The following is a 71,712-nucleotide window of genomic DNA, read 5'->3' as shown; positions in this document are numbered from 1 at the left end:
CAACGGATTAGTCGTGTTCTACCCAAGGAGTCAGATTATTATATTTTCGTGGAAGGGTGCCGACAAAACTGGCTTAGATCATGGTTTTTATGTGGTTCAAAAGTACTCAAAAGCATTAGGAACGTCTAAAGCCAATAATATTATCTATTATCTTATCTTTTATGTGGTTGCTAGTGAGGGTATGGCACAATATATAATAGATGGTGGAGAACTAAAACAAAGAGCCCTTTTCATTAGATATGACATGAAATAAAATTATCTTTTGGTAATGTGGAACGTACACATTTTGCATGCATTAGATATGACAATTTGTCAGACTAAAGATCTTAATTTGGTTTTTAAAGGAGTCTCATCGCATTATCATGTAGATGGCTATGGACCTTTCATGGAGAAAGTCATGCAAGAGAAAAATATATATTAAGTGGAAAAAATCAGTTATGGAGCTACACGTATCAAGAGTAACTTTTGTTTTATAGATTTATCTATTTATTTGGCTCTGGAGTTTGTGCCTCTCTACATGATCATCATGAAAAATGAATAAATTTATAATGGCGAAGACTTGGAAAACTTGGTCATACTCGAGGGTTATCGATGGAATAATACAAATGGGTCTGAAAAGGGACGAGCAAGAGAATCTCAACATGTCACATTACGAGTGTGAATTGCGTTCCTTGAATGGAATCTGTCACATCTTTTTAGTCTTTCATGTTACTCAGGCGTCAAGCCAAGTGCCAACGTTCATTACCTACTTGCTACGTGCTACAGAATAAATTAAATAATAACAGTATGCATGTTAGGTACATTCCAAGTCTAAGAAGTCATTTTCCAAGTCCAAGTTGGCAACCCGAGCTTTCCATGCTAGTTGCCCACGGCAACATGGACTGCCATGTCATCGTAGAGTTCTTGGGTTTCCTCATTTCGTTTTCCATTAATACCACGTCAAAGAGACCGAGTCGCATGGACCTCGGCAAGAGTGAAAAGTGGAACCGGTCAGCGAAATCCGCAGCCAGCAGGGATGGATATAAGTACAATACTTCTTTGAAGCATGCACGAATAATCAATCTTTTTTTTTTTTTTAATGCCGCAAACTCCTATGTGATTTTTATTATTTTATTGGCTGTTGGTGGAGTGCACCGGACCAAGAAATATTAGAAATAAAAGAGATATCAATCCCTTTAAAAAAAAAAAAAAAAAGGAATGAATGAGAGGTGGATAATTGATGCTGGCCAAGATAGTTGTGATTTAGTAATCTGTACTTCATTTCATCTATCATAAAATGGATTAGTGGAATTCCCCACCATTCTTTGTGTGTGTGTGTGAGAGAGAGAGAGAGAGCGTTTGACAGTTGATGGCATGCAAGCCTTTAATTCTTTCATATCATCGATCAGGAGTTGATGGCATACAAGCCTTTAATTCTTTCATATCATCAGGAATATGGATGCATTTGGCTTGCGATGAAAATCGAAATTAAAATGAACTTGAATGAAAATCTAAATGACATATCCTTTGATACATTTAGATTGGAATCAAAGTCAAAATAAGAATAGGATTTGAATGTCAAGGCATAATATGGATTGGATTTTGGGAGATTGAGTTATTCTTATTTCCTTTGGTAGTATTTGGTTGGGTAATTCTGGATAGAATAAGGGCTTATTCTACTTTATTTCTCCAAATAGATGAAAAAATAGTGATGGGCCATTCTGATTTAGCAATTTCGATCAATCCTACTTAATTCTAAAATACCAATTTCATCGTGGATCATGGAATTAGTAATTCTATGTCATGTTATCCCAGCACCCCCCAGGGGTTTTCAGTGTCATTAGCAAAAAAAGTAGGGGGGACCCTATCTACCCCCCCTCTCTTTACCTCTTCGTCTTCATACCGCGGCCTCTACTCACACCCTCTCGTCTTCTCGATGGTTTGAAACCCTCTGTAGACCTCCTCCCCTTCATCCCCTCTGCCTCTCCAGTGTCCTCCTTCATTCGATTTGGATTCTATAGCCGTCAATCACCGTTGCACTCGCCTCACACCTTTTCGGTCTCTCTACAAGTAGGTCTCCTTCTCCCTTCTGCATACGGTTGTCATCCCTCCTGCTGGCTCCCATAGTGTGCATTGCTACGTCCCTTGCTGCCTCTATCCTTCCCTCGTTCACGGTCGTCAGTGGCTAAAGTAATTTTAATTTGCTCCTTTTTGATTGTGCAGCTATTTCGTTATGCTTGATGTTATACTTTGCTGAGGAGATTTCATTATTTTGCATATTTCTGTAGGCTGGTGTACTGAAGGAAGCCATTGGTGCCACCTTTTGTTTCTACTCCATTTCAATGACCCTTCTGTTTTGCTGCTCTTATCTTCGGTATAGCCTTGGAACTTTTTGATTGTTATGTTATTTTGTTATCAGTAGATGCTACCTTATATCTGTCAATAAGACTTGTAAATGTTGTCTTATGTTTGCTTCTTGATTGTTGTGCTATTTTGTTATCATCATTGCCTTGTGGTATTGTTTATGGATGCTACCTTAAGTTTGTGAATGATATCTATGAATATTGCCTTATATCTGTGGATTTTTTCTATTTATTCTGTACAATGTTGTCTGTAAATGCTGCCTATGAATACTTCCTATGAATGCTTTATGCTTCAAGTAATCTATGCATCAAAACTATTCAATATGGTTATGATTATTAGCATAATTTTGCTAAGCAGCCTATGCTTTGTATTTACTTTTTTATTATATTAGTGTCTATTGTAAGGACTTGCTGTCTTAGTGATACTATGAGTAGGTGTTTATCTGAGCCCATTAGCTTCTCTGATGAGGGCTAGTATGATATTTTTCTTTTAAATAGATTTTTTTGGGATGTTGTTAATTTTTGTTTTTTTTTGTGCAATCCTCTTCTTGCATGGTGTTAATTCCTTCTTACCTTTTAACTATTATGTGATGTACATATCTTTTAATCTTTAGTAAGTTTTATATTTATTTATATTTTATTTTTCTATGCCCTCTCTTATGCTTATTCATTTTTGTTGTATTTTGTTAATTTTTTGGTGGCATAATTTTCTTCCATGATTCTCATTCCTTCTTGCTTTTGAACTATTATGTTATGTACCTATTTTTTTTCTTTAGTAAGTTTTATATTAATTTATATTTTAATTTTTCAAGTCCTCCTTTCTCCTGTGAGGGCTAATGTGATATTTTATTTAAATACATTTGCTTCTATATTGTTAATTTATTGGTGGCATCCTTTTCCTCCATGGTTTTAATTCCTTCTTAATTTTAAACTTTTATGTTATGTACCTATTTTATATCTATATTAAATTTTATATTATTTTTTTATTTTATTTTGGCAATGATGATAGGCTGCCTTAAGATTGAGCATTGTTGGAAGACAAAGATTTAACTATATAATTAGTTTTTGCATCTTGTAGCTACGATGCTCTATTGACTTTAACCCATGCATCCGTGAAAACAACCTTTTTCATCTTTATTTTATGGTACTCCTGAACTTTCCTAAGCTTGGTCATTAATTTTTATCTTTATAGTTGATATCTCTAACACAGTTAGGTCACATCATAGAATATTTTTGACATGGTTGATGATACGCATATATCTGTCCGAATCAAGAAGAGCAAACAACCCCACTTTCACAATTGAAAGGATATTATTTTCTAGAACATTATGGCCGTAGCTTCATTTGATCACTTATTCCTTTTTGTTTATACTGGATGGGAGGGATCAGTAGTCAACATGAGAGTTCTCCATTGGAGTGTCGAGTCGGAGGGGTTCAAAATGTGAGAAGGTATCCATATTCTCTCAACTTTAGGATTTCAATATTTTATTAATTTTTGAAGTCATTTTCATATTCCATGGTTGGGTACAGAAAAATATTATCTTGTTGACTCAGGATATGCCAACACGGATAAGTTTCTTGCCTCTTATCGGGCCAATAAGTATCATCTAAGTAGCTTCAACAATCCTCGGGCACGGCGATATTCTAATTCTTGAGACCTATACAACCATCGACATACACAATTGCGGAATTACGTAGAAAGGCCTTGATATTGTAAAGAAGTGATTTAAGGTTTTGAGAACTCATATCCCACATCCCTTCAAGGTACATAAGCGTATTGTTATGACTTGTTGCATCATTCACAACTTCATAAGATACAATCAAGGTAATGACAAATATTTCAATATGTCATTGGCATCCTTTCCTATAGACCTAAACAGGGACGACGTCGACCCCTATTGACTATAGAGAATGATGAAATCCATAGAGATGAAGAACTGCATAATTTGATAGCAAATAGGCTATGAGTTACTCATAACCAGTGGAGTACGTTTCATGAGAGCCATATAATGAAATTCATATGTATAATAATTGTAGCATAGTTTATGTTATTATGTATAATGTGTTTAATATTGATTGCACATAAATGTAGAAAATTAAGGGGGCGTTCAGTGTGTTGTAGTGATATCTTCGGAAAGATTCTATATGATTTTCAAGGGACGTACACGAGGGATGTATTACTCTTGGGCTGAGTGTCAGTGAGAAGTCTTCGGATATGAGCATGCCTTATACAAAAAAATTTTAACTAAAGAGGAGGCCATTGCTGTATTTAATAGCTATCGACGAGCTCTGAATAATTCTTCTTTCGAACAACATGATAACAATAAGTTTAAAGAGGACAAAAACCATATTAACAGCCCCATGAATGTGTGTGCACGTGACAATACCCTGCTTCTAGTTATAGGTGCCTTTGTTGTAGGCTTTCTTCTTAGGCTTGTGGCTGGATATCTTTAACTTATGTCATGTACCTTGTAATATTGGATGCCCTCTTTGTGGGTTTTTACTCAAAGTACTCCATAACTTAATGATGTATTTGGATTTAACTTTTTGACAGCATGATGATGTATTTAGATTTAACTTGTTGGTAGCCTATTCTGTACTATGTTTAACGTATTGGCAGCCTTTTCTGTAAAGATGTCAAGGCTGATATTGCATCATTTCGATGCTACCTACTATATATATGCTACCTATTATTGAGGTGTTTGCAATGATGAAAAGGCAACATATAGCCCACCAGATGTATTATTTGAAGACATGCCCATTGTATGTCTCCATAGTCCAATGTAATACTATAAAATATTTCTAAGCTTACAACCTCTTGGAAGTTCATATTTACATTTGTTTTCGATTTTTATTCTTTACTCTTAGGATGCATTTGGTTACACTTTTTGATTTTTGATTTTTACTTTTTAAAAAATATTTTTTATTTTTTTTTTGATTTTTGCTACAGAACCAAAGCAAAAAAATAAAAAGTATGTTTGGTAATTAGTTGCTTTGGCTGATTATCTAACTTAAAAAAAAAAATGAGTGACTGATTAACTATATATCTCTTTGCTGGATATTGCTTTGGCTGTTATCATACTCTTCATTCTCATCGACTTTCTAAACCACCACTCAGACATTGTCAGCAGCTGAATCAGACTCTTCCTCCTCCTCTGATGCCGGTTCCACTCCTAGCTGCCCTCCCTCTAATCCCCACTGACGCATGAGCCGCATCCCGAGAGGGAACCCATGCTTGAATCCAAACCTGAGCTCCATCTCATCCACCTTGGATCCCTCTTTGGTCATCTCCCGTGCTGCCACTCCTCCACCACCGGTGTGAAATTAGGGCTGGGGTTTCCCTCGATGAGCTCCAATAGATGGGTGTTAGGCTCCCGTGGGTTGTTCTGGAGTGAAAAGATAGTAGGATTCCGGACGATGATTGAATTCTCGAAGACGTTGGGAAGGCCGAGTTTCTTCTACATTTGAAAGATGGCGCAGAAGGGAAGGGATCGGGAGGGGAACATGGAGAGGAGGCGGGAGAGGCAATCCATAGTGGTGGAGGCGGTGGTGGAGGCGATGGAGGACTCCCGGAGGGCGATTTGGGTGGTGGAGGGGCCGAGGCGGACGAGCGCCTGGGAGGAGGAGGGGTTGTAGTAGAGGGAGGAGACGCAAGATTTTTCACTCATTTTTTAAAGCAAAAGTAAATTTTAAAAAGTAAAAAAAAAATCTTTCCACAAAAAGCAATTATTTTTGCTTTTTTATTTTTTACTTTTTATTTTTTGTGGTGTTACTAAACATTATTTTTTGATTTTTATTTTTTAAAAATCAAAAAATAAAAAAATACTTTTTTTGTGGTTAACCAAATGCATTCTTAATTTACATACATGTTCTTATTTTTTACAAGTTATCTCACCCATTTTACATATTCAATTTTGTTTAGCAAATGCCAGAAGATTCACTTACTTTCTATACCTTCTTTTTCTCAGACTCGATGCATCAAGAATTGGTAATGGAGATGATCCAATAACTATATGCTTCTCAAAATACTTAGCCAAAAAACTAACTCTCTGTACACTAAACTTGGCCAAAGACATTCTTGGATTTTTTGAACACTTTATCCTCTATTCCTCATGAAATAGAGGATTATTCCCATATCAATCAAACACCAGTTGGAATAATGATATATTAATTATACTAGAGCAAAGGTAGAATATCAGATTTCCAACCAAACAGAAATCTAAAATAGTAAGGGTAAATAGCTATTCTTCGAAAATTCATATTTTTATTTCAAAAAAAAAATAGAATCAAAATAAAAATAATTTTTTTTTTAACTAAATGGTTGGAAATTATTTATTTCTATTTCTATTTTAAAATCCAACTCTCTCGAGCCAAACATGCCATCAAATATCTTGCTGTCAAATAGGCCATGACGGAGGCTTAGGTGTTTAGAGAAACAAAAGTAGGACCAAACATATAGCGTCGGCCCAATGGACCTAAAGTTAGACATAGCTTGGTGTGATCTCAGGATTCTATTTCTGTCCATATGGTGGGTCCTAGACTATATTTTTTGGACCTTCTACACGATTGGACTATTAGTTACGATACAGAGGCCTAGCAAGCCGAACTTTAGGGTTGGGATCAACTTAGGGCTCAAACCTTTAGACCTGGGTCTTATGGATGCGCATTGGACACTGCCAGCCAGGGCCCGCTCGACCCAGCCCATGATATAAGATTTTGGGCGAATTTTTCTAGGGGGTTGGGCTGAGCTTGGGTTATAAATTTTAAACGGATTAAACTTGGGTCGAGCTTGGACCAACGATTTATAAAGCCAATCATCCAACATAGCCGGGTCCGATACCTACACAGCATGTATATGTATCTGGCACATATATTACATAAATATAATAAAAAATGATATTAAAAATTGTCCACTATATAGGTAAAGATCTTATTGTTTAAGAAAGTACTAATTTAATGTATATAAATTGCTGATGCCGGTTTGGAATTATAAACATGCATATAGAAAGGAATCAGAGTGTTCTTTTCCTTTTTTTCTTGTTTTTTCTTGAAATTTGACTTCTTACTAATTTGGGCTGGCCTGATGATTACTGGAGCTCACTTGTAACTTATTATGCTGAGTTTGTGCTCCTTGATATTGAATTGAGCTTAAGCTAATGTCTAATAACTCAGGCTGAGCCCGCGACCACTTATGACCCAGTCCAACTTGCGTCTGATGGTCAATTAAATCACCAAATATGATAGACATCCAATTTGGGGGTTTTTTTGGCAAGAAAAATGTGTAAGGGAGGAGAACTCATAACAAGAAATGGGAGACACTAGAAAGTTAATAATTGGATGCACCGCTTAGGTTAATTATATATCTTAAATAGAATCAATTTGATTGCATCCAACAGTTTAGTCAATGCAATTAATCATACTGCAAGATCAATAGATAAATTATGGAGTTCTTTATTACGATTTTTTAGGTGAAGTGGACCAATCAAGCAAACCAGTTTCAATCAGGTGAGGTTGGCCAGCTTGGGCTTTGTCACATCAAACTCTCACCTAAACCTTATATGAGCTAGAATCAGCCGACTAAAAAATAAAAATAAAAAATGTATGGATTACGCCGTGTGAAGCCCATTCACGCCATTAATACTTGATTTATGATTATGAGAAATTCTTTGTGCAGCGTAGGCCGGGATAGAAAATCTAACATTGAGCATATCATTTTAGGTTATTGATCCACATAGTTATTATTTTTTAATATATATTTAATATCTATAATTTTATTTTTCATTTAAAAATTTTGGATGATGAAAATATTTTTGCTCTTTAAAAAAAATTATGATATCTTATGTTTGCATTACGACAACCTATATGCAGAAAGTCATAATTTTGACACAGATGTCATAATATATCATAAGATGTCATAATTTTTTTCAAAGAGTAGAGATATTTTCGTAATTTAAAATTTTTAAATAAAGAAGAGGAACTGCAGGCATTAAATGCGTATTGAAAAGTGATCGAACATAAATGCATTTTCTATATTATGATATCTTGGGCCATATTATGACATCGTGGGTAATATTATGATATTCTGCAAGTAGAAAATCATAATTTGATAAATATGTCATAATATATCATAGGATGTCATAATTTTTAGGGCCATATTATAACATCCTGCGTATAGAAAGTCATAATATGCCACAGAATGTCATAATTTTTTCTAAAGGACAGGGATATTTTCATCATACAAAATTTTTAAATGATAAAGTGAAATAGCAGATATTAAATGTGTATTAAAAAATGATGACTACGTCGATTAATCATATAAAGTGGTGTCTCTACGTTGAATTTTCTACACCGCCCATGATACGCAAAAATTTCTCTTATATTTATATACGGAAGTCATGGAACTGAGAATGGAGAAAAACTGCACGAACTCATAATTGATGGCCCGTCAAGCCCATCCAGTAATACTCGGTTGAAGCTTTATAAACCAGCATGAGCAATTCTTTATGCACCGCATGCGGTGCAGAAAATCATGCACTATCTATGGTGATTCGCGCATGTGCAGGCCCAAGGACATCGGGAAAATTTTTTTTTCTTTTTGCCGACCCACACGAGAGCGAATCAGTGTGCACAGTGTGCTGTGTGCAGTTTTCTACACCACACACGGTGCACAAAGAATTTCGCAAGCCAGAACTCTTGTTTTAGTTTTTTTTTTTTTAAATTAACCTAAAAAAACACATTACCCTGATGGCTGGATACTTTGCATATGTTTCTAAAAATAAATTAAAATAAAAAGGTTATAGGTTAGTTAATGGGTCGGGTTTCGATTAGAAAGCCCAATCAGAATGTTTATGAAGAAAAATTCTTTATACATCGCATGCGGTGCAGACAATTTGACTAGAGCGCATTGTCTCATCTGATTGGACCATATAGCCATTTTTTTTCAATGTAGATTTAATGTCTGGAGTTCTATTTTCTCGTTTAAAATTTTAAATGATGAAAATATTTTTTTTCTTCTGAAAAAATTATGACGTTCCGTACCGATATCATAACATCCTGCATTAAAATTATGGCTTCTGCACATGATATCATAATTTTTTCATAAGATGCCATAAATTTGATAAGAGTATTTTCTTCATTTAAAAATTTTATAAATTTTTTAATGATAAAAATATCCTCCAATCTCTATGACATTCTGTGAAAAAATTATGACATTATGTATAAAAAATTATAATTTCAATACAAGAGGTTATAATATCGACATAAGATATTATAATTTTTTTAAAAAAATATTTTTATTATTTAAAATTTTAAATAAAAAATAAAATTATAAATATTAAATATATATTAAAAAATAATTATTATATGATCCAAAAATGAAGCGATACACTACACATCGGATGTGCTGCACCGCGAGCGGTGTACAAAGAATTTTGCTGTTTACGAAAAGCAACAGAACCCACAAGCTTTTCTTAACCTAGCTCGCGTAATTTTAAAAACATTTGTGTATACTTAAACGGAGCCCAAATCCTGCCGGACTGGTTGGGCCGGTGCTGTCCCATGCCGACTTGAGCATATCATATTGTCCCGTGGAAGTGAGAGGACAAGTGGTCTTGCACAGGAGAAGTAGAAGATGATTTTGGGTGTGTTTATAATTTATTTGGGCTCTTTATTTATTAGTAAAGGATCTAATATCAAAGCTTGTTATGAGGCTTTAAATCATGATTCCAAACTCTTAAGTAGTGTTGTTGGATGGAGATGTTGATGGCAAGTAATATAAGCAGCCCCATCGCATGTAGAATAAACAAAGCTTCATATAATTTTCCTTCTAGTATTACTTATCTAGCATCCCACATTTATCCATGCTACGTAGACCATTCGAATATAGTGCATAATATTCACTTATTCACTCCTTATAATAGGTTGTTGGAATTGGAATGCAATTGGCCGATCACTACGTTTTTCTTTCCCCCTTATAACCCAGAAATAAGTCAGTCCGGCAAATATAGTGGTGAGGTCACGCAGCATTTGAACTTAGGTCACTAACATCCAATATCCAGTAGTGATTTTACTAAATATTGAATCAATCGACAATCTTACATTATAATTACTTGGGAACCCTCTATATATTTAGTGTTTTTTTTTTTTGCTAGTGCTTTATGGTGCCTCCATCTGCTGGATACAAGATCTATCTGGAACACGAATAACAGTATCAAAATGCTCTTTCATCTCATTGATATAAAAATGCTTTTTAAAATGCCCATGATTGGGTTGTAAGGGCACATAAACTAGCGTACTTTTTTTTGGTAACATATAAACTAGCGTACTTGAACCCTGAACCATTTCCTTGCTGAAAAGATGGTGGCCCACATTTTTTGGGCCCCTCTCTTCTTACCAATGACCTGGCCATGTTACCTACAATCACCATAGTGTGGTGCTTTCTATTGCTTGATTAGTTGAATGCCCTTGAGCGAGTCTTCCCTCGCCCATGGTATGAGCTACCTTTCAATGGACCTTCCATGTGATCCCCTACCACCAGTCCACCACCATCGTCAGCTATATATAAAGAGTTCGCGGTGCCATATTTAGACCCTGGACCATCTCCTTTTTAGGTTATAAAATGGATTAAATCCACCTGGGAAGTCACCGAAAATACTTCTTTTTTTTTTTGGCTGAGCTGCCACAAGTATGAACTACCTCGAACGCGACAGAGATTAAAAAAAGCAAAACGGTCCCCTTCACGGAAGAAAACAGCATGCCATGTTCCATTAATTTGTTAAATGAGGACAAGTCCACCAATTCCGGCATGGTCACTGTCATGTGAAGTGCAACCAACGATAAAATTAGATAACACCCCATCACGATCCCTAGTGTTGCTATATGTTATATATTTGATGGGTGACACTGATGCACATGTATGAGTTGGACAATACCCTTTGAGAGTTTTAGTCTAACCTTGATGATATATCAAGCAATATGTGTGATCATGTTTCTGTCTGTTATGCTCGACGTCGAGTCGGCAAGAAAGAGATGGATCGAAGAAAGATGAAAGAGGACGGCAAGTAATCTATTAGTGTTCGCAAATTACTGTTGTAGCTCCTATCCAAACAGAGGGTTTAATTTAGTGTGTTTTGTAAGCAATCAGGTGGTTCTACGTTTGGTTGATTGGCTTCCATCAATTAAAGTTGTTAGTCCAAAAATTTTGTATTTTATGGATTTTCATCCCAACCCTTCTCTTTCTCTGTTATTGTTTCCTGAGTCTTCCTACGGTGCTCCAAAAATATTCGAGTCTTTTTATTTTTTATTTATTTTTAGTTACTGGATTAAATATGGATAATATAGATTTTAATCAGATGAGGAGTCATGTACATGACTAATGCAGTAAATATTTCAAAAATCAAAATTTTTTCAATATTGTAAAATTTTTTTCTTGACTACTATCACGGAAAGCAAAAAAGCTGGAAAAGGCAGCAGCAGAGGTGGAGCCGTGTGGGGGGAGGAGCACCGATCGGGCGGGAAAGAGGGGCGCGGCACGAAATGCAATGGCCAGAGGGGTAGGGCGGTGGAGCACGAGCACTGGTGGGCGGGTGGGGAGGGAAGACCTCATGGAGGGTGGGCTGATTGTGGTAGAGAAGAAAAAAGAAGACAACCTGGGGGTGGGGGGCGCTACGGTGGAGAAGAAGAAAGAAGATGGGGGAGGGGGTGCCACACAAGCAGAGAAGCGGCAACGATAGGGGTAGAGGGGGTGCTGCAGCATGACTAGGGAAGTGGAACCGATGGTGCTGCAGCACAACTAGGGAAATGGCATCGATCGGAGGTGGTGGGGGGGGGGGGGTGTGCGGGCATGGCACGAGTAGGAGAGGTGGGGCATGAGCGTGGGGGAACATCGCCGGAGAGGGAAGGGGGGGAAGCGGCGCGGGGGATGGGGCAGATGGAAGAAGAAAAAAAATAAATAAAATATCTAAATATTTTTTATAATAAAATATTATAAAGGAGTACCCTAACAAAATCATTGTTTCTTTCAGTTTAAGCTTTCTAGTTTGTAAGCATTATTAAATTATAAAAAAATTATAAACTAAGATTCCTGTTTATGTAGTCTGGTTGAAGTTTCCATTCCTTCTCAAATATTTTTTTTTGAAGATAGAAAGATAGATAAATGGTTAAGTAGAGTGTCCATTACTAGCATGAGGTTCGTCTCATTGGATAGTTATCAAGCTCCACAGCAATGTGAATTGCAGTAAAAATTTCACCTAGGCCCTTTCTAATTCATATAGGTATTTCCTAAGGGTTAGATGATAATTTCAAGTTTTTTTTCGAGAGCCATCAATTAGAGCAAGGGTTTCCAACAGCAGGATAAATTTTGGACCGTCAAGTGGACTTGATCACTTATTTTGGACTATTTAAGCTAAGTTCGTGATGCCTCTTTCGCACTAAAGAATGATTGATCTTTCTTCGTGACATCAATTATTGGATCGCATCTTGCACAACTCTCAAAGTAATCCAACCTCTGTTTTTCTATCCATTTGAATGGATCTTAAAACAGCCATTATATGATCCAATGATTGCCGCCGCGGGAGAAAGTGAATCATTCTTTGGTGCAAAAGGATACAGTCCGAACCCATTTAAGCCATATCATATCATGGGTTGGCTGACCAAGGACCTCCATTTAACTCTACTTACTCCTCATCCGATCTTCGAAAGAGCATGAAGCTCGCAAAACCTGTGAAATCTTTTCTATGTTTTCCGTCTAGCATTATTTTCTCTGGCGTGGAGCACTATAATAACATGTTCCAATCCCCCTACCACAACCCCCCCGCCCCAAAAAAAAATCATAATAACATCAAGGGCAATAATTGTCAAAACAAGGGGCCAAAGAGTGGGCACATCCGATCGCTAGTGCAGAGAACAAGGGAGAAAAAGCCGAAGCACGGGCCACAAATGCTGCCAATGATGTGGGTGGCGATAAATATTTGTACCCATGTTCTGTTCCCCGTCACACTGTAGCATAGTTCTTCAAGTCCCACCCAATTTTGTCCATGGTGGCCGACGTTTGCTTGTGTTACGAGCATCTCAAAGTCTCTGGGTGTCCGCTTATTCGTGCAACATCTTCTCCACCCATCTTAAGGGTTTTTTTTCATAATTAAAATATTAAGGTGCCTTTACAAAGGATCTAACTATGATCATTGTCAGAAAGTGTGGATTGTTTTTTTTTTTTTTCTTTGATTGAAAAGGAGGGTTAACCACCCGCTTTATTACTAAGAGGTATTTCCATATCTACATCTATATATATACAATGGATTAAAGACAACAAAACCACTTGATCACTGTCTTTTCTAGAGAGGGAAATACAACCAATCTGAAGGGATACTGCAGATGCTCAACTAGAAAGAGAGAAGATTAGCTCCATCAGCTGCAAAGTATGGATTGTTTGTGAGAATATAGAAGATTTCAAGCCAGTAGGCTGATTGCTTAGTCCAAATTCTTGATAGTTGTTATATGAGATGAATTTGTTCTTCTTTTCTTTTCTTTTTTTTTTTTTGAAAGATGGAGAATAGTGGATCGTATACAACTCAAGGCCTCACTTTGTGGGGTTAGGCATTCAGTATGGAGGTGATACATCTTATGGTAATCAATCATAGAAGTTGTTATGTACGTCTTCACCTTTTGCCATTGGAGGTCCATTAATCTTGTGGCTGACAATATTAGTATTGCTGTTAAAATTTTGGTACGACATAATAAAAGCTATGGTTATATTCAAGGGGCAAAGATGAACGTAGCCTATGATTTTGGAAGAAAGCGATGATGCTATTGGAGGGGCCAGAATGATTGTAGCCTACGACTTGGTAGTAACCTTTAGCAACGCTTGGCATACAATATTTAAAACTTTCCAAAGCACTTCAAATTTTAATATGACTAGAACTCTTGACGTAGTTTTGATAAAGGACAGCTATAGGGATACTGCATGCAAACCTTGATACCCTTCTTGGTTCAACTTAGACCCAATATATAGCCGAAGTCCGGACTTATATCTCAGGCATGGCTTCGAGCGAACAACCAAATTCGACAAAGTTGGGTTTAGATCTTAGAAACATAAAGTTAGTCAACTTAGACTGGAATGCGCCCAACTGAACTTTGCAAATGCTAGTTAAAAAAAAATAAAATAAAAGGGCTAAATCCATTCTTTAGACTTCCAATCAATTTAGAATTTGCAGTGATCCAATCTAACCCAACTCAATCATCCAAACTTGCAAGTGATTGGTGAAGTCTAATTCTATGCAAGTCTTAAAGCTAGTTCAGGACATACGAATGCCACTCAACTTAGACATTGATTCATACCATCCTCTTATAATTGTGCACACGGAGAATTGTAGCTACCTGATCTTAGAGGGATGCACCAAGATGAGTGCTTTATGAATATAGCCTATGAAAACAAGCGGATGCATTTTATAGGGAGAAAATATTCGTTGCAACAGTGATACCATGTTCGTTGCAACAAATCAACGAAATATTAGAAATGGATAATAAATATTTTTTCAAGCATGGGATATCATTTTTCTTCCATCCATCCTCATGAGCCCAATGGATGCACATTCCTTGGCCCAATATGAACATTAAAAGCATAATGTCGGTATTTGTTATTGCAGAACTATGTTCGAAGGTCCTCTGCACCAGACTGTGTCATCAACTGCTTTTCTTCCCCACCACCATACGTCAAGCTTCACATGCAGCCAAATTGAACTGTGACAGGTCCTTGCATGCAAAACCCAAAACCGACACTGGGCGAACCGTGATTGGTAGGGGACCCAGATTTCCTGGTGCCATCTTTTCCAATAATACCTCTCTAACTTCACGCCCCCTTTGACAAAATTTGATATTTAGACGTATATTAAATTGTTCACCACAATAAAAATTCGTATAGAAGATGGAAAGTACAACATTATTGTTTGAGATTGCCGCATTATAGGCCTCCAGGTTTTCAGGGTTTCCGAAGAGCACCCTACGGACACAAACAAGATAGATCTTTAACCAATTAATCGCAAATAAGACAGAATTCTTAACATTCTAATGAAACGTGGATGATATTATGTTTAGTAGCACCTTTTATTTGTTGGCTTCTTAATCAATATTAGAACTTCTTATCAAAAAATTCTTTTTAATTACTCTTTTATCACTGCTATCCTTATATGTTCATACATTGTGATAAATAAGTAATTATTTTTCGAGTAAAATAAAAAAGTAATTATCTAAATAAGAAAATTTTTAATTTTTTACTCCACAAAGATGATATAGATGTCAATATCTACCAATTTAGATAGTTCAGATGTTAAAGAGTCGAAATGAATGGAACAAAGATGTTAAATACTTGAATTCAAACAACTTGCTCTAGTAGGGTTCGAAATATATCTTTAAGGATTGATTTTCTTTTGCGGCATCAACTATTGGATTTAAACAGATTTCAAAGCACTCCAACATCTTCCTTCTATCCGCTTTTATAGATAGTGAAGCGGCCATTGCACAATTTAATGGTTAGTATTGCAAAAGAAGATGAATTATTCTTTTGCACGAAGGATACAACCCGAACCTCTTGTATTAAAAAAGTACATTCTCATTTTGCTATGAAATATTAGAGATTTAGTAGGTAAAATAAATTATCCTTTTACCAAATGCATAAAATTAAATTAAGAATCTTAAAAGAAAAAAGTCATGGTTGTTAACGATTTAAACATGATAAGAAATGATAAATGGAGTGACATATAATAATTTATATTTTGTTATTTTATAATCATATATTATATCCGAAAGAACAATAACACATGAGATTGCCTGAACACAAGTATAAACTAGGTCTATATAGAAAATTTATCCCACACTTCCAATATGACAATGGAGGTGCAAATAGGTCACGTCAGGTTGAAGCATGAGTGGCTCAATTTGACTCAACCCAATTTCTTGCTTGGGTTGTAAGTTGGATTCAGGCTCAATCTAGTAGAAGATCATGTTGAGTCGGATTTGGTCCACAACCAAAATCTTTAGATCCAATGAATTATTTAAATTGTGTTAGATTCATTTATAACCCGGTCTCAATTTGAAAAACTCCTATCTATTGTGATGTTATGCTACTCAATTTCATGGTTTCTCTTGTTTAGCAGCAACACCCAATTAAAGGAGCTTAACCATAGTTCGATAAATTGAGAAGGCCATATGCTAGCTGAATATAATTTAAAATATATAGCAAAACCAAGTGCTGTATCTGAGTAGGTTGTAGTACATATAAAAGTTTAACACTTGCAGATTTAGCACCAGCATTTGCCAAACATCCTAAAGCAAAACCCAATATAAAGAACTTCTACCAGAAAAAAGTGCAATGGAGAGAAGTATTTCTATAACCGGAAGAGCAAGCTAAGTGTAACATGGATGTTTTTACTCCCCCCCAAACCCCCCGCAAAAAAAAAAAAGAAATGGACGAGTACAATGGATCTTGAATAATGAGCTGTCAGAGACCAAACGAACAAATAAACGTGGGAATACCAACGCCCACAAAGCTATAGACTTTTCTTTAAAAAAAAAAAAAAAAAAAAAAAGAAAATGAATTTCCCCATCGATTCGTTTCTTGAGATTGGAAATGAATATAAAAGCTATAGAGATTTTTTTAAAATAAAAAAAAAAGGAAGAAAATGAATTTCCCCATTGATTCACTTCTTCAGATTTGAGATGAATATAAAGAATTTCAAATAACCCATCAAGCCAGCAACAAGACAGACAGATACAAACAAATTAAAATCAAAATCAGCCACGGGACCCACAAAATGGTATATTAAAGAGTTCTATTTATGACTCCTTATTTTATTCTCTTTTTCTCTTTTTTTTTTTTTTTTTTTTTTTTTTTGCCACAGGACCCAACGTTAGATCTCAGTCAATACGGCCGCTGGCATCCTCTTTCTCTCTCTCTCTCTCTCGCACGGACATACGTATCTCCTCCTTTTCCTCTCTTTCAGACAAAATCCCTTCGGACTCTCTCTTTCCTCCATCTCTCTCCCCCACCTTTTCTCTTTCTCACCTTCAATGGCAACGGAATCGCGTCAGAGAAGATAGGGCTATGAGGAGATCCGCAGTCCGGAGCTCCGGCACTGCCATCCTTTCCTCTAAAATCTTAACCCCAGCCCCCGCCTCCGATCTCCCTCCGCCGCGGAAGCTCCACAAGCGCCGCCGCTCCACGAACCCCATTTACCCCGGTGCCCGGTCCAGGAGGGACGGCGGCGCCTCCAGCGGGAGGAGAAGCGGCCCCGCCACTCCCCTCCTCCGCTGGAGTTTCGACGACGCCGACCGGTCTGCCGAGCATCCGCCGGAGTTCGGCTCCGGGAAGGTCCAAAGGAAGCACCAGAATGTCGCCGGAGAAGCGGCGCCTGCCGTCTCGGCGAGGAAGCTTGCCGCTGCGCTATGGCAGCTCCAGCTCCCGGAGGCTAGCGGTGGCTGCGGGGATCGCGAGCCATCTCGGCTAGGGTTTGAGGTAGGCCCTCAAGATCCGTGCCTTTTTTAAAAATTTTCCTTTAATCCTTCTGGGGTTCTGGATTGAGCCATCTTGGCAGAATCTGTTGAAAAGCTGGCATTTTTATGTCGTTTTTATGTTAAAAGCTCACTCTTTCCCCCGTTTTCTCCTGCTTGGTTTCTGTTGAAATTCTAGAGTGGAAAATGCTGGATTTTTTCTTCAAAAAACTTGATGGTTTTCCCATTAACCTCAAAGGTATAATGTATCAGGGAATTGCTATAAAAAATTTAGATTATGCTGTCTTAAATGTATAGAAAGTCTCTGTCTTGGATCCATTTATTTTTGAGTTTCTATTGTGTTGTGATATAGCAGAGTAGGCAATAAATGCACGTTGTACTTTCAATTGGGTTGGTCTTGCTTCTTAAATAATGAGAGATATCTGACCTAAATGTAGCTAGTAGAAGCGTTGTGATCACCTTCAATGGTCAAGTATGGTGAGGTTGTCTATGGTTGGGTGGTAATAATAATAATGGCTTTGATATTGATGCTTTTGGTGGGTGATATGCCCCATATTGTTTGGAAATTCCTGCTGATGAATTCATTTTTTCTTATTCATCGTTTCAGTCTGATGTTGGGCATCTGCATGCACCCTACGACTGTGATCCCAATATAACAAGCCTTCGTACCAACACAAAGAACGAGCTATCTAGTCCCATTTCTATCCATGATCCAAAGAATGACATTATTCAGAAGGTACTTGATCCTATGCGCTCGGTCTCTCTCTCTCTCTCTCTCTTCTGGAGAATATGTTTACCAGCTAATTGCCAGAGAAAAAATGGCATTTTCTTTATATCTTTATGATCTTTACTTATTTAGTTTTGTAAAATCAGCTTGAAGCTTCTGCTGCATTATCCAATTGTGCAATGGAGAGAGCAACTAAATGGGACCCTGGGTGTGCAAAGGCATCGGATGAGGTCTACGGATTTTATGGTCACCAGAAGCTTCTTGAAGATCAACAGCTGACTACTGTTTCTGTTGTCTCTGGTCATCAAGCAGAGCTCAAGCAGGCTCGCAATCGTATTAGTGAGCTTGAGGCTGAGCGGCGATCGGCAAAGAAAAAGCTGGACCACTTCCTGAAAAAGCTTGCAGAGGAGAAGTCATCATGGCGAAAGCGAGAGCATGAGAAGATAAGAGCTGTAATGGATGCCATGAAGGATGACCTCAACAGAGAGAGGAAAAACCGGCAGCGGATGGAGATCATGAACTCCAAGCTGGTCAGCGAACTTGCTGAGGCTAAGTTATTGGCAAAGCGATGCTTGCAAGATTATGAAAAGGAAAGGAAGGCACGAGAGCTTATGGAGGAGGTATGTGATGAGCTGGCAAAGGAGATTGGAGAAGACAAGGCAGAGGTGGAAGCTCTGAAGAGGGAATCTATGAAGATTCGTGAGGAAGTCGAGGAAGAGAGGAAGATGTTGCAGATGGCAGAGGTTTGGCGTGAAGAGAGGGTACAGATGAAGTTGGTAGATGCGAAGTTGACACTTGAGGAGAAGTATTCTCAGCTAAGCAAGCTGCAAAAAGATCTTGAGGCTTTTCTCAAAGAGCGAAGCGGCAATCATCCAGATTTGGCAGAATTGAAAGAAGCAGAGATGCTTAGGGAGGCAGCCAAGTCTCTTAAGGTTCAAGAGGTTAGGGAGTTCTCATACCAGCCTCCTTCTGCCTCAGAGGACATTTTCGCTGTCTTTGAGGAACTCCAGCCAAGAGAAGAGATTAACGAGAGAGAGATTGAGCAATGTTATAGATACAGTCCTCCAAGTCATGCCTCCGATGTCCAAACAGAAAGCCCAGAGACTGATATGTTTCTGGAACAACCCATGAAGAGATACGCAAATGGGATAATTGAGATCAATGGGGATATGGAAGATGATAGTGGCTGGGAAACAGTGAGCCATGTCGAGGAACAGGGATCTAGTAATTCACCAGAAGGGAGTGACCCATCTGTGAATGGCATATATCGAAAAAGCAATGCTTCAGTTAGTGGAATAGATTGGGATGAGAATGGAGATAATGGCAAGTTAAATAGTGAAATCACCGAGGTTTGTTCTGCAACCACGAGACAGTCCAGGAAGAAAGCATCTTCTATTTCTAGACTGTGGAGGTCATCATGCCCAAACAACGGTGAAAACTATAAGAAAATTTCGTTTGAGGTGACAAATGGAAGGCTGCCAAATGGTAGGAAATCTAATGCCACTCTGTCTCCTGACAGAAAGTCAGGTGAAGTGGGTCTAAGCTCACCTAGTGCTGGGCAGTGGATCTCCCCTGACTCACTGAACCATATAACTCGAGGAATGAAAGGATGCATTGAGTGGCCAAGAGGGATGCAGAAGCACAGCTTGAAGGCAAAGCTTCTAGAGGCAAGAATGGAGAGCCAGAAGGTTCAACTGCGCCATGTTCTTAAACAAAAGATTTAGCACGGCCATCATTTTGCCAGTGAATTATCTGTTCTGATCACACTAGGCTGTTGTGGGCCGGATTGAAGCACCCAGAATATTGACTTTGTCGGTTCGCCTAGACATGCCATCCGAGGATGCTACAGTTATTGAGGTGAACTGCAACAGAGACCTTCAGGAATCTGAGAGCTGGACGCAGGTTGTTAGACTATACTTTTTCTATCCTCAAATCTTCTGGTAAGAATCCTCAGAACCATGTCCTGATGAGTGATGACCTCCTTTTTATGTAATCTTCTTTCATGAACCCATATTTATCTCAACAACGATGAATGTTTTGATAGCTTAGGGATACATAAATGATCTGGTCAAGCAAGAAAAAGTGTAGCATTTGTTGAATCTATAATGTGCTATATATGCACGCCAAGTAATTTATGAAAGATCTGTAGCAACATCCTTGAAACACCATCAGTTTCTATTTGAATCTCTATTTTGTGTTTCTTATCTTTGCCAGCCATTTGCCTGAAGGGAGTTTCCTTTATTCTTTCCTCAAAAATACAGCAGATGTGGAGTGATGGAGTTAGAATAAGCATCCTATGATATATGCCTTTCACCCTTCACTGTATTGCATGCTTCATGCCCTCTGAGTTCCTGATTGCAAGAGTGAGATTAATTTCTTCTTCCAAAAAAAAGTGCGGTGGGGGATTATTTTTTCCTAAGCAAGTTGGGTGTCAGACAAGTTTGGTTTGTTGGTGAGAAAATGAGTTTTCTTTGGCAATTTGTTCTTATACTATTAATCTCATAGTTAGCCAATGTTTGATGTACGATTCATTGGAATTGGATACCTTTTTGTAGAATCATCAACATTGATATCATAGAGATCAATTTTTCTTTTTTCTCATCTTATTCTAGCAAGGTCTTGGTGGAGAGTCTGCCAGCAAAGCGCTTCATTACCTCAAATTCATTTGTTTAATGTTTTTACGTATTTGATTTAATTAAAAATTCATGACATATTGTTTTAAGTTTCTTATTTGTCTCGTCTATCCCTAACTGGACTTTTGTCGAGCTATGACTTCTCAAATTATTTGTTCTCAGTCAGCCTGCGGCCAAATATTTATAATTGTTGGCCAAGCAAATTTATGGCTGGGGGCATGAGTTCTGGACAATAATAAGCAAATTACTGCCCTGTTTTCTATTTTTTGACAGCCATTTTTTGTCTTTTCCATATCAAGGGTGTGTGCGCGTGTGTGTAAAGCGTATCAAATGAGAGGAGTGGCTTCATGTGAGAGATGAGAGGACATAATAGTAATCCTTAAATCCATATCGTGGTTGTTCAAACTGATGTAGATTCAAAAATTATTATTATATCTTCTCATATCTCATATTAAGCCATTTCTCTCACTTAAGACATTTTCTATATATACACGCGTGCGCACATGCGCACGTTTGGGTGAGAGAACGAGAGAACTTCATATCATCTGTTCATCTTTGGCATTGTGCCTTCTTTGCCCTTGAATTTTTGTCTTTTTTTCTCTAGTTTTCTCTAGCGTATGCTTAAGCTTTTGGACATTATAGGTTCATAACCTTCGGGCTTGTGGATGATCAAATTTACTTGCCCCCAGCTGTCAGGGTTGGCAAGCAAGGGTTGGTCATCAATCACCCTGTTCGCATGATATTGGACAGCAGGAGCCCAGTCTCGTGGCGATGTCAACAGCTGGAACAGTGGGATAAGATTGAGGCAGTTCAATGCCGTTTCATGAGAATTATCCAATTCATTAGCCTCAGGATGTACTCGGTAATGCACCGGAAAGCTTGCTTTCTTTAATTATAGCCATGATATCTTGATGGAAATCAGGTTAAGATCCACCAAAAGAAGCTACATGATCTTTTATTATGCCTTATATTTGCTTCTTTGGATGGATGTGGGTTGATCTAAGCTGGGTCAAGTATGTGGAAGGATGAGTATGCGAGTGACGAGTGGAAATGGATGAATGCGAGACTTGGGAAGAATAATCGCTTTTCGTGGAAGAAGCATGGCGTAACCGGGGACGAAATCTAGATCAATTATAACGCAAAATCTAACTCGTAGACTGATTTCGATCATAAAAAAAGTATGACCGTCAAAAATAACAGTAATTTTTGGATCTAAAACAAAGGTATGCGTTGTGTGGCATGAACCTTGACGTGGACGTAATCATGAAAAGATCTAGAGCATGAGAGCACAAGATGTAAACCATGATCATGGGGATTTCTCTGGGAGAAAGGTAAACTAGGATGACCTGACACATGAAGAAGTTATCATAGATAATTTGATGAAGGTAAAATCATGTAATAGCATGCAAATCTTAAGATCCGTTGTGTATAATGACATACCTAACCCATAAGATTGAAATCGAATCGGTTACGAATCAGATACCAACATATTCATATTCATATTTATTTTATTCGACGAATACAAATACGGATATAGACATTATTCAGATGCAAAAATTCGAATTCATATTTATTTTAAACGGATATGGATATAATTTGGATACTGAAAGCATGGATATAATTATAGATATAAGTTGAATAATTAATTTTTATAATTATAAAATTTAAGATATTACTAAATAGATAATAAATAAAAATTAATAGTATATTTATATGGCTGCATATTTTTTAAAAAATTAATAAATACTATATTAAATTATATATGATTATAGATAGATTTGGATATTCGGATGCAAATCGAATGGTTGTCTATCTATATCCATTTTTTTTTTTTTGACAAATATAAATATTAGTCGGATCCTTAAATTTTTATTCATATCCAAATTGATTTGGATGTGAAAATAAATTCGAACAGATATTATCCATATCATTTTTACCCCTACTAACCAGCACTCTTATTTCCTGCATGTAAGAACATACCGGTGTCAATTTTCCCTGAATAACCTAACTCAATGTGACAAAGAGCGACTCCACTCTATCAATGGATTAAGTCCGAGTCCTTCTAGAGACCTCAAAAAAATTTTGATTGCACACATTCATATGATCTGAGTCCGACAATTTAGGATTTTTGTGTTTCAATGTGATTTTCCGTTGCCATCTCGGCGACGTCCTCTTGATACTCCATTCAAGGTTAACATAAGGTTCCGTTGCCAGCTTTCCATGTAGCAGAGCTTGTGTACGCTGAGTGCAATGGACCAGGAAGGTCCAGTCCCAATAAAACTGGACCATGAACACTCATTCTTAACAAGCTCCCTTCTATCATTTCAAGCTCACTTCCATCAGTTAGTCGATGAAAGTATATTAACAAAACGGGTCTTTACTCACAAATTATCTACCATCAGAGGACAGGAATCAATGTCTGAACTCATCAAATTCTATAAAAAAGCACTATTCCTGTTCCAAAGAGTACATCTGATAGAAGCATCACAAGTTCTCTTTGCGAGGGCCTGCCTATCAAGCAAATTTATTATCCTATATATCATATATATAATATTATACATTGTCGTATAGATCCTGGTCTCCCTTATGAGCCAAAAACATATTATCTCTGGTAATAAGGGAGTCCTGCTTGCTTGGCATGATCTCAATGAGTCTGACACTGGACTGGTGGCTCTATTCTAACAATCACGAGCCTTGATATGTTCTCCTTTTGTCCCCTTTTCTCTTACTTCTCCTTCAGACGGGATAATGTAACAGGATGGTTTATCACGTTTTAGGGAGTGCAACAGTGACGACATGGATTATGTTTCTAGCAACGAAGGTGATAGTTGGCAATGGAGTAGCTTAGCTGAGGATATGTATATGATTACGTGAGGAGTGCAAAATTGGTGGCAAAGCAAAAGGAAAATAAAAATTGTGTCTTGACAACAAAGGGGCACTAGCTATCTGTGTCTGTTACAGCAAGCACAAATATAGGACATACACAGATTCGTACAATCACACAAAATAGAGAAGAGAAGAAAAAATAAATATAGAATTTACGTGATTCGACTGAAAAGCCTACGTCCACTAGCAAGATACGAGAGAAAAATTTCACTATGATGAAAAGAAAGATACAATCACTCAGAACTCTCCAAACTCTAGCCGTAATTTGATTTTCCAAAATTCTTTCACAAAACTGCCGAGATTGACAGAAAGTACAATATTTATATTGATCTGTACCGCAGGGGGCGTTGCCTCCCGCACCCTCCAATAAAGTCAGTGATGGGCTTCGGGTATGGATCTATCGGCCCATGCCCTCCACTATCACTACAGACCTCTCAAAAAATTTTATTCAGATCACAACACAGATTTTTCGAATCGGATCATAGTTCGAACCCATAAAAATACTTAAAATTCAAGCCACATTAACAGTGTCATATAATATAATAAAGAGAAGCAAATATAGGTTGCACGGGGCCTTTAGAGGATTGCTAAGTTCTCATAGGTTGTGCAGGCCTTCCATCTACACTCCTCTGTATGTCTAGCACTTCATTTCAAATTAAGGTAAGCTGACTATTATTTTGATGGACAAAAAGCCAATCTTTTATACACATTTGGATGTCCAAAAGTTTTTATTAAGCAAAAAGATACGGTAGCTAGCAAGTCTTTATCACAATGAGCAAGAATTAATGTTATTAATGAATAGATAGCTTAAAGGGGAGCTCCTAAGTTTTATTCATATAAATTAAAACTATATGTGCAAATGTACCACAATTGATGACACATCTAAGTAGCAAGCTAACTTCACCGGTTTGTTACTATCTTCCTCCAATTGACTATGAGAGGATAGAATTTATCTGTTGTGTTGGATAGTGACACCCGTCGAGTACAAATAAATGAACACAACAAATTTTGGCGCAGATGATTGATTTACCAGCTATATCAATGACTAGACATATCATCTGGCATGCTATGTTCTATCAATTTTCCTTCTCCAAAAAGGCAAGCATCGCATGATACATGGAAAGCTTAAATTATTCCCTGGACGCAAAACACGGCAAACTATATGATGCCTAAAAGATTTCCCTTCTTAAAAATATAATGCGTATAAAATACCTCAATATTTATTTTTTTGCAAGCTATTGATATTCAAAGTAATGGATGGTTTGTTGAATAATCATGCTCTGAAATATCTTATATTTATAAACTAGTCGAAGATCAACGTGTTGTGCTGGGTCAGATGTACAAAAATAATTTTTCTTCTGCATCTAATCAGGTTGAAAAAATTATATATAAATAATAAAATAATATTCATTCAAATTTTTAGGATCATTTCATATTCTCAACTATCTATATATATAGGTTTTAATTATAAAAATATAATAATATCATACATTAATAATATAATTTAATATAAAGAGGTGTTCTTTTTAGGTGACACAACAAAACTCATTTAAGAAATTGAGTTGGCAATACTCTAATACTCCTTCACAGAATATTATTATATATATATATATATATATATGTATGTATGTATGATATGAAAGAATGTGTATAGTGGCTTTGATGAGTTATAGATAATCTTACGAGACTAAGTGTCACACTCCCTCTCTCTCATGTAGAAGAGTTAGGATTCTTATTTTCACTCCCTATTTGAAGCTTTGGATTTATTGGAAACAAATCTTGAGCTTCCTTAAGATTAAAAAACTACTTCAACATTGCTTTTTAAACATTATGAAAGCGATTAGTCATGTGCCTAATCTTTTCTCAAAAGAAAAACTATGTAAATATTTATAATTAAGAATTTCTGTGAATCTGATGAAGATGGGATGATTCATGACTCATTTAAGTTAGAATTTTCTTTTTGCTGGAGCGATTCATATATTTTTCTTAGCGTAAAATAAGATACACGGAGGTCATGATACACCAAAAAAAAGTACCTCGTGTGATATAGATCAATTGCTGATTAGTCATCTTTGGATCTATTCAAGCTTTTATATATATATATATATATATATATAGAGAGAGAGAGAGAGAGAGAGAGAGAGAGAGAGGCAAACACTTGCATATATATTAACATACAAACCGACGGGCGAAATCAATTATAACCCTAGCCCTAGGTTGTAACAACCGTAACACAAATGTTACAACCTTATAACAAAATCAGCACTGTTTCACCATTGGTTGTATCCCTGTGCTGCAAAAAATAGTCTGATCATCTCCATGTCCTGCCAGATGTGTCACCATCTTGGCAAGCTCACTCTAACTAGCCAGACCTCCAACCCCTAAGCCCTAACCCCACACATCAAGGCCCACCATCATAGTACAAAGCTGGAATCTCCCAAATACCCCTCCCTCAATTAGACTATGGCCATTTCCACCATGCGTCCGTTCCAAAAGTGTAACCCCCCACATGGAAAGCACCCTTCCCCTTGGTATCGTAGAGTATATACTAATGCCCAATCACACGAGCCCCTTGATCAAATTGATTCCATACTTCTGCCTCCTCTCAAAAGAAGTACAAAAACTTAAAAGTTATGTCCCTAATTAAAAACCCTATTGGAAGGACAACTACTCTCGAGTACAACCCCTTAACAGCTTAGCCTTGGGAGTCGGGATTAAACTACGAGGCTGGGGCAAGTAGCTGTTAGGATTCTGATTCCAGAACAACCCGGCCCCCAGATCTGGCCACCTTTGTATCTTCCGTGGGTCCCACCTCGTGACGGGATCGTGGGGCAGTGGTGGGTCCCAGAGGCAGGTCTCCCCCGTGGGTCCGGATAGAGCCCTAGATAAGATAAGGTCCACTAGCAAGGGAAGTGCGCTGGAGACGGGCCCCCTGTTTGGCTTCCCCTGAGGCTGTGGGCGTTGGGTCCCACAAAGAGGTTCATTTATATCTGCACCAGCAGCGCCGGGCCCAGCTCGCGATTACTGCCACAGAGAGAGATGGAGCGAGGGTTATGTTAAAGAGCGGTCACAGTCACCAAAAAGAAGAGACGTGTTCTCCTACGCCGCCGGGGGGCTCCGCAGCCCGCAAGGTGGACATAGCTGTCCATGCTGTGCCGGGGGCGTAAACGAGACAATGGGACGCGAGGATAACCGCCAATGCAACAGTTGGTAGCCACCTCTACCATGTTACTAGTATATCTAACATAGACCTATCAAAAATTCACTTCCATTAATTCCTTTCATAAACATGGCAAAAGAAATATATATGGAGAACTTCTACAGAAGATTCAAAACCTGATACTTCCTACGACAGAAGGAAAAGGGCGCAAACACCAGACTACATGTGTGACTTTGGCTTTTATATGTCATGAGTTATGACATTTTCATTTTGAAGCAATTATGATGTCATTTTTTATGTTTGGTTGTCTATGCATTAAAGATGTGCACCAAAAAATATTTTATTTAATAAATAGTGGAATAATCAAGAGAAAAGGGTTCGGTGACATAAAAATCTCAGGTAAAATATTTTTCTTAAAAAAAACAAAAAAAAAAAAATCTCGTATACAGGATTACTCGCTCAATTTCAAAGTTTATGTCATCCTACCTCAAAAGGGAGTCATAGACTTGCGGAATAGCTTTTATATTTTGGTTGAGATTTTTGTGTCATGTCATGATTTCCATATTATAACATGCCATAATGATTTAAACCAGTAACTATTACATAGCTAAAGGGACATGATTCAAAATTTCAAATCATGCTCATCTACTTCATGGTGCATAGACATAAAGATTAGAGGAAAGGGACAACTGCATGCATGAACCATGTATATATAGATGAATTAAAGAGAGTAACAAGCTGTGCTACATGGCTGATGCATGCCTCACGGAGGGTTCATGGAGGATTCTAGAGTACCCGGGTCATTTGATATCAAAACCCGTTAGCATAGGGTGTGCCTCAAGATAGTGGAACAGGTGTAGGAAGAAGACAGATTTGAGTGAAGGGACGGAAGGGGTGGAGTGTCATGGTGGTGGGGCTTCGTTTTTATTAACGGAGGACAAAGGTAAGTGGGTCTGGACACTGGAGTCTTGGCCCCTCTCTCCTCAACCATCCAATGTGCCATGGACCTCTTTTCCCTCTGCCCAATCGAAATTAACAACTAAAACAAGGTAATCCAAGTGTTATTACTTTATTTAACGAACCATGAAAGAGACTACGCAATAGCCCCTAAATATGGAACCATACAGATGGAAGAAAAGGGTCCACATTGGTCCCTGAGGTTTAATTGGACTATATGAAGGGCCCACAGCATCAATGACGCTGGGTTGCATCATTATTGCCGCTGCTCGCATAATTGGCCGGAATCACGGTACCCATCACCGGCTTTTCATTTACGGGACTGGCAGTCCCGATGCCACGTGGCACACATAGTCCGAAATTGGAATGCAGACACGTGTCCGACTGTGACAGGCTGGAGGGAGGGGCTCCGTGGGGCCAAGGTGGTGGAGACCCGGACTTGTACCCACGTGGGCATGGAGCCCAGCCCGTTGGAGGCACCTGATTTGGGGGGAGGCCGACTCAGAGAGCTCGTGGGTCGCGCTCCCCGGTCCGACGTGGAGAACCAGCGTCCCAATACCAGTCCCCCCAATTATTAGATAGATCAAGCTCAGTGGACCAATCAAACTCAGGAGGTGTATGTACGGTGGATATCAGATGAATTCTCACCTTCCCTTTTGATCTTGGATGATTTAAATAAAAAGAGAAATTGTGGCGGGTGACTATTGGACCGGTCTATAAGAAGATCCGGTGGTTGAGCCCACCTCCCTCCCGCTGACGTCCCGAAGTAGATGAAATGCGACTCAAATGAAACCCAAATGAAATGGAGGACCGGCTCGTGCAGACTATAAATAAAGACGCCAAGCTCACCGGCTCTCGTGATCGTTATCGGGTCAAGCTTTGGGAAACGGTTTCCGGCAACCCCCAACGTATAGACGTCCGTCCGACCGCCGCCCTCTAAAGCCACGTCGGGCGATCGGGGTCGAAAATATCAGCGAGGAGAGAGATGGCCAAGGGGCGGAGGTATGGCGCGGACCGGCTCCTCGGGACGTACAGCTACGGCGGCCAGGGTCACGTGACCGGTGCCGCCGATCTTCCGGACCTCGAGGAGGAGGACGTCTGGTCGGTGGCGGCCGACGACTACGAAGACGGGGAGGCCTGGACGCGGGCCCACCGGGACCGGTCCGACCGGCGGTGGGTTGCCGGGGAGGACCACCGCCAGGTGGGGGGGCTCTCTCTGGCCTTCGAGGAGGGTTACAAGGCCCGGCCCACGGTGGTGCACCAGTACCGGAACGTGGACGCCGCGGCGGCGCCGCCGCGCAGGCAGCACCACCACCACTCGGCTGCTGCGTCGGCGCCGGTGAACGTGCCGGAGTGGCCCCGATTCCTCCGTGTGGACTCGGGCGAGTCGGTGCACGCGGCGGGCGAGGAGGGGGCGGACCGGGACGACGGGGAGTGGGTCCCGCCGCACGAGTACCTGGCGAGGGAGCACGGGAAGATTGTGGCGACGTCGGTGTTCGAGGGAGTTGGCCGGACGCTGAAGGGCCGGGACATGAGCCGGGTCCGGGACGCGGTCTGGAGCAGGACCGGCTTCTTTGGTTGAAAAAAAATTCTGAACCGGATTCAAAATTCTTCATTGCTTCAAAAATCATCGATCCCCAAAAAAGTTCTTCGTCCATTTGTATAGCTTGTGATTTTGGCCTTGTGGACCTTGGAAGCAAAATCTTCTAGCCTTTAAGCTTGAGTATAAGAATTCTATGGTTGCTCCTTAACCTTCTTCAAGTGTTCGTCCTTCATTAAAAAATAAAAACCTATTCTTGTTGTACTTAAAATACATTTTTGTTTAAATTTTTAAAACAAGTTTAAAATATGCCTTCTTCAGCATTCTAAATATATTTTCTATTGTTAAGAAGAAACAGAGAAGTATCGATTTACTAGCACGTTACGCCGGCATATCAGTGCTAAGTAAAATCGTATCAATTTTTATTGCCATCATCTTGTACTTGGGAGATAAGAATTACTTGTTAAAAAGCAGAGCCGTTGGGCTGGGCAGTCTCCAAGCAGAGGGTATTGCTATATGGGATGGAAGGAATAAAGGTGGGAGCAATTATTGTAGGTCTTACGTGAGGTGGGACACGGTGGACGTCGGAACACCGGTCGCTAGGCGACACACAGAGTTGGCCCGGTGAGCGCATGCCTATCGAATTAAAACAGCGATTCCTGTCACCAACTTTTTCGAGAAAAGGGCTTCGGGTTTTTGGCAGTACTAGTGTTAAAGAAACGGCGGTTCATGGTGTCTATGCAAGGAGCAGAAGCATTAGCTTAGCTTCATTCTTTTCATTTTCTTATTATAGGTATAAAAAAAAAAAGAGAAAAGGATTGGGCATTTAATAATATGCTTCTATTGGACAAAAAGTATATATATATATAGGTAAAACAAGAAGTATATTTCAATAACTTCTTTCAGAGTTTCAAGGATCCGTTATATTTCAATTTCTTACATTTTTTTTTTTTTTTCACTTGAGTGGCTTTAGAATCATAAAAATTATTTATTGGATTGGAAAAGTGTTGTTTATCCTTTTTGAGAATTGCTTTTCACACGGCACAATGGTGATCTCACAAGAGAGTCTATAGATTGCACTGATAATCTTTTCATTTTAGGTTCCATGTTGTTGTTATGGCTTACAACACTATCCTGCGTGAAAAGAAGAGAAAGGGGAAAGAGGAGGGGAAGGGACAGTGTGTGGGATATTTCTTGGGGTTACCTCCTCCCACCTGATCGTTGATGCACTTGGCAAAAGTTCTCTTGATGATTCAGGTGATCTAGTTAGACCTCTTTTCCTTTCATTTGTTTTATTTTGGTCCCTTGTTTGATGATTTTTGTTTGAAAAAGTTGGGATTCTTGTGGGGTTATATAGTGGGGTGGGGTTGGCATAATCATCATTTTATTAAAGTCAAGTTGGCTTCATCGTGCATATACTAGTAGGATTCGAAGCATCTAGGGAAGATATAGAATCACAGCATACATAATATATAGATTTAAGGTTAATTAAAATGAGCGCTCGTGCATTTAGTATAGCAACATCACAGGTTGCAATAATATAAAGGTGATGATCTCATTTGAGAAGCTTGACAAATCATTAAACAAAGTGAAGGCTCTTGATATTGAGTAAATTAATTTCAATAATTTTATTAGAAATAAATATCTCTTAAATAAGCTAAATCTGGTGTTACAAGTTCTGTTGAGATCGGAAGTAGAAATGATGCCAAGGGATTTCCTTACTTTTCAAGTTCTTCTCATAAGAAAGACTAGATATCCATGACGTTCATCTAGTTACAATCCTCCATCATAATGAACTCTACTAATCTAGAGGGGCAAAATGAGTCATCTAAGCATAATTGGCAATGATCACAGAGTAAGTTGAACCTAGATATTGTTAATAAATTCAACTTGTATCATTGATTACATTAACATAGAGAGAGGAGGCACTGTGACATATACAATAGAAAAAGATTTATAACTTAGCCAAAAGTGTAGTAGGTGAACTAAAACCAGAACCCCATATCGCAAGAAAAGGGGGGAAAAACTCCAACGAAGCTTCAAAATAAGCAAAGCCAAAATCACCACAATCGGATAAGAAGGAAAAGAAAGAAAGATACATCAACTCTTAAAAAATAGGTGTAGAAGCAAGCATAGAACTGCCATTCTTAACATTATTATTCCCCTTGTGTAAGGAAAACTCCCACGTGGAATCCATTAGTCAATGGTACATGCTTTTTGTGCATACAAAGGTAAAAAATATTACACTTGAATTCAAGTAGACGAAATCAAGCTTAAACAATCTACTTCTATCCATGTCGGCTTCCATGTGGTCCGGACATTTTAATTAAGACATTGTCGAAACAATAAAACATGAAGTGCAATCCACTATTTATGCTCCTAAACAGGGATCATTTTGATAGAAACTAGGCAAAAGAGGAATTTGCCAGCTAGCTTATTGGTAAAATATTTTAGTGGCTACATCAAAGATCCTAGGATCCAATTTTGCCTTTGCCAAAGTTAAAGGGCTTGAGATAAGAGTGGAGGGCACTCCACCAACCTCTTTCTCAATCATTCTCCCTTCTCATGCATTGCACTACGGGTCCTTTGTTTGTTTGTCTTAATAAAACCAGCAAAGCCGAGCAATAAAAGAAAAATGGACTTTAATAATCATTCCAGAATGTAGGACCTCAATGTTGGGACCATGAGATGCTACATGACAAAAGAATCTTATCAAACAACTAAATACTACAAGACAACCATATAATCATAGAACATTGATATTCATGAATGTGAACGAATAATTACAACATGACAATTACTACACAGCCAATATGACTCAAACTAACATGGTGGTATTTTTCACCACATATCAAGAAAGAAAGAAATTAGAAAGAAAGATCTAGCCAATCCTCTTATCATAAACACAAAGCACTGGCACAACCATAATAAACTCCGCTGAGCTCAAAACAACGTTTGCCCTAGTGGCGTATATCTGCCAAGGAATTGCATCTTGACATCTTTTCCATGTCAGTTGTGCTTTGAGCTACCGAACATGCAACAGTCGAAGCATTACCATGACATAATTCTCCTCTGCTATTGTAATGAGATAAAAACTTCCCAACCAATTTTTGGATTGGTTTGCAAGCGCTTGCTTTGATCTTCCTCAAGACGAAAAAAATGAAACCAATGGTAGCGTTAGCCAAGCCCCGCACTAATGATTACTGGGTTTACAGATCTCTCAAACATAGAGGTGGCAATGCTTAACAGCTCAACTCATTTAAGTTGTTTCAATCCGTTACAGATCGAGCTAAATTAGCTGTTCAAGAAAATGGTCAGATTTGAATCTTGTCAGGTTGACTCGGTCAACAGAACAGTCTCTTCTTTTCGTTTCTGCCCACGATTTTGATGGGGGCGGTTAAGGAAACCCCCCCCACACGCGGAACTCTCTTTTGGCAATGCAGCGGGATTTCCTTTTCCCACACGCGGACCTCTCTTTTGACAATGCAGAGGAATTTTCTTTTCCCACACGCGGATCTCTCTTTTGGCAATACAGCGGGATTTTCTTTTCCCACATCCGAGCCTTTCTTTTGGAAATGCAGCGGGATTTCCTTCTTTTTTGATTCTTTCAAGAGATATTCTTCCTCTCGTTCTGCTAATATATTTTTCACGAGAGAGAGAATTAAAAATGAGAGAGAGATTAAAAAGCTTCTCTTTGATGTACTATTGATTCTTACATAATGAAAATTTCTCGCCTCCACCCGTGGACGTAGGAGTATCTTTTTGATCTCCGAACCACGTAAATCTGTGTGTTCTTCTTCTTCCCTATATTTTTTTTTTCGTTCTGTGTTGAAGGTGCGATTCTGGTGTCCGTTTGTACCAGTGGCATTATTACTTGTGTTTGTGTGCGAGTTTATCCCAACAAACTGGTATCAGAGCCTGGTTATCAGATCGCTCGTTCTGTCTGCACACAAGCTCCGTTTGCTACTTTGTGAAGGATTCCAGATGGCTGCGAAGTTTGAAATCGAGAAGTTCGACGGGAATATTAGTTTCGGTATTTGGCAAGTTAAGATGCGCGCGATCTTGACGCAGCAGGGGTTGCAGAAGGCGTTACTTGGAAAGGAGAAGATGCCGGCCACATTATCTGAAGAAGAGAAACAAGAGATGGATGAGAAAGCTCTGGCTGCGATTCAGTTGTGCTTGTCGAACGAAGTTCTGCGGGAAGTCATCCATGAGAAGTCAGCGGCTGCTTTGTGGTTCAAGTTAGAGTCGTTGTACATGACAAAGTCTCTCACCAGCAAGCTACATTTGAAGCAGCGTCTCTTTATGTTGAAGATGGTTGAAGGTACATCTGTAAAAATCCATCTTGATGAATTTAATTCTATTCTTATGGATCTAGAGAATTTAGAAGTCAAGATTGAAGATGAGGACCAAGCATTTTTATTGCTCTGCTCTTTACCACCATCATTTAAACACTTTAGAGAAACTCTACTTTATGGTAGAGATTCTATTTCTATTGAAGATGTGAAATCATCCCTATTTTCGAAAGAGTTGATGGATAGGGACTTAACTGATGGTAGCAGTGAAGGGGTTTCTGAAGGCCTTGTGGCCAGAGGCCGGTCTCAAGAGAGAACTTTTGAGAAAAAGAAGGAAGAGCGCAGATCAAAGTCAAGAAACAAGTCTAAAGTCTGCAATTACTGTAAGAAAAAGGAACACATCAAAATTAATTGTTACAAGTTGAAAAACAAACAGAAAAGAGAAGCAGAAAAATCTGAGAATGCAGCAGAGGTTGGAGTTGCAAAAGATGAGTCCTATGATTATGTTTTATCTATTAATATTGACAGATCCAAAAATGAATGAATTTTAGATTCGGGTTGCTCCTACCACATGTGTCCTTACAGGGACTGATTCTACACCTATGAGCAGATTGATGGTGGAGTTGTCTTGATGGGGAACAATGCCGCATGCAAGACTGTTGGGATAGGTTCAATTCGAATTAAAATGCATGATGGCATAGTGAGGACATTGACACAGGTTAGACATGTTCCTGACTTGAAGAAGAATCTTATCTCCCTAGGCACCCTTGAAGCCAATGGGTGCAAGTATTCAGCTGAAGGTGGAGTTCTCAGAGTTTGTAAAGGTGCTCTTGTTTTGATGAAAGCCAAAAGATCCAGTACTTTGTACACTTTGATGGGCACTACAGTTACAGGTGCAGCAGCTGCTGCATCCCCTTCTATGTCAGAATCAGAAATCACTAAACTTTGGCATATGAGACTGGGACATATGAGTGAAAAGGGAATGACTATATTGAGCAAGAGAGGCTTGCTTTGTGGTCAGAGTACAGGTAAGATGGATTTTTGTGAGCATTGCATCTTTGGAAAGCAGAAGAAAGTCAGCTTTCAAACAGCAATTCACAGAACCAAGGCTACTCTGGATTATATTCATTCTGATCTTTGGGGTCCTGCCCGTGTTCCTTCTAAAGGTGGTGCCAGGTATTTTCTAACTTTTATTGATGATTATTGTAGAAAAATTTGAGTGTTTATGCTTAAACATAAAGATGAAGTGTTCAGGCAATTCAAACAGTGGAAGGTTTTGATTGAAAAATAAACTGGGAAGAAAATTAAAAGGCTGAGAACAGATAATGGGCTTGAATTTTGTTCTGGTGAGTTTAATGAGTTTTGTAAAAATGAAGGTATTGTCAGGTACCGTACAGTGAAATACACTCCACAGCAAAATGAAGTGGCAGAGAGGATGAACAGAACTCTTTTAGACAGAGCCCGTTGTATGTTGTCAAATGCAGGTCTTAGCAAAGACTTTTGGGCAGAGGCAGTGTCTACAGCTTGTTATTTAGTGAACCGTTTTCCAGCTACAGCCATTACATGCAAGACTCCAGAAGAGATATGGTCAGATGATCCTCCTGATTATTCTGATTTAAAAATTTTTGGATGTCCTGCTTATGTTCATGTTAATGATGGTAAATTAAATCCAAAAGCTAAAAAGTGTATTTTTCTTGATCATGCATCAAGAGTGAAAGGATACAGGTTTTGGTGTCCTGATCCCAAATCTCCTAAATTTTTGATTGAGAGAAATGTTACTTTTGATGAATCTGCAATATTATCTCCTAGAGAGGAGAAAGTTGTTTCATCTGATGCAGGTCTTTCAGGTAATAGCATGAAACAGGTGGAGTTTGAAAGTAGTGGTTCTACTATTGTGAAGCATTCTTCCCAGCAACAACAGCAGGTGACAGATTCAGCTCAGGTAGAGGAAACTCCACAAATGCAGCAATTTTCTCTAGTTAGAGATAGGCAGAGAAGAGATATTAGACTACCTCAGAGATATGCAGATATGGTTGCTTATGTATTGTTAATTGCAGAGGAGACACTTGATGCTAATGAGCCTTCTAGGTATTCAGAGACTATATCTCGTGAGGATTCAGCTCAGTAGATAGTTGATATGCACGAAGAGATTGAGTCTCTCTTGAGAAATAAAACTTGGGAGTTAGTGAAGGCTCCTATAGGAAAGAAGATAGTTGGCTGCAAATGGGTTTTCAAGAAGAAAGAACGTACTCCAGGTGTTGAAGATGCTAGATTCAAGGCACGGTTGGTTGCAAAGGGCTACAGTCAAATAGAAGGTATTGATTATAATGATATCTTCTTACCTGTTGTGAAACATAGTTCTATTCGTGTTTTACTAGCATTAGTTGCTTCTCATAACTTGGAGTTAGAGCAAATGGATGTAAAAACAGCCTTTCTGCATGGTGAACTTGAAGAGCAGATTTATATGCAGCAACCTGAAGGTTTCCAAGTTGAAAAAAAAGAGGACCATGTTTGTTTACTAAAAAAATCATTATATGGTTTGAAGCAATCTCCTAGACAATGGTATAGGAGATTTGATACCTTTATGACACAACATGGATACTCTAGGAGCAGTTTTGACAGTTGTGTCTACTTCAGAAAACTGTCAGGTAATTCTGTTATTCATCTGTTGTTATATGTTGATGATATGTTGATTGCAGCAGCAGATATTTTTGAGATCAATCAGCTGAAAGCTTTACTCAACAGTGAGTTTGAAATGAAAGACTTAGGAGCAGCAAAGAAAATTCTTGGGATGGAGATTCAGAGGAACAGAGGTGCAGGTAAATTATTTCTAACACAGACCAGTTATGTTCAGAAAGTTCTTCAGAGGTTTGACATGTGGGATGCCAAATCAGTTTCTACACCACTTGCTGCTCACTTCAAACTTTCAGCTTCTTTATCACCTCAGTCCACAGATGAAAAGGTGTATATGTCACGTGTTCCATACTCCAGTGCAGTTGGCTCTTTGATGTATGCTATGGTTTGTACCAGACCAGATATTTCACAGGCAATCAGTGTTGTGAGTAGATATATGTCAAATCCTGGTAAAGTACATTGGCAGACAGTGAAATGGATTTTCAGGTATTTGAAAGGTACTGTTAACACTTGTTTGGAGTTTGGCAGGAATAGTGATGTTTTGTCTGGATATGTTGATTCAGACTTTGCAGGAGTCTTGATAAAAGGAGATCTCTTACTGGTTATGTTTTCTCAGTTGGTGGTTGTGCTGTTAGTTGGAAAGCTACACTTCAGCCTACAGTTGCATTATCTACTACAGAAGCAGAGTTTATGGCAGCAACAGAGGCAGTGAAGGAAGCTATATGGTTAAGAGGCTTATTTGGAGAACTTAGTTTGGAACAGAAAGAGACTATTATATACTGTGATAGTCAGAGTGCTATTCATCTCACTAAAGATCAGATGTTTTACGAGAGAACGAAGCACATTGATGTAAGGTATCATTTCATTCGAGAAGTCATTGCACAGGGCAATATTGTTGTGAAGAAAATTGGTATTGAAGACAATCCAGCTGACATGTTGACAAAACCTCTTCCAGTGGCTAAGTTCAAACATTACTTGGACTTGGTTGGAGTCTACAGCACTTGAGGATATCCTTCGGGATTTTGGAGGAGATGAGAATTTTCTACTATTTTTTTTTATGAGAATTTAAGTTTGAGGAGATAGATCAAGATTGTGGAGAACATTCGTATTGACCAAGTCAAAGGTGGAGATTTGTCAGGTTGACTCGGTCAACAGAACAGTCTCCTCTTTCCGTTTCTGCCCACGATTTTGGTGGGGGCGGTTAAGGAAACCCCCCCACACGCGAGCCTCTCTTTTGGCAATGCAGCGGGATTTCCTTTTCCCACACGCGGGCCTCTCTTTTGGCAATGCAGAGGGATTTCCTTTTCCCACATGCGGATCTCTCTTTTGGCAATACAGCGGGATTTCCTTTTCCCACACGCGGACCTCTCTTTTGGAAATGCAGCGAAATTTCTTTCTTTTTTGATTCTTTCAAGAGATATTCTTCCTCTCATTCTGCTAATATATTTTTCACAAGAGAGAGAATTAAAAATGAGAGAGAGATTAAAAAGCTTCTCTTTAATGTACTATTGATTCTTACATAGTGAAAATTTCTCGCCTCCGCCCGTGGATGTAGGAATATCTTTTTGATCTCCGAACCACGTAAATCCGTGTATTCTTCTTCTTCTTCCTTATATTTTTTTTTCGTTGTGTGTTGAAGGTACGATTCTAATGTTCATTTGTACCAGTGGCATTATTATTTATGTTTGTGTGCGAATTTATCCCAATAAATCTTAAGTTTTTGACAAATTTTCAGCCTATCATGTATCCATATCTTATTGCCATCCCTACTCAAATTTCTTCCGCTTGCACTTGGGTGGGACGTCACATCTATTCACAAGTTTTGGAGGGCCACCGCTGTTTCCTTGGCGAGCATGGATGGTCCCCTCAAGAAGCGTGAGTCCGTCCAGCAGACCGTTGGAGCGCCTACCAAACGCGCGAGCGCTCGCGCGGAGGTAACCAACCACCCGTGACTGCCGTCCCCGAACTGAAACCCAAGAACATGCGACCGATGTTGTCTGCAAGAAAGAAAACGAAGCGGTCCAATAAATCATGGTAGTGGTCGGACCATGGAGCTCTGCCGTGTCAGAGAAGTCCCTCCAACCATGATAACGAGGTTGCCATCCCCCACTTGTTTCTGAGGACTCCAACAACCAAGACCTTGTACTCCCTTGAACACACTACCCTTTCCTTCTAAAGTTGATTTCTTTTTTCTTAGAGCAATATTGCCTGCCTAGCTGCCATCTCAAACTACAACCGCCAATAATTAGGCGTGGCATGTCGTGGCTGTACCAAAGAGAACCAGCTCCACATCATCCGTGCCATCACTAACCGGAGAGAATCCAATCTCCAAAAGATTTGTTCGGATGGGGGCTACCTGCTAATTGGGCACATGTACTAGTGCTATATCTCTAGAGACTTTCAAGATTCCCTTGCAGCAAAATGATCTTATGGATGACAGGTTTGAGGTCCTGCTACCACTACTACCAAGCAGGTTTCTGGTGTGCAGGATCAAATATCCAAATCTGGTGGCAGTTTGATGGCCATACCTCACGGTAGGAAATGTGCTGGCCAGCTGATCGACTTGTGATTAATAAAGCAATTGACAGGGATCTCCATTGCTACTGTTCTCTTAGTGTCATACCAAAAATGCAGTGCTCAGCATTTTAGGCTTTACATAAAAGTAAATAACAAAAAGTAGAAAGAAAAATCTGCATTGTGTTGTCTTATCAACCTTGCTTTTGGAACTGTTTCCTATCTGTTTGTGTGGTGTACCTCTTTGTTCTCGTCCAAAAAGCAGAAGTAATGCTGTGGGGCTCCACCAAGTTACCAAACAAAGCTCTATACCATATGGTAGGAGAGGATTGATGCAATTTCATGATAAGTGCAGTGCATGGTAGGGCTGTGGCCTAAAGCACCAATACTCTCATGACACATGGCGATGGTTTTTTTTTTTTTCTTAACAAAATGACAAAGGGACCAAGCACTATGTCCAAAAGTAATTTTGGGGGTTCGCATACCTTCCTTGCTTGGGGTGCATCCATTGCGATTTGTAGCAGAATTATTGAATAGAACTGATTCCGAACAATTGAGATAAGGCTTGACCGCATGACCGGTTCCCATTGCTCTCCTGAGTTAGTCTGGACCACTAAATAGCATATACTAAGGTGGCCCAACATTGTCCAAAGGTGGGAGGCTTCTTCTTCACAACAATCAGCACAAAATGCACCAGACTGATGTAAACATAACGGAGGCGTGCTTATGGCTTTGATTTGGTCTCAGTCTAAACAAGATCCAGTCCTTCACCAATGCAAAACATGTAATCAATGGAACGCAAGGTTAAAAATAACTTCTATGCGGAATGTGGACAAATATGCTACGTAATTTTTTATACTTTCACATAATCTGTTAATTGAACATTGTTTCATTGTAATGGACACTTATTTATAATAACAAACAAATATTATTCGATTTTTCATCATCGAGCAAACATCATTTTTGTATAATATTAGTATCAATATGTAGGTGTATTGATCTAGAATATGGTATTGTATTTATGCCTATTTTTAACCCTTGTGTTCCACAAAAGCAGCTAAAGTCATTATAGCAATCATTATTTATTCCTGAAATGTGTGTATTTAATCTGTAAGCTGATATTAATATACAGCATTAGAAACAACAAGGTGACTTTAACAAAGAATCAATGATATTTTTATGCATAATATGAAACCTTTGCACATATTCTAATTCTTAGATGGAAAGCAAATAGAGACAGAGCCGTAAAGCTTTCGGATCATGCAGGTCACCTCTATCTCACGCAATTATCATGTGCATGACCACCGGAAGACCCAAGAAATATTGTATATAAATTTTGAAACAGCAGCCATCACCACGTCAAGGAACCATTTAACCATTTGTTTTGAAGCAGCCAGAAGAACAAAGAACCCGGATATAACTTGTTCATTCATCATGTGGTTAGCACCATCCCAAGGAATCATTTAACGAATACAACTGAATAATTAATTCAATTACCACCCCAGCCAATGCTTTTTCTTATCCATTCATAAGCTTATAATTGATTTTTATTTTATATATAAAAAGAAGAACTAGTCTCAGGTTCAGATTGGAGAAGTAGTCTCAGGTTCAGATGGTTGATTATAATCCAAACCACTATAAATGTCGAGATAAAAAATCATAAATTTTAATACTCTAACCTATGCATTAAGTAGACATGGAGACTAAGAATTTTCATCATGCTAATATGATAAATATACACAAAAGTACTTCAAATTAAGAATCCATCTTATTGATCTTAACAAAATATGATCTTATATCATTTTAACCATAAATTTTTGCACTCATTCATTGTACAGGCTAGAGATAACCAAAATATGTGATTTTTCAGCTCCAGACACTATTACTGATATAGATTATAATCAGTGTTTTGAATCTTTGATATAAATGCCTCTATTGAATTTCAAATTGAGAGGAGTAGATTCTCTCACTATAGATATACACACGCACAAACATATACGTCTTCAAATACACATATGTACATATGTATGTAAGTATATAAACCTAACATGATATCTTCAAGAATCACTTGATAAAGACATCATTATTAATTAGCAGGCATTATCATTGCATGCACCTAATAAAAATGGTGGATACTATTCCTTTCATAAATATAGTAACACAGGATTGAGTAAAACAAAAAAGCATACACAATTGCAGGTAAAATAAAATCACTGATCAGCTTGTTTAGAACTGTTGAGGTGAATTCAATAATATATGTTTCAGCAACCTAGAGAAACACATTTAAACATGGGAGAAAAAGAATAAAAGGTAAAAACATGCAACCTTAAGAAAAGAACAGGGATTTAAGATACAATTTTTCTCTTGAACTCTATATACCTCGTGCTTCTTAAATTCATGAAATTAGTAGTATTGCTGTCTCCCTTCTCTTCTAGAGGTAATGTTCTAATTGTCATAGAATCCATTCATCGAGCCATGTAATCTGTTACAGAACCACAAATGCAGCACTACATAAATATCAAATTATCATTATAGAAATCAAGATGTCAAGATTATGGAAACATAACCTATTCAAATAATGAAAAAAACAAAGAAAGAAGTTAGACATTATATTGAGTGGATCGTCTAGCCCGTATTATGGTTATGCTCTCTGAGCGGTTAAATGAAACTTCACTATGAAAAACATAACCTCAAGTTCAATAAGAAGTATGGATGGACCTGGGTCATTTGAAATGCATTGCAACCTTTCATAATTGATTTGATAGTTTAGTGCATGGTTCTCAATTAGTTTCCATGCTCCTAGTATTTAACTTTCTTAGCATGCAGGAGAAGTTTAAGAAAATGAGAGCAATAGTGATAAGCAAGCTGAGGATACATGCCTACATAGAAGTAATGAGAACTTTATTCTTGCAAGCATTTCCATTTTGTGTAAGTCGTGGTATGAACCGTATCAGTTTAGCTTCCCTTCTGATTTTGTATTATTTCTTAAACCAACAACTAAAAACATAGAAAGAAAGAGATAGTTAAAAGATAATAAGGTTTTTGGATTCTTTTCCTTCCCCTTCTCATTGTTAATGCACTACTATTCTCCACTTGCAATGAAAAAGCTTTGATCAAGAGAGGTATTATAATTGTTGGCCCTATTGGTCCACAAATTGTAGTCCATAAGGCTTCCTCACTCCTTGCATCAAATTCTTCGCATTGGCACAAAGGTCCAGCAAGCGTGCCGGACCTGGGTCTTTCGCATTATATACAGAGGAGTTATCTACACAGCAAGAATAGGCAAAAAGAAAAGGGCATAGAAATGAAGAACCACATTGTCTTCCAATGCAATCTATTGAAAACTGAAGAGTATGATAATTTTATTTTTCTATTGCTGTGACTACTCGTCTATCTCCTATTTCTGGGTTATGTATACGATGATCACTATTATTTTATTCCCCTTCCTTATCCTTTTATGGTTGTCACTCGTTATAATGCATGTGCAGCTGCATGTTGCTGCTAAAAATTTTAGATTAGGGATAATTAACTAAAGTCCAAATTTTAAAAAGATAAGAAAAATATTTTAAATGCATTACATTTCACCTTCATCTTTTGGTCTAGAACCCTCTTTCTCTCTCTTCCCTTGAAAGTTCAATTCTAAGTATTTGTTATTGACGAGCCATAGTAATTGCACCTATCAAGGAAACTAAAAGAGAGTCCAGATATACCAAGATATCTTTCACAGAAGTTTTTGAATTGCTTCTTTCTCACAAAATCGTATTTTCTTGCCTATTGCTATGAATTGTCTTTACTCCTTCCTTTATTCTCAAACTCCAAAAATGCTAGAATCTCTTCTTCCATCGAAGTCTATCATTTTTAAGTCTTCTAAGAGAAAAATCTAATCAGGGTTATCATAATAATATGTTAAACATTTAACGGAGTATTCTGATTAAAGTTATTTTCAGAATAGAGAAATTGGGAAATCATGCCACTTTTGTGTTGTTCAAGTATTTCATGTGCTATGTTGAGAGGGCATTAACCTTTCAAAATTTTGTAGTTCATATATTTTGCTACTTGTCGAAACAGTTCGTTACATCATTTTCCTTGCTAAGTTCTTACTTCATGTTTTCTAAGGCATTTATTGTTTCCAGAACAACATGTATTACGAAGTGTTTTCCGATACTATTTCTCACTGCCAACTTTCAAGTTATAGCTGCCTCACTACTTTCTATCTAGATTTGCATTTTGAATATACTGTTGCGATGGTCCAGAAACAGAGAGTCCTATTTATGAGTATAGAGTATTTCTAGCATAGCATCTAACAAGCACAGCCCACGTATCTTTATAAATTAAACATAAAGACTCCTTATTTGCTTTCAAGGAGACAACAATGAGACTACATACTCATTTTTCGACTTCCTCAAGCACCTTTCTATCTTATTGTTCAGTTTTGTAACTGGTGCAAACAAGTAAAAAGCTCTTCTTCCTGTCTCATGTACTTGTCTTGCTTTGCTTTGTACCTCGCAAGCTCTCTGCTTTCAGATCCTATGATTTCTTTCACCAGCAAAAAAATTGCAGCAGATGATTAATAAGACCACCATTCAGTCAGATTATCAATATGAACATTAACCAAAAATTTACCTCCTCTGGTCTATCTTCAATCATCCATCAGCTCTTTAACATAAGCACTTTGTTTTGCCAGTCACAAATTCTTTTTCCCTTCTTAAAGACTGCTTCTCTTGTTTTGTTATCTTATCCTCATCCATGCTTGTAGAGGCAAACCTTAGGGGGTGTTAGAGACCTCCATTATCCTAAAGTGTAGCATAACACGGTTTTAGGAATCTATCCTCTCTATACTGCAAACATGTATAGATTCAGTTACCTCATTCACATAACTCAGATTCAACTCGAAACCTAAAGGGTTACGATATCTAAAGACTTAGACGATGTTTTGTCATCATAGTGATATTTCAGTTAAGTAGTTCAATAATTCAGAAAGAAAGAAAAAGAATATACTGGACCAGCAACAAGAAGAAGGCACAATAAGAACACATGCTTCTGCAAGCATCTGAAAAAAATCTGAAAGCTCAAAGCACTCAGGCAAAGTAGAGGAAACTTTAACAAGGAAAATTCTGAAAGAAAAAAAGAGAAAACATGATAACCAAGAGTTTCACTTGAGCATCAAATCATTGCCAGGCAATTGAAAACATCTAGGCTTATTAGCTATTACAACATTCCCAACTTTATCAACCTCTCTAATTTCTCCCATTTTTCAGTCTTCCTTCCAAACTTCAACAGTTCTGCTAGCATGGTCATCCATCCAGACATGTCAGAAGTTTTTCAGTCTAATCACCACAAAAAGAAGAATAGACCAAAAAAGATGGTGAAAACATGGCAATGAACTGGTATGACCGCAAAAAAATTTACTCCAGCTGGCACAGCAAGAAGTAGGATTGACCATATAGCAGCACTGGAGTTCAAACAACAAACAAAGCCACGACACAATGAATCAAAATACAAGTTTTGGGGGGGGAAAAGATTGATGCAGTCATGGAAACCTGGGCAGACCGTGTCAACTTGCTGACAAACATATCAGGATTTGGGGGATACTTCAACAGATCCTCCTCCTCTTGCATCTAATCTTTCTCCTTCTCACCAATGCTTACTGTTTTCTCAGATGCGACATTCCTAGCAACCCGGATGAAGCTACCATGAATTTCTTTTCGCTAACAAAAAATCCAAGAAAGATATTGTTTGTTAGAATTATTACCCTTGTATAACAAAAAAAGTCTCCCTTTTTTTTCCCTTCAAGAGCGTAAGGACGGAGAGGGTAAGTTCAGGGAAAACATTTTGAGTGAGCGTTTCCACCTTGCTCCTCATGGCATCAAATCCCCTCTATCAGGACCTTAACAAGCGGAAGAGCTTCCCTAGATCGACCAGTTTAGTTAAAGTCCGAAAATTATCAGGCCTAAATCCAGATACGACCAAGAAATCGAAAGAGAGATTCAGAATTTGATGGAGATTCACCTAGTTAGGGCTTCGTCGCGGCCGGAGTCCACATCTTCGTGGCTGTCCGATAGCTAATATTCTCGCCAGCCGTCGACCGCCCTAATCGGCGCAGTTAAGTAACGCTGGGTAAAGGCGGCGATCCTCGGCCAATACCGAACGGCCCGATATGAACCGGGTTGGGTCCGGTCCTGACCTCAGGTGGACCGTGCCCTCTGGTTCGGCTCCGGATTTCCATGTATTATGGCCGGGTGTGACGCTAGCCTTTAGCTTATGGTCATGGAAATATGGCCCTGGGTAGACCGAAATTCAGGTAGGCATGTATCAGAATCGTGCGTACATGATCCATTGGCATTTTATGGCGATGATCAAGAGTTAAGAAAATCAGACGTACCCGATCTTACATGATGATGATTTGATGCTCAGATCTTGGCAGTGCAAATGTAGCATCTGATTCTTGATCGAGTATAATTCTATATATGTATGTAATTTTGTGACCATGTTTTTTATGCTTGCTCAATGCGTCAAGGTTCATTGTATTTGATCCATATAGTTTTCTTTCTGACCGTTTGGCAATACATCATACTGACTCTATTTATGATGATATTTCAATTCGATAAATTATGGATGAAAATTTTTCAATCCTCAGAATTATTTCAATTCAATAAATTATGAATGGAAACTTCTCAATTTTTATATCTTTTTACTTTTTCAACCATCATACTCATTTTATTGTCTCGGTAGAAAAATATTGGGATGCGAATTCAAGGTTGAAACCTATAATTTTCAATATTCTTTTGTTGTCACGGCCAAATGACTATTGGGATGCATATCTATGCTAAAATCCAAAATATTTGGATACAAGGTGAGACTGTCAAAATAATTTATTATTATTTTTTTGTTTTTGCAATATATCAAAGACGCAAAACATGGATCATAAAAATTAAAATGAAGGTGGAGCTGTTTTAAATTTTTATTTTACATATTTTTTAATTCGAGGACCACAAAACTATTTTGTAAATGAAGTGGATCTCGACATGATATTGTTAGATCCGTCACTCAAAAACAATACTGCTAGGTTTCTGCACTGACGCTCATCAAAGTTTAGGTCCATAGACCCTCTTCTGCTCTGAAATAAGTAACTAATTTTCCTACGGAGAGCTCCTTGATTCTTCTCTCTTTCCTCCCCTTCCAAGTTCCAGTCCTCCTCTTGCCAGTCATGGAAGCTCACCCTTCTGAAACCATAGGCCGGTGGACGGCGGAGATTCCTCCACTATGTCTTCACTTCTCTCTCATAACCCAAACCCCTCTCCTATTTTCCCTCTACTTTTCACATTTTTCTTGTTGACATTATTCTTGGTCTTGATCTTTGATGATAGCAATAATCTTTAACTTTTGTGCCCCAAATAATGAAATACAATAGCCTTGAGTTAATTGTAAAGTCTCGGAAGAAGTCATTTTTTTTCTACGGGATTAGTTTTGGGACCACAGGCTTTGAAGAATATTGACCCCAAGATAGCTTGACTTGACAAATTCCGGACAGTTTGACCCGCTTGGGCGATGCCATCGTTGAAAGCCTCTGTTGCTACCAACCCCCTCGTCGCCTGGTCGCCAGAAATGAGCGCCTGCAAAAAAAGAAGTCCACACAGACCGATGGTGACTCCGACAGGGACCCTCCGACGGTCAAATCAGAGAGGTGACTGGGCAACAGTGAAATGAAGACAGAGAGCGCAATCGAAAGAGAGAAAGAGAGAGTTAAAGGGAGCAAGCCTGTTGCTTTTTTTGGGGGCCTCTGCACTGTTGCCTCCCCCGATATATATATAGTGGAGCGTGGTATGGCGCCGTCATTAATGACGCGGACAATTGAGGAATTGTCAACTCACTGTAGACTGTCAGAGTCGCCGTGAAAATGCCACATCGCCGTGGGGCTGTCAAATCACTAGGGTTGACAATGCCCTAGGTGGGATAATGCCCTTAGGTGGCAGTGCCGCATGTCGCTGTCGGGGCTGACAGTCTCTGACAGCTGTACGGCGATCGGAGGAGTCGACCGACCCTAGGTCGGTGGCCATTTGTGTGGCGTCGGGCGAAGATTCGGGCCCCTCTGATAATCAACCGGGCATGTTGCGAGAGTCGGCCATCGGACTCCCCGGTTCTTTCGGTCCGGAGAGTGGGAAAGGTCTGCCTGACCGACATATCCTCAATCTGTAAAGGGCCGTTAATCGGCCGGTGATGGCGTCCGATCAGTCGGTCCGTCGGTCGATCGGTCGGTCGAACGGTCGGTCGATCGGTCGGTCGATCGGGCGGGCGGTCGATCGGGTATGTCCGACCATGAGCCGTCGTGAGCGGGAACGGTCGGTATCCCCCAACAGTTGCCTCCCTCCACTCCTGAGTCGGACGGTGCGCTGGTCGATGCCTCCGTTTGGGCAGCAACGCCGGGCGAAAAGGAGTGGATTCATCGTATGCCACAACCCGACCGTACCGCGAGTCGATACGATGTCAGGTGTCTCATGAATACCGAGCGATTCGCTGACATCAGACGTTACGTCGGTGTCAGACGTCCCGTCTTGTCGGCGTCAGATGTTACGTCGGGCGGTCGAGTGCCGGACGATTTGGTGTCAGGCGATCGGGTGCCGGATGATTTGCGTCAGGCGATCGGATGCCCGGCGCCTTTTGGGGAACGCAAATCGCCGCCCAGCGTCGATTCTGGGAGCGCGGGGCGCTGTCAGGCGTCCCATCGGGAACGCGAATCGCCGCGGGCGATTTAATTTGGAACCGCGGCCCTTTCGCCACGTGTCGGAGGTGGTTGGGCCGGCGCCTTTCGCATTAAATGAAGACGGTGCGGCCTTCCCGGGATGGCGTGCCAATCCACCGGGTCGAAGGGAGGGCCCAGATGCCGCCACGTGTCGCCCATCCGGGGGACCTCGGTCGGCGCGGGGTCATCTTGGCCATCGAACGGCCCTATATATATAGGGCCACCTGCGCTCGAAGCCCCACCCTGAATAATTTGCTGCAGAGACTCTGTCCGAGTGGTTCCTCCATCAGCGCCGGCAGTTACCTCCCCTTCCGGTCTCCTGGGGTTCGTGATCCTTCCCTTCTTTCTTCTTCTTCTTCTCCTTCTTCTTCTTCTTCTTCTTCGGCCTCGCCTTTCCCTCGGTTCTGGTGCGATGGCCGGAAATCCATCTCGGGGGGCTCGATCGGGAAATCCGACCGATGACCCTTGGTCGACTCCGGAAGTTGAGGTTTCCTCGCTTTCGGGGCCGAACGTTGATCGGCTTCGGGATCAGTATCGCATCCCGGAGCAGTTTCAACTTTTCGCCCCAGGGGTCGGCGGTCGGGTTAACAACCCTCCGTCGGGCCAATTGGCGTTGTACGTCGAAGATCTCCGCGCGGGTCTTCGGCTTCCGATTTCGGAGTTCGTCCGGAATCTGCTGGATTATTACGGACTTTGTCCGACGCAACTGGCGCCGAACTCCGTCCGACTAATAATCAGCTTCGCTTTGTTGTGTCAGCTTCTGCCGACCAACCCTCGCATCTCGCTCTTCCGGGCATTTTTTGTGCTCCGACCCCACCCTAAGGCCCGAGGGTGGTGGCTCTTCAACCCCCGGAAGGGTCTTTCCTTCATCACTGGTCTTCCATCGTCCATCCACGGGTGGAAGAACCAGTTTTTCTTCGTCTCATCTTCTTCTCCCTGGGGCTTCCCTTCTCGCTGGGGCGTGCCCCGAACCGAAGCAAATGAGAACAGTCGGGTGGAGGCGGACGACCAGGAGGACTTCCACCGACTCAAGGATATATCGGTCCCGAAGCAGAGGGAGCTTGTTACCGAACAAGCTCTCTATGACGCTGGCCTGAGCTTGGTCCCCCGACTAGGTATCGTCCGATCCCTCGGTTCTTTTTTCATTCGGCCTTTATTCCGATTCTTAGATTAATATTTCTGTCGGTATCGCAGGGACACCTCCGAGGATGCGGCCGACCGACGCCGAGATCCGGCAGTACGCAGCGAGGAAGGGGCCGGCATCGGGGGCAGGACCTTCGCGTCCGTCGAAGAAGCCTTCCACAGCGGTGCCGACCGTCGAGGCGTCGGCGACCGACCAGTCGGAGCCGGTGATAGCACTCGCGGCTCCGACAGCGCAACCGGAGGAGAGGCCGGCGGAGGAAGCGGCGGAAGGAACATCGACGGTTTCACCGGCAGGTGTGGCGTCGGATGATGTTCGGGAACCCGAACATCAACCGACGGCATCCGCAGCCGCAACGGGGGGTGCCGCGTCAAACTCGAGCATCCCCTCCCTGCCGATTCCACCGGTCGGGGTGATCGATCGGGGGAAAGCCCCGATGGACCCCGCGGAAGACACGAGGTCGGGGAGTCGCACTGTGCCGCCCAGCGCTCAGTTCCACAAAGGTGCGTCGGCGCTGGCCGACCACAACCTGGCCAGGAGGTTATGCCAGGGGATCTTCCTCCCAGCCGACGTGGAGGCGCTGAGGTCTCGGCAAGTGACCGAGATGCTATCTTCGTTCTACCCGACCGTGGTCGAGGTAAGTTCCGCTTCGCCTCCTCCTTCCTTAATATTTTCATTACTTTGCTTTCCTGACGAAACGCTTACGTCGGCAGCTGATCTACACCATGTCCGAACTCGAAGCCGGGTACCGAAGGTTCGGAAACGTCCGGGCGGCTTGGAAAGACAGGGCGGCGGCAGTCGAAGCTGACCGGGCAATGCTGGTCGACCACCTGAAGCAGTCGACCGACCGAGAGGCGAAACTGGTGGACGAGGTCTCTCGTCTCGGGTCCGAGCTCAAGTCGGCCTGGAAAGAAGCCAAACGCAAGGGTCGGACCGTGCACCGTCTACGGCGCGAGCGTGACGGCATCGCCGCCGAACTTGAGGGCGAGCGCGAGCAGCTCCGGGTCAGCCTGGAGAAGCTCGCCAAAGCTGAGGAGGATTTGTCAATCGCCCAGGCCGACGCCGACATATCGAAGGCAGAGGCAGAGTCAGCAAGGGACTCTCTCGGTCGGGCGGAAGAGGAAGCAAGGTCGGCGAAGGAGTCGGCAAGTCGGGCGGTGGACGACTTCCGCGCCACCGACCAGTACCGGGAGGAAATGTTGGAGTCTGGCTTCGCGTCGTACCGGGTGGGGTACGAGGACGATCGGGATGCGGTCCAAGCCCTGTACCCGGAGTTGGACCTCAGCAGTGTCGTCCTGCCAGGAGCCGAGGACCAAGTCACAGAAGAGATGGCCGACCCGTCGTCGGGAGGCATCGCCGTGGCGGGAGAGGCCGTCCAGAAACAAGCTGCCGAAGGAGAGACAGCTGCGACTCGTGACCCGGCGTCGACTGCCAGTGCCTTGCCGACCGACGATCCTGCTTCGACCGTCGACCCAGTGCCGATCGCGGTGGACACGCCGGTCATCCTCGACCTTCCATCGGTCGAGGAGATTGACTCGGAAGGATGACCGCGGCCCCGTCGTCTTTTATCCTTTTTGTTTTTTCTTCTTAGAACACTTGTAACTGGGCTTCGGCCTGGCTTTGTAAGCTTCTTTCAACCTTGAATGAAATCAGACTTGGACTTAAACTTTTTTCCTTCTGCCTGTCTTTTTTTCTTTCATGTGTTGCAGAATGCATCTGAACACGTAAGTTGCCAACTCGTATAGGTTGTTTAGGACGTTCGGCAACTCGCACCGCACGAAGGTAGAACAAGTCCCGACTTTGGATCGGCCTTCGACGGTCGAGGTCGTAAGTCGGGCGTCCTTCCCCCGGCCGTGAGTCGGGCGCGTTCGTTGAGTCGGAAGTCGACCGACCGCCGGATAAAGGTTCGGTAGTCGGGTCTCTTCCGACGCGTTCAGTCGAATATCGTCGGGCGCATTTAGTCGGGGGAGCACCGATAAGTCGGATCCCGATACCCTTGTGTCGGGTATCCATACTGCGCCTCATGATATACGGTGGTAAACCGAATATCTCCCGACCGGTCGTAGCTCGGTCGGTGAGTCATGGATGCGACTGAGGTCGCATCGTGCGATAGACGGTGGCAAGCCGAATATCCTTCGACCGGCCGTAGCTAGGTCGGTAGGTCGCGAGGGCGGTCGGGTAGGCATTCCGCCTTTCTTTGGTTGGGGCTCAGTCGGTAGGTTAGCCAATTGTCTAACCTGAAAGTACGATCGTAGAAGGAGTGTCAACTCCCGTCAATATAGATATATCGATCCCTGTATGAGTCCGATGTTTCGTCGATCATCGTGGGAGTGTGACTCCCATCCATCGGTCTTTGTAAGAGTCCGATGTTTCGTCGATCGTCGAAGGGGTGTGACTCCCGTCCATCGATCTTTGTAAGAGTCCGATGTTTCATCGATCGTCGAAGGAGTGTGACTCCCGTCCATCGATCTTTGTAAGAGTCTGATGTATCATCGACGATGGTGCCGTCGGTCTCAGGTGGATACCAAGTCCGAGTCGGCACGTCGGTGCTCAACCTTGGTGAGGTCGATCGTCAGTCGAAGAGTTAAAACTTAGAAATTTCAAACTGGATTTGTATTCCGAATGAACGAGTACAAAGTTCATTGGTGATACAACTTCAGGTTGTCGGCGTTCCATGTTCGGAGAATGGGTTTCCCTTCCAAAGTCTCTAGTCGGTAAACCCTTGGCCCATAGGTGTCTGCTACCACGTAGGGCCCTTCCCAGTTCGGAGCCAGCTTCCATTGGTCCAGGGGCTTCGAGACCTCCGCCCTTCTCAGGATCAAGTCACCAGGCCTGAAGATCTTTGGTCTGACTTTGGCATTGTAATATCGGGCCACCTTCTGTCGGTATGAAGCCATGCGAAGTTGAGCCTCGTTTCGCAGTTCGGAGAGGAGGTCTAAGTCGGCCCTCCGACAATCGGAGTTGTCCGGCTCTTGGTACCGCTCGACCCGCCTAGATGGCAGTCCAATCTCAAGTGGGATCATCGCCTCCGTTCCATAGGCCAAATCGAAAGGCGACTCCCCTGTCGGTACGCGGGGGGTTGTTCGGTAAGCCCACAGAACGGAGCCTAGCTCGTCGACCCAGAGGCCCTTGGCTTCGTTTAATCGGGTTTTGAGCCCGTGTAGTATGGTCCGGTTGGTCACCTCGACTTCGTCATTGGACTGTGGGTGCCCGACTGAAGTCAGTCGGTGCGTGATGTGAAATCTTGCACAGAAATCTCTGAAGTCTTGGTTGTCGAATTGCCGCCCATTGTCGGTGATAATGGTATGCGGCAACCCGAATCTGAAGATGATGGATTTTTGAAAAGAGTCCTCCATCTTTCGTTCGTAATCTGCGCCAGGGGTTCGACCTCCACCCACTTGGTGAAGTAGTCGATGGCGACAACTATGAACTTTTTTTGACCCGATGCTGGAGGGAAAGGATCGAGAATGTCGACCCCCCACTGAGCGAAAGGCCATGGAGCGACAATGGGAGCGATTTGGCTGGCCGGTCGGTGTTGCACGTTAGCGTACTTCTGGCAAGGTTCGCACCTCCGGACCAACTCAGCCGTGTCCTTCCTCATGGTGGGCCAATAGTAACCCTGTCGCAGGACTTTGTAGGCTAGAGACTTGCCCCCCAAGTGATTCCCGCAGATCCCTTCGTGCACTTCTCGGAGAGCATAGTCTGCGTCGGTCGGTCCCAAGCACCTAAGCAAGGGAAGGAAGAACGACCTTTTGTAGAGTCGGCCATCCATGATCACATATTGGGAGGCCGACCATCGGAGCCGCTTGGCCTCCGTGGGATCTTCAGGACTGATTCCGTCAGTCAGGAACCGAACAATCGGATCCATCCAGCTTGATTCAGCTGCCAGCTGCAGTATTTCTTCGACCCGATCGACACTCGGCTGCTCGAGGTTCTCCACGAACGTCCGATCCAAAGAGTCGAAAGCCGAAGTCGCCAGTCTGGAGAGTGTATTGGCACGGACGTTCTCCGACCTAGGGATGTGGAAAATTTCAAAATACCTGAGGCACGCTACGAGGTCCTTCACTTTCTAGAGATATTTGGCCATGGTCGGATCTCGCGCCTCGAATTCACCTTTGACCTGCCCCACGATCAGCTGAGAATCGGAGAACGCCCGGAGGCTGTCGACGCCCAGTTCCCTCGTCATCCTCAAGCCGGCGAGGAGCGCTTCGTACTCGGCTTGGTTATTGGAGGCTTTGAAGTCGAATCGGAGGGCGTACTCGATGACCACCCCATCCGAGTTGGTGAGCAGGAACCCAGCCCCGCTCCCCTGAGCGTTTGAAGCTCCGTCGATGTGCAGTACCCAGGTGGAGACCGGGTCTAGCTCAGGGACCGCATCTCCTCCCGGGTCCGCAGCTCCCGACCCTTGGTCGGTGGTCGGGCACTCGACGATGAAGTCGGCCAGGACCTGAGCCTTCAAGGCAGGCCGTGGTCGGTACGGTATGTCGAACTCGCTGAGCTTCATCGCCCACTTCGCCAGTCATCCCGATGTGTCCGGTCGGCGCAAGATCGCCCTCAGGGGCTGGTTGGTGAGAACCACTATGGCATGAGCTTGGAAGTATGGGCGGAGTCGTTGCGCGGAGACGGTCAAGGCGAAAATCATCTTTTCCGTCTCTGAATATCGGGCTTCGGCACCGCGGAGTACTTTGCTGGTATAGTAGATGGGCTGATGGGTTTGGCTCTCATTTTTTCGGACGAGCACCGAACTGACCGCCTCAGAGGAGGTGGCCAAATAGAGATACAAGGTCTCCCCGACCTGCGGCTTCACGAGCAGTGGTGGGGAAGCCAAGTACTTCTTCAGATCTTCGAAGGCCCGTTGGCACTCATCCGACCAAGAAAAACCCTTCGCCTGCCGCAGAGTTTTGAAAAATGGGAGGCACCTTTCAGCTGATCGAGAAATAAACCGGCTGAGAGCGACGATTTTTTCGTTCAGCTGCTGGACCTCCTTCTTGGTGTTCGGATGACGCATGTCGATGATCGCCTTTATTTTCTCAGGGTTGGTCTCGATCCCTCTCTGAGAAACGAAGAATCCGAAGAACTTCCCCGAGGTTACCCCGAAAGCGCACTTAGTCGGATTCAGCTTCATTCGATGTTGACGTAGAGTGTGGAAGGCCTCTTCGAGGTCCTGAACATGATCCGGAATCCGCGCACTTTTCACCAGCATGTCATCTACGTATACCTCCATGTTGCGCCCGATCTGGTCTTTAAAGACCTTATTGACAAGTCGTTGGTAGGTGGCGCCGGCATTCTTCAGCCCGAAGGGCATCACTCGATAACAGTAGAGGCCCTTGGGGGTCACGAAGGCAGTGTGCTCCTCGTCTTCAGGCGCCATCCGGATCTGGTTGTACCTGGCAAAGGCGTCCATGAAGCTGAGCAGTCGAAATCCGAACGTCGCATCCACCAGCTGATCAATCTTTGGAAGCAGAAAACTATCTTTTGGACAGGCCCGATTCAGGTCAGTATAGTCGATGCAAATCCTCCACTTTCCGTTGGCTTTCTTGACCATGACAACATTGGCGAGCCAATCGGGATATGTGGCTTCTCTGATGAAGCCCGCCTCGAGCAGCTTGTCCACTTCTTCGTCGATGGCCCTCTGTCTTTCGGGAGCAAAGGACCTTTTTTTCTGCCTCACCGACCTCATCGTCGGGTCGATGTTGAGTCGGTGGGTTATTGTCTCTGGGGGGATGCCCGACATATCTGCTGCCGACCAAGCAAATATGTCGGCGTTGGCCGTTAGCAGCCTTGTCAATCGTCGCCATTCTGGGTCGGGTAATTGAGACCCGACCCATACCTTTCGATCGGGGTCTCCCGCAATCGAGATTGATACGAGTTGCTCGGTCGGCGAGCCCCGTTCTTCCTCCTCCCGCTGGTCCAGTTTGTCGATCGTCAGGGAATCCCTCAACTCATCGTTCTGAGCGAAGATCTGGAAGCATCGACGAGCGAGCTGTTGGTCCCCGCGCATCTCCCCGACCCCGTTCCTTGTCGAAAACCGAACGAGGAGATGGTACATCGAGATGATTGTCTTGAGGGCGTTAAGTCCGGGTCGTCCAAGTATGGCGTTGTAGGCCGAAGGCACTTGGACAACCGCGAAAGTCAAATTAACCGTGCTTTGCCGTGGTTCAGTGCCGGCCGTCAGAGACAGGGTAATTTCTCCTTCCGTCGCGACGGCGTCCCCGGCAAAGCCTATCAAGGGCGTGGAGACCCTCTTGAGTCGGTCGGTTGATAGTTGCATCCGGGAGAAGGTCGAGTAAAACAAAATATTTGTCGAACTTCCATTATCTACAAAAATTCTTTTTACATCATAGTTTGCTATTGTTGCCGAAACAACAACAGCGTCGTCGTGGGGAGTTTGGATGCCCCGAGCGTCTTCTTCTGTAAAAGTAATCACGTCGTCCGGGCGCGGCTTCTTCGTGGGCTCCCCCTTAGCAGACGTCCCCGGGCCAAGTCGTTTGGAAATCATATTGATGACTCCGACCGTCGGTTGATTGGTGGTCGCTTCCTCAGTCGGCTGGGGTCGTTGGTCGGCCACAGGTTGAGTCGGCGGGTTCCTCCGAAATTTACCGAGATACCCTCGGTGGATGAGAGCTTCGATCTCATCCTTAAGCTGGATGCATTGCTCGGTATTGTGGCCGTGGCCCCGGTGGAATCGGCAGTACTTCCGTCGGTCGAGGCCTTTTGCCTTCAGAGGCGGAGGCCGTCGCAGGTATTCTTTCCCCTCGATCTCCATCAAAATCTGCGCACGGGGGACGGAGAGAGGAGTGTAGGAATCATACCTGGGGTGTGTCGGCCTTGGAGTCTGCCACCGGGGTGACTTTTGGTTCCATCGTGGTGTCGAGACCCGACCATCGGTCGGGGGCCTGCTGGGCTCGGCGGGGTCCCGACCCTTCCTTCGTTTTTCCTTCGGACCCTTGAACTCGGTTGAGCGTCGGTCGGAGGCCCCTTCGTCTGCGCGCATATACTTGTACGCGCGCTCCAGCAATTCGACATATGTATGGGGGAGGGTCTTGTCCAGGGAGTAGGTGAATCGGGACGCCCTCAGCCCCCGTTTCATGGCTGAGATAGCCATATCTTCGTTGGGGTCCCGAACCTCAAGCGTGGCCGTATTGAATCGCGCCATGAAGTATCGGAGCGTCTCGTTTTCTCTCTGTTTGAGGGAGAAAAGGCTATCCGACGTTCGCGGTGGCTTCCGGCTGGTGCTGAAGTGAGCCACGAAAGAGTGCTCGAGCTGCCCGAAGGAGTGGATACTTCCCGATCGAAGATCGGAGTACCAGGCCCTGGCAGCCTTGCGGAGTGTGGCGGGGAAGCCGATGCAAAAGAGAGCGTCGGTTGCCCCCTGAATCGTCATGAGAGCTTTATAGCTCTTCAGGTGGTCGATTGGGTCGGTGGAGCCGTCGTAGGGCTCCACGTGCGGCATCTTGAACCGACCGGGGATCGGTTCGTCGAGAATGAGTCGGGAGAGAGGTTGGGCGGTCTGAAAGTCGACGTCGTTCGAAGACTTCTGCCCGTCCACCTGCAACTGCGCAAGCCGACGGTCGATTTCCTCGAACCTGCGTTCGTAGTCGTCCGTCCGTCGGTGCTGGGAGACCCCAGGAGTGGAGTCTCCGGAAGATTCCGAGAGGGAGGCGGACGGCGTCCGCGGTCGCTTCTCCTTCCTCGCTCGTTCCAGCAGGGAAGGAGAGAGCTGCTGGGACTGATGGGCATCGCGCCGTGGCCGCCCCTCCTCCTCTCCGTGGGAGCGCTGCAGCAGGCGCTCGCACGGAGACGACGGAGATCGATGCGGGCGTCGGCGGCTGCTCCTGGAGGGCATCGGACGTGCCGTCGGTTGTTGCTGGAGGCTCTTGACCGCGTCCGTCAGCACGGTTATCTGCCGTACGATTGCCGCGATCTGCGCCTCCGTGGTCACCGCGGGGTGCGGAGAGCTGGGCTCCGCCGCAGAGGGTGACGGAGAGGCCTCTTCCCGGTGGGAAGAGCGCCTCGCCGACCTTGTGACCCTCGATCGTTGGGTTCTTGTCTTTGTCATTAGTATCTACTAGGCCTGGCCCCTACCTGGCGCGCCAATCTGTTGCTACCAACCCCCTCGTCACCTGGTCGTCGGGAACGAGCGCTTGCAAAAAAGGAAGTCTACACAGACCGGTGGTGACTCCGGCGGGGACCCTCCGACGGTCAAGTCAGAGGGGTGACTGGGCAACAGTGAAATGAAGACAGAGAGCGCAATCGAGAGAGAGAAAGAGAGAGTTAGAGGGAGCAAGCCTGTTGCTTTTTTTTGGGGGCCTCTGCACTGTTGCCTCCCCCGATATATATATAGTGGAGCGTGGTATGGCGCCGTCATTAATGGCGCGGACAATTGAGGAATTGTCAACTCACTGTAGACTGTCAGAGTCACCGTGAAAATGTCACATCGCCGTGGGACTGTCAAATCACTAAGGTTGACAATGCCCTAGGCAGGATAATGCCCTTAGGTGGCAGTGCCGCATGTCGCTGTCGGGGCTGACAGTCTCTGACAGCTGTACGGCGATCGGAGGAGTCGACCGATCCTAGGTCGGTGGCCATTTGTGTGGCGTCGGGCGAAGATTCGGGCCCCTCTGATAATCAGCCGGGCATGTTGCGAGAGTCGGCCATCGGACTCCCCGGTTCTGTCGGTCGGGAGAGTGGGAAAGATCTGCCCGATCGACATATCCTCAGTCGGTAAAGGGCCGTTAATTGGCCGGTGATGGCGTCCGGTCGGTCGGTCCGTCGGTCGATCGGTCGATCGAATGATCGGTCGATCGATCGGTCGGTCGGTCGGATGGTCGGTCGGGTATGTCCGACCATGAGCCATCATGAGCGGGAATGGCCGGTATCCCCCAACAGCCTCCAAGCAAGGAAATCCTTCGTAGATGCTGCATGGAAGAACGTGTAGCCATGTCCCCCTGCACTCCGCATGTCGATTTCTCATGGAAGCTGCACGGAATCTCGGGTGCTGACTCTTATTATTTAAAAGAAAATGGGGTTGCCTTCATATTAAACTGATCATCTTGAATTAAAGAACAATTCTAGGGTCTAATTTGTAAGGTCAAGTGGCTTAATGCAATATAATCAATTTATTACTCGAAGAGGCAGCGCAAATTTAACATTTTTATTAACTGAATTTTCGACCTTTGTGCTATGTAGAAAGGAAGCAGAGATACTGAACCATCTTTTCATCAGGGATGCGTTTGACAGTGGTGGAAATTAAAATTAGAATGAATTTGAATATTAGAAGAAAGTATGGATGAAGTTTAAAAAATTAAAAAATTTATATTTTTCTCTGCAATCGGAATAGAAGTGAAACTTCTTAAATCAAATGGTGAGAATGAGAATCATCCGTTCTCATTCTTAAATTTCGTCCAACCAATTATGCCCTACGAATGGCCTTTCAACGGTCATTTGGGACAGATTTTTGAATGGTCCAATGCTTCAATCACTGTCTAACGCTTGGAAGGGATTTTGACCCGCTAGTTTGTTGGAGTCTCTGGATAGAAGGGAAGCAAATTCATTAGGAAAAATCATGCAACAGTACCGTTTCATGCTTCTAGACTTCTTGCCACCGCAAAAAGTGTGAGGGTGCAAGTCCCTCGCAAGGCGCTATCGTCATGACCGTTTCATTCTAGAATCCTATGGTTCACCGCGTCCTCTCAAGCGCTGCCATTCTCCTCCAACCATGAAATTCTGGGGGAATATTGTAGAATCAAACGGTCCATCTCAGCCTTGGAAAATGAGGCCCCAATGCAAGTCATCACCCTCCCCCTGGTGGGCGTCTTCTCTCGTCGCTTCTGTGAATACCTGAAGAGTTTTTTTTTTTGGTAGGAAAAAAGAGGGTTCTTTTTTTTTTTTTGGTAGAAAAAAAAAAAAAAGGGGTTCTTCACCCGTAGCATAGACAGCTACGCATATTTCAAACTAACATGTAACAATCTTATGCATGTAAACCCTAACAATTAATAAACACATGGATGGTTAACCCCCATGATTTCATCATATATATATATATATATATATATATATATATATATATATATATATATATATATGGATAAAATTTATCAGTTTTGGACTCAGATCTGGTTAGATCAAAATTGGAGAATGTAGGTCCTACTTCGATGATCCAAATCGTTGAATGTGATCTACTATCTCAGAACTATTTTCATACCAAAAATCATATAATTTGAAAATTTCTAACCTATGAATCAAGTAATCAAAAAATATATTTAATTTAATATTTTTAAACTGTTCAATTTTTAATTACTTGATGCATAGGTTAGGGATCTCTAAATCATTCAATTTTTTATGTACAAGTAATTTTTAGATAATAAATTATATTCAACTGCTTGAATCATTGATATATGATTCCTATAATAAAATTTTAATCTAATCAGATCTGAGTCCAAATACAATCGACATGATTCTAATCTGACTATATATATATATATATTATTGGAGAGAGCATTTATCCTCTATTTTTTTTTTGGCTAATGATCATGATATCCTAATACATCAACGAATTTCTTTGATAATATGCAGTCAAACTGGTGGGATCTAAAGCCTAGAAGCATTATTAGTTGGCATGCAATCTTTTCTTATCTTCAGTGGCAGTAGGTGATCGGATTCAGGTTGTATCTTAACAAATGACTGAGTTTTTTTTTATTATTTTTTTGGTTGCGCGATGTCAACCATGGATCACAAACGAAACGTATCCAAAGAAGTCGGCGCACCTTCATTCATCCGCCTTCAAGGATCTGGAAGCGATCATTGGGCAATTAAATGGTGGATTCGCATGAAGGGAAATCATCCTTTCATGCAACAGATACAACCCCTCTCCTAGTAGCTCTCAGCTTGCAATTTCCGAGGAGTTTTGGATTATGACTAGAAAGGGATGGTTGGTACATTGTGAGAGTCCAATGAGACTAAAGGACAGTTTGTACCCCAAGTCTGCTTTTAACCGTGTTGATCTGTAGATTGGACCTGCCAGTCTTAGTTCTTTCCTCGAACGACTTGCCTTCACACTTGTTCAAACTTCAAAGTATACCATTTGATCATATGAAACCCTGGGATCTTCCAGTAATCTGGGATGCTGTCATTGTCCTGGAATCAATAGTTGACGCCTAGGGTTGGTATTAGAGGGTAACTTTGGGGCTTGGTTTTAAATGCTAGGGGAACTGCTCCTATAATCTCATAAACCTGCATTAGTTCCCAGCTCCTCTTTTGAGCTCTGAAGCTTATGATGAGGATCTATATCCATCTTTCTGTCCTTCTTTTGTCACTAAGCCACGGACTGGAATGGGCCAATGCTAATGGCGGCAGCACTTCTAACTCACCAACCACCATCGATGTTGGCGTCATTTTGGATATGGGCTCATGGATTGGGAACATTAGCTGGAGCTGCATCTCAATGGCAATAGACGACTTCTATGCGGCACACCCCAACTACAGCACAAGATTGGTCCCCCACCGCAGGAACTCAGGGGATGATGTTGTATCTGCTGCATCCGCTGGTATGCCTCTTGTTCACATAGGGGTGTAAATAGGTCAGATAGGACTGGATCATAGGTAACCCTAATCCGACCCAGTGCCTTATTTAGATTCTAATATTAGATCCATATCCAACCCAATAGAAGATCAAATTAGATCCATGGCCAAAATTTTTGACCCAATAAGATTAGATTGGATGCATGCATAACCCGATCTTAGTTCAAAAATTTCAGGTTCAGGTTATGTATATGGCAATGAGTTATAAGTTTTAATTCATATATTTTATTTAATAACAATTCCATGCATTAACAGAAAGAAAGGTCAGAACCTCATCAAATAATTTGTAGAATACCTTCTACAATGGCTTTTATTAAAATTATTATACTTTCTCATTAGGCTTGCACCAAATTTATCTAGGTTCCCTATTTTAGCATGTTTAGCTAGAATGCTATTTAAGTTATATAATTTTAAGAAATATTTTCTTGGGAAATGTTGAGGAGTCTATGAAATATTCACAGAAACTATATGCCTCAATACGGATTAAGTCCTCCAAACTTATGATTATATCAGGACCTGCATGCATCACCTTCACCTTCCATAACTTTTTTTAGTAGCGAGCTAGGAAAGTAATGCCGTGGTATCTCTTGAGGATCACTTAAAAATAAACCTTATACATGATCATCATGAATAAGTAAATGTATGGCATCTATTTGTATATTGTAAGGCTCAACTAAGATGAGATGATTAGCATCCCTAAATCAGCATCACCATCAAGCCATCTAAACATCAGCTCTAGCAATAAAGCCTTCTAAATCACTATCGCTTGAGCTTGACTGAGTCTCCCATGTCTTAATAACAACACCCATTGAATTAAATGCCTGTTCATTATTAGAAGCCCAAATTATTTTCTCTTCTCATCCCCTGAGCACCAATAGGCTTAAGTTCTTAACACCCCCCTCCCCCAGCCCCCCAACCTCATGTTAACAGGTATTCCAGATTTGGTTTGGGTTGGATTGGATAATAAATCAGAAGATGCAAATTAGATCCAGATAACAATCAATCAAATCGAGTCTAATCGGATCAAAACTCAATAAACCCTAATTCGATCCGAAATATGGAATGGGTCTAAACTTAGAATCCAACCTAACCCTATAGGTCCTTAAATCAAGCCTGGGTTGGGTCTAAATGGATTTGTTCGAGTCAGGTCATGAATTAACCTGACCTATTTGCAACCTTGTGGTTAGGGTTAGATCATGGGTCAACCTAACTCATTTGCAGCCTTACTGTCACATGATGCCACTCTTCTTTGGCATTCAGATTAGATTGAAAGGTAGTTTAAAGTGCAGAGTGATAGAGCCTAAGAAGTGACCTCACAAAATATATTGTGCAACTTTAGTGGTGAGTAATACAACATTACACCCCAGTCTCAATCCAGCTAAAGCCCAACTTAACAGGCCCTTCTTGAAGACATTTTGGGGCACATTGAAAGCACTATTTGCTATGGAATTATTGAAAGACGGCTAAATATGTAAGAATGTGCAGATGAAATACTTAGCATAGTCTATAAGCTGTATAAACTATACCCATATTCTTTTTGTAGTGGCATGCTGACACTTGACATATTGTGCGGAAATTATGGTAGACGTGCTAGCTCATCATAGCTAGTTTTGATCCAATAGAAGAGGGAAAATAATTTTCTCAATCCACTTAAGTAAAATCTTTCAAAAAAAAAATTAGAAAAAAATGAAAGAATTATGAAAATAGGACTTAAATCATTTTTCCTTTCAGTGATTTAAAATCGAGGTACATAGTCTTTATTTATCATGGTGAGGTCTATCCTTACATAATCCGAATCAGATTTCTCTTTCTAGTTCTAATAGAATTTTATTTTTTAAAATAAATACAACTAGAAGAAAAAGACTCAAAAAGATTAAAATATTTCAAGAGGTCAGTCTCGACTTCTGCATTAATTTTGTCTTCTGTCGCTTTACCGATTCTTTTCAAATTAGACATCCGGTTAAAATCTTATCTGAAAAAAAAAAAAAATTGATTTGATTGTCCCATTTTAAAATCTTAATGATGAAATTTGGACCTGATTGTTAGAAGCACCACCTTTTGAAGGGCAAGGCATTACATCATAAATCTCAAAAAGTCATGAATTTTTTTAACAAAAAATGATAATCTCAATCAGGTGTCAAAGTTATGGCCTCTAAAAGTTTGGTTTACAAAAAATGATAAATCTTGATCCTAAATCTTAACTAATCTTACTCTAGTGACTAAAGTAATCAACATTGAGCCTGAGAGTCCTTCTAGATTAAGTTTGCTTTTATCCATACATGCATGTAGATTCGGTATCTTTGCTCAATGTTTTAATCGATGGTCATGAAGAGAAGTCAAGGTTATAGCACCAGTAACTGCATTGAAAAACAGTTCATCAAGTAGATTTTATATGCCTCGTAAACTGAATATAAAGTGGGAATCAAAATTCAACAGGTTTTCCCTCCAGGAATTGGGTTGCTTGATCATATTTAATTTCTCAAAACAGATACTCTTTAGAAAAATTAGGAAAATCATAGACACTTGCTAATCACCACAAATTTTGACGCTCTGTTTCATATGCCAGACACACAAAACAGAGGTATGCTGACAATTTTCCCATGTTACTGATAATTAACAATCATAAAAAGGTTCTCTAGGTCAGCTGAGTTTCGTGCTCCACAACGGCTGATAAGCAGTTATTCTTTGAAAAAAAGCTGATGGTCCTGATATACTGACATGTCGATGCCCATGAGATGTGGAGTGACGTAACGCACATCCAATGGCCCCTTGATCTATAAAAGCATGGTAGAGAATCTTTATTTTTTAAAATATTAACATTATTTTAGATGACCATATGATTTTAGATAGTCACATGATTTTAAAGATGGCATGATAACTTATAATATTTTTTTTATTAATGCAATCCTGCAATATTTTTTTTTGTTAGCATTATTCTGTATCATTTTTCATTGTTAGTTTGATTTTTTATCATTTTTCATTATTAGTCTGATCCTATATCAGTTATTATTATTTTTTATTTATGGAGTCGGTATACTAGCATAGCATAAGTAAACTTTAAGATATATTGAATAAAATTAAAATAAAAATAATAAAGCCCATTTTCTCTCTACCTTTTTCTCTCATCCTCTCTTCTTCTACAAATATTTTAACCAAAAAAGAAATTCAAATCTAAATTTCAATTAGTTGTTTGATCACCTTCTTTTCATGAATGCAGCTCTTGACCTAATTAACAACGCTCGAGTGCAAGCTATCATTGGTCTGCAAACTTCTCTACAAGCTAAGTTTGTGGCAGAACTTGGGACCAAAGCTCAGGTTCCCATCATCTCTTTCTCGGCAACATGCCCTTATCTCTCCTCCCCACGAACGCCGTACTTCGTTCGAACTGCATTGAATGATTCCACTCAAGCAACAGCCATTGCTGGACTCATCCACTCATTTGCATGGAGAGAAGTGATTCCCATATTTGAGAACTCTGACTACGGGAATGGAATCCTATCTTTCCTCAATGATGCCTTACAAGAAATAGGTGCCCACATTCCCCACAGCAGCATGATTTCAGTTCCAGCGACCGATGATCGGATACAAGAAGAGCTCCTCAACTTAAAAACCAGGCGAACAAGGGTCTTTATCGTGCACGTGTCGCACTCTCTTGCTTACCGTCTTTTTCTGAAGGCCAAAGAGGCAGATATGATGAGTGAAGGCTATGCTTGGATCATGACCTATGGCTCAACAGCTTACTTGAATTTAATGGATTCCTCCACTATTGATGCCATGCAAGGTGTACTGAGCATCAACCCATATGTGCACGAGTCTAAAAAGCTCGACAATTTCAAATCAAGATGGAAGAAGAGATTCTACCAAGAAAACCCGAGTGTTAAAGCAGCAGAACCTGGTGTATTTGGTTTATGGGCATATGATACTGTGTGGGCTCTAGCAATGGCTGTAGAGAGTGCTGGGATGGGAGGCTCTATCAATCAGAAGCCGAACATGGCTAACTCCACAACCGACTGGTTCAGACTTGGATTCTCATCAAATGGTCCCAAACTTCTCGAATTGATATCAAATACAAAGCTCAGCGGAGTAAGTGGGAAGTTTCATTTGGTAGACGGGCAGCTTGAGTTGACGGGATTTGAGATAATCAATGTGATTGGGAGTAGGAGGAAAAGGATTGGATTCTGGACTTCGGGTTATGGAATCACTAAAAGCATGGATTTTAAGGCCAGTCTTAGTGGCATTGTGTGGCCTGGAGACACGATGATCGAGCCGAAGGGTTTGGATTGGCAGACGAGCAAGCAAAGGATTGGTATTCCGGTGAAATCCGGAGGCTTCAGCGAGTTCATCAATCAGGAGTGGAATCCCCTCACCAAAAGAAATGCAAGTGGGTTCTCCATCGAAGTGTTTGATATGGTGATGGCGTCACTGCCTTATGCTGTGCCTTATGAGTACATTCCCTATGCGGATGCTAAGGGAAGGATGAAGGGGAGTTATGATGATCTTGTCTACGAGGTCTACCTTAAGGTCAGTTCGATTTGCTTCTATATATATGAATAAAGTTGTGCTTCATCTTATTAGCTTATGTAACAATCTAATTCGTAATAGTTTTATCATAATGGCATTCCATTTGATTCAATGCAACAAAAAAGAAGAGCAGAATTTCGATGCAGTGGTGGGCGATGTGACGATCACAACAAACCGATCGGTGTATGTGGATTTTACAGCACCTTACACCGAAATGGGGATGTCGATGGTGGTGCCGATCAAGAATGACCGAAAGAGTGCAATGTTCTTCTTCAAGCCACTGACAACAAGCCTTTGGTTGGTAAGTGGAGCATTCTTCATCTTCATAGGATTTGTGGTCTGGGCTTTGGAACATGGCAACAATGAAGAGTTCAAGGGGCCTCTGCGCAATCAAGTTGGCACAGTCTTCTACTTTTCCTTTTCGACACTGGTTTTTGCACACAGTTTAGTAAATTCTCCTCCAACTTCTAAATTTTTCTATGCTTAAGATAGGCCATTGAGATGATAGTCATATGTAAATGGTTTCAGGAGAGAAGCTACTTGGTAACTTCACGAGAGTTGTAGTCGTCGTTTGGGTTTTTGTGGTGTTCATTTTAACGTCGAGCTACACCGCAAGCTTATCCTCAGTGCTTACTGTGCAACAGAGTACTCCTGTCACCGACGTAAATGAGATAATAAGGAATGGGGGTTCCATTGGCTACATGGGGGACTCCTCCATGCTGGGACAATGGAAAATCCACAAGTCCAAACTCAAGGCCTACAATTCTACTGAGGAGTATGATGGGGCCCTATCTAAAGGAAGTTCTGAAGGTGGTGTTTCTGCCATTATTGCAGAGATCCCTTGCATTGAAGTCTTCCTCTCCAAACTATGTCACAAATACGTTAGGGCCGGACCAGTTTACAGAACTGATGGGTTTGGTTTTGTAAGACTTCTTAAGACTCGCCTCTTTCTGCATTCATGGATGTGAACCCCAAGTTATGAATTCTTACTTCATCTTTCTTGTTGTTCGTTTGTACAGGTCTTTCCTAAGGGATCACCCCTGGTCCCTGATATATCAATAGCAATTTTAAAGATGACTGGTGACATCGAACAGATGCTTTACAGGAACAGGACTTTTTGTCCTAATGATAGTAGCATGGCCACTTCAGAAATCCTTTCACTTGATGACTTCTGGGGTCTTTTCCTCACTGCTGGAATTCTTTCCACAGCAGCTTTAGCAATCTCCATGGTTTGCTTCGTCTACGATCGTTGGCACTTTTATGGCGCAAGAATTGATGGAACTTCGATATCAGGAAGGCTTGTGAGCATTTCAAAGTTGTATGGAATTTGCTCATCTTTTGCCATCAGGAAGAGTGAACAAAGTGTCTTAAGGTTGACTGATGAAGGTAATGCAGGATGTCATAATGATGATGCGGAACAGCGGAGCCCATCAAGCCCTTCGGACCGCATGTGTGGAAACTCTGGTCAAGCGGAAGGAACAACTGAGAGGGACATTACTGTTCATATCCAAGATCAACCAGCATCTGTTGAGATTGTGGATGAAACCAGTCAGTGATGCCATTCTCCACTCGGAAGAATATTGATAAAACTGTTGGCTTTTTTTTTTTTTTTTTTTTGTTATTTTGGTATTTCAGAATATTTCAAACACCTTTTATGACTGCCTATCCTTTTCTTTTCTTATAAAAAAAAGAGCTGTTTCATGTCTTTGCCCGTTGGACTTTTTACTGTCCCTTGTTTAAATGGCCGCTAGTTTTGACCGGTCAACATCACTAAAAACTTTTTATTAATACATAATTTCTTATCTCATTCCGACACACAAATTTCTCTCTAGTTCGTTCTGAAAAATTCCTTTCTATTTCTGTTTCTCTTCTCTGCAAAAGGGCTCTATTTTTCTCTTCTTTTTTCCACAAAATACCACTATATATTCATTCTTAAAGTAAGAGACAACTAAAAGCAATTCAATCAAATCTTTATATTTGAGAGTGTATCCTCACAAACCTGCTAATATGGTTAAATCTTATAGGATAGATGCATTGGAAATCTTCGCACCGAATCATTGATTCTCAAGAATCTGAAATCTAACTTTAAAGACAACATAATCCGCATGCCACCGTAGCCAAGTTTTTCTTCATCAAGTTATTCTTATTTATTTATTTATTTTTAATTGTTCATGTTGTTACAAGAATTTGCATCCATAATTTAAATTTCTAACAAAAACTTTGTATGGAAAATTTGGAAGAAATTTTATTAGCAAACATCCTTACAGTTACACTGTAATTCCTTCCCTCCATTCCCATTAGAACCAAACTCAGCTGTTTCTAGTTTTCCTTGCATGCTAAACTGTAGCACTGTTTCTGTGGCATAAAAACCTTCCCTAACAATTTTTGCTAGCTCAGCCCTTCGAACCAGAGGACTCCAGGTAAGGCCTTTAGTTTCCTATGGAAAGACTCCAATTTATGCAATTAGCTAGAATTAGCACTTTTTAAAATAAAATATTCTTTCATTTGTCAAAATAGAGAAAATACCAATACACACCCATTGAAGAAATTATTCTCTATGCATCATATGGCTGTGCACATTGCTAATCACAGCCACTCGTTTCTATAGCAGTATAATGAAACGAACGTTTGAAACCTATAGAAATAAGCGGCTATGATTGGTGACGCAACCATATGATGCACGCAGTACGAGAATAATTTCTCCGCACACAATTTTGCCTCATAGGCAAAAAAGAACCGGCCTGATCAAGTTCAGGTGCGAATTGACAATCTGAACGCCACGAGATTACTCTGCAGCAAACATTTCTCCAAAATCAACTTTTGACAGGGAGTTCTCCAGCTTTCAATCTAAGCCAATAAGGCAGGAAATAAGATTATTTTATACCAACACAAACTTGAACAAACGATGGGTCCTATCTTGAGTTGGAGTTAATTCGGCTGCACTGCACCGCAGGGAAGAAGGAAGGATCACAAAAACATTGGATCTTGCAATTCCTAATCTTTTTGGGATTTGTTATTCAAATGTATCATCATATATCTAAAAAAACAAAAAAAAAGGTTAGTCAAAATTATCCTCAAATGGTTGACAAGGGTTAAACTTGACTCTCTCCAGGACCGGGGGATACAATAGTTGCATCCCAATATCAACCTGAAAGCCGATTTGTGGGCATATACCTACACATCATAAACAGGCCTTAAAAAGTCCTGAAGCGTAAGGAAAATATGGTTTGTGTGAAGCATCACGGATGATCAGCTGACCATCCATGGATATTTCCCCCGCAATTTTGATGAACATTTTCAAGTCTAACGAGAATAACTGAAACAGATAACCCTAAAGCAAGACTGTAGATGTCACAGCTTATTACTCCTGTAAACCCCATAATAGACATCGCGTAGACATCTAATCAGTCCAACATACTTGGGTGACGTTTATCTGCTATGAATCATACATCACTTGATAACGACACAGTTCACCAAATATTCCAGTCCATACCACACTTGAAAGTTCTCAAAAGACCAGCAGAGAAATAACTTCATCTTTTTTGTTAAGAGATCAAAGTTACATGGCACATTCAACCTTTTCTCAAACTTTCTGAGATTCTCACCTTCGAATGGGGTCAACAACAAAAGTATCTTCAATGCTTTCCTCTTGGAAGTGCAGATAAATTTTGGGTCTAAATTGGCCCACCATCCTTGTTCCTGGACCGCATCATAATAACGCTTCACATCAACATACACAGATTATGCATCTGCGCAAGAATAACCTGAATTCTTGACTATGTTAGCCACGAGTCACAGACAAAGCCCAAAATATTGGACAGATTTCAGGACCACCCTAAGGCGCATGACAAATACGACCGCAGCTCCGGAAAATGTAAAACCAAAGCCATGATTCTCAGCTTTTATTGACCATGCAAGGATAACAGCTTATTTGGCAAACTAACTTTGCATGGCAGGTCATGTGAAAGCAATAAAACAGAGTACCTGCATATAGACAAGCTACCTCTCCGCATGTTAACGTGGAGGATTCCAACAATTTCAAAGCGAACCTTATCCCGCATGCATTTATTTTACGGTTTCACGTCAATATATATGGCTCATCAAAATCTCCCGATGCACTTAAGCAAATATTGGCACCAAAACATGCTAATGAAAAAGAGCACTGAATGTATTCATGCATAGTGAAACGATGATTCCCATCACATTTTAAACAATTTAAAAAGATACAGAATTGAGTCGTGCTAATTTTGCATTCATTGTATAGAGAGAACAATAGTGGCTGGCTCTTCTATCACCTAGAAAAAGCAGCCTAATATCACTATGAATGTCAAAAGTTCTCTCCTAAAATGAGTTTAAAAGCTGTTGTACACACATAAAAACATTAATTTCTGCCAAACTCTGCAGAAAAATCATTTCATTCTAAAGAAACCTTCGTAAGGTATACTGTTGGGCTTAGGATCCTGAAAAAAGGTTATGACCAAGCATTTCTACAACCGTCACATTTTCTCTCACCAGTTTACAAGACCAGATAGCCAGATTAGAACGGTAACTTATCTCCATGATGCTTAGTTTTGAAACCATGATTTGTACCACATAAGACTGACATTTCCAAGTGCTAACGGTGCTTGAACAAAAGTAAGGTTCAGGTCATCAGGCTTGTGGTATTATTAAGGACAAGTACAAGCCTGCAGCAAAAGCAAATCTTCAAAATATATCACGTGCTTGCAAAAAACCAATCGGTATTAAAGAATCAAAATGCAGAAAAGCACATCTTCACCATTAGCTCACACAGCAGAGTTAGTTGATGTTTTGTGCAGGCAAGCTTCAGAAGCCATGCTAGGGAACTGGAAGTGCACACTAACTCGACCACGGTCGGTTGGGGAAAAGCTGCCATGGGTTGAGATAAAACATATAGGCACAGACATGTGCCAAAACAAAGAAGGATAGGGGGACATCAAGCTTGATTCAACAAATTTAAACATAGCCTGCAGAACAAAAGAAATATCTACTAAAACATATGACGTCGTATAAGTACTGATCAAAAATGCATGCTGCAAAAATGTATGTCTTCACCAATAAGCCAATTCAGGCAAGTCTTGAAGGCACTGGATATTATATTATAAAATCAGGATGCCCATGATAACCAGTTTCGAGTTGGCAGGTTCAAATCATGCACAATGTTTGTAATGCATGGTACTCTTTAAGGAAGAGGTTCCCAGACTCAAAAGAAATGTACAGTAGCTTTCATTTCTAACTGTTGCTGTACCCTGAAAGAGAATTTCACATGAGCTATCCTCTAACAGAGTACATATAATACACATTTTTAAACAGAGAAGCAAAACAACCAAGATTATTTAAAATCTGTCAAAATTAGTCCGTCCATACCAAACAAGCAAAGATAGACCTAAGACAGCATCAAGAGTCTGGTTTAGAGTAATACTTGCCGTATACTTATAACCAATGTCATATGGCCGAAAGGAACATCGGTATGGAGTAGAGCTGACAAAAATCAGCTATCTCCCTCTCTCTTCAAGTATAATAAAATCTATGATAGAGGGTTTAGCGAGCATATGTCTTTGATTTCTCCACCAGAACAATTCTACCATTCCACTCTGTCTGATCAATAGCACGTATTGCAGCATCAGCATCCTCATCTCTTTCCAAGGATAGAAAACCAAAGCCACGAGAATCCCCTGACCTATATGCAGAAGGGAAACATTTAAGCAACAGATGTACAAAACCAGTTCAAGCCTTAAACATTAACAAAAACAAAGAGTGCTAAAACAAGCACTAAAAACCAATTTAAGATTTCAGACAACTCACAGCCTCAATGAAAGAGGGGCAAATGTCAAAAGTTTGATTTGACGATCTAGATTCTCAAGAATGCAAATACCAACTGCTAAGAACACCACTTTGAGTACCACCGTACAATATATATGCATTTATTGGGCATGCACAGAAAAGGGAATTTTTTTTTTAAATTCTCATTATTTTATTAAAAATATTTGGGGAAGGAAATGATGACAAACATTGAAGATCCAGAGTACATTCAAAGTCTTCAATTAAAGTTTAAGATTTTACTTTGACAAATAGTTTTAGTGGTCCAGAGATGAGCTATAATAACCTCTGATATTTAATTGTATATTGCTACAATTTTCCTTAAGGAGCAGTCCTATTTTGGTTATTAACTGAATGATGGAAGTTATAGGTTCATTCTGAGTATGATTTCTTTAGTGAGCGATTGACCTGAGGAAGTCCTAGAGTTCTTAACAAAAAGCATCAACCTTGACCCAAGTACTTGGAATTGGCACATCCTAGGTTTATTATGAGAATGATTTACAGTGGTTTTCAGTCTATACGATAGAAGATTTGCAGAGCTCCAAATGCATTTTTGTTTGAATATTATCAGAAATTCAAGTGGTTATTATCTCACCTTCCTTCCCCTTAGTCTTCTATTTCATCTTTCCTTCCACCCTTACTCTTCGGGCCTTGTACCTATCATACTACATCACGTGCTAATTATATGCATAGAAACAAAGAC

The 71,712-nt window shown here is 41.3% G+C and overlaps 4 protein-coding genes and 1 long non-coding RNA gene across 17 annotated transcripts in view; 3 read left to right on the top strand and 2 right to left on the bottom strand.

The window, feature by feature from the left end:
- The first annotated feature begins 17,262 nt into the window (after window positions 1-17,262).
- Window positions 17,263-20,774, top strand: LOC105051330 (uncharacterized). The gene is made up of 3 exons (XM_010931708.4): window positions 17,263-17,847; window positions 18,451-18,579; window positions 18,717-20,774. Exons 1-3 carry the CDS (start codon window positions 17,437-17,439, stop codon window positions 20,292-20,294), a joined length of 2,118 nt encoding a protein of 705 aa, XP_010930010.1. The 5' UTR covers window positions 17,263-17,436; the 3' UTR covers window positions 20,295-20,774.
- An 8,284-nt stretch (window positions 20,775-29,058) lies between these two features.
- On the top strand, window positions 29,059-29,957 carry LOC105051322 (protein S40-6). Its single transcript, XM_010931696.4, has one exon. The coding sequence runs from the start codon at window positions 29,192-29,194 to the stop codon at window positions 29,786-29,788; it is 597 nt and encodes a 198-aa protein (XP_010929998.1). The 5' UTR covers window positions 29,059-29,191; the 3' UTR covers window positions 29,789-29,957.
- Window positions 29,958-31,417: 1,460 nt separating this feature from the next.
- LOC105051307 (uncharacterized) lies at window positions 31,418-45,408 on the bottom strand. 10 transcript variants are annotated; one of them, XR_012138783.1, is made up of 8 exons: window positions 45,199-45,407; window positions 44,942-45,098; window positions 44,730-44,859; window positions 43,813-43,982; window positions 43,576-43,725; window positions 41,569-41,671; window positions 39,675-39,954; window positions 31,418-31,783 (listed from the first exon to the last, which is right to left on the bottom strand). It is a non-coding gene; the product is annotated as an uncharacterized lncRNA (long non-coding RNA). The 10 variants fall into 10 exon arrangements; XR_012138784.1 differs by lacking the exon at window positions 31,418-31,783 and adding an exon at window positions 31,886-32,437; XR_012138777.1 differs by lacking the exon at window positions 31,418-31,783 and having other exon boundaries at window positions 32,472-39,954; window positions 45,199-45,408.
- Window positions 45,409-50,266: 4,858 nt separating this feature from the next.
- On the top strand, window positions 50,267-66,727 carry LOC105052583 (glutamate receptor 2.1-like). The gene is made up of 8 exons (XM_073251200.1): window positions 50,267-50,590; window positions 50,780-50,794; window positions 60,080-60,144; window positions 60,390-60,616; window positions 63,868-65,171; window positions 65,305-65,614; window positions 65,700-66,094; window positions 66,191-66,727. The coding sequence occupies exons 1-8, from the start codon at window positions 50,267-50,269 to the stop codon at window positions 66,725-66,727; spliced, it is 3,177 nt and encodes a 1,058-aa protein (XP_073107301.1).
- Window positions 66,728-69,350: 2,623 nt separating this feature from the next.
- The window catches only part of LOC105051295 (uncharacterized), a 6,046-nt gene continuing 3,684 nt past the window's right edge, over window positions 69,351-71,712 (bottom strand). For 2 of the 4 annotated variants that reach the window (XR_012138776.1, XM_010931653.4), the window contains exon 4: window positions 70,390-70,869. Coding sequence is in view for 1 of the 4 variants with exons in the window: in XM_010931653.4 (XP_010929955.1) it covers window positions 70,731-70,869 (139 nt within the window). In the remaining 3 variants the exon portion in view is untranslated. Of the gene's footprint in view, window positions 69,857-69,948; window positions 70,157-70,389; window positions 70,870-71,712 lie in introns of those variants that run through there. The other 2 variants (XR_012138774.1, XR_012138775.1) reach the window with 2 other exon arrangements.

The sequence above is a fragment of the Elaeis guineensis genome, chromosome 2, assembly GCF_000442705.2.
Source record: "Elaeis guineensis isolate ETL-2024a chromosome 2, EG11, whole genome shotgun sequence".
NCBI lineage: Eukaryota > Viridiplantae > Streptophyta > Magnoliopsida > Arecales > Arecaceae > Elaeis > Elaeis guineensis.
Note: the sequence above shows the minus strand (reverse complement) of the source record. Positions and strands in the feature narration are given on the sequence as shown.

Excerpts from the sequence above, each read along its gene's own strand:
- LOC105051330 (XM_010931708.4), top strand. The coding sequence starts at position 17,437 with ATGAGGAGATCCGCAGTCCGGAGCTCCGGCACTGCCATCCTTTCCTCT. Across the intron at positions 17,848-18,450 it reads CATCTCGGCTAGGGTTTGAG|TCTGATGTTGGGCATCTGCA; the intron begins GTAGGCCCTCAA and ends TCATCGTTTCAG. Across the intron at positions 18,580-18,716 it reads AGAATGACATTATTCAGAAG|CTTGAAGCTTCTGCTGCATT; the intron begins GTACTTGATCCT and ends TTGTAAAATCAG.
- LOC105051322 (XM_010931696.4), top strand. The coding sequence starts at position 29,192 with ATGGCCAAGGGGCGGAGGTATGGCGCGGACCGGCTCCTCGGGACGTAC.
- LOC105052583 (XM_073251200.1), top strand. The coding sequence starts at position 50,267 with ATGTTGGAGTCTGGCTTCGCGTCGTACCGGGTGGGGTACGAGGACGAT. Across the intron at positions 60,145-60,389 it reads ACACTTGTTCAAACTTCAAA|CCACGGACTGGAATGGGCCA; the intron begins GTATACCATTTG and ends TTTGTCACTAAG. Across the intron at positions 66,095-66,190 it reads GAACTGATGGGTTTGGTTTT|GTCTTTCCTAAGGGATCACC; the intron begins GTAAGACTTCTT and ends TCGTTTGTACAG.